General features: G+C 42.7%; 2 protein-coding genes across 5 annotated transcripts in view; both read right to left on the bottom strand.

Annotated features, from left to right (window-relative positions):
• Nucleotides 1–9377: 9377 nt before the first annotated feature.
• Nucleotides 9378–46730, bottom strand: hapln1b (hyaluronan and proteoglycan link protein 1b). Of its 2 annotated transcripts, none has more exons than XM_015973946.3 (6): nt 46602–46730; nt 17068–17202; nt 13947–14110; nt 12687–12885; nt 11965–12267; nt 9378–9876 (listed from the first exon to the last, which is right to left on the bottom strand). In XM_015973946.3, exons 2-6 carry the CDS (start codon nt 17171–17173, stop codon nt 9587–9589), a joined length of 1062 nt encoding a protein of 353 aa, XP_015829432.1. In that variant the 5' UTR covers nt 17174–17202; nt 46602–46730; the 3' UTR covers nt 9378–9586. The 2 variants fall into 2 exon arrangements, with proteins under 2 accessions (XP_015829432.1, XP_070408300.1); XM_070552199.1 differs by lacking the exon at nt 46602–46730 and adding an exon at nt 17577–17695.
• Nucleotides 46731–58331: 11601 nt separating this feature from the next.
• The window catches only part of kctd9b (potassium channel tetramerization domain containing 9b), a 17761-nt gene continuing 6680 nt past the window's right edge, over nt 58332–69412 (bottom strand). For 2 of the 3 annotated variants that reach the window (XM_070552194.1, XM_070552195.1), the window contains 8 exons: nt 69102–69160; nt 68886–69014; nt 68753–68820; nt 68585–68680; nt 67364–67513; nt 66734–66839; nt 66520–66653; nt 58332–58984 (listed from right to left, as the gene is read on the bottom strand). In XM_070552194.1, coding sequence (XP_070408295.1) covers nt 58868–58984; nt 66520–66653; nt 66734–66839; nt 67364–67513; nt 68585–68680; nt 68753–68820; nt 68886–69014; nt 69102–69160 — 859 coding nt within the window. In that variant the 3' untranslated portion in view covers nt 58332–58867. Of the gene's footprint in view, nt 58985–66519; nt 66654–66733; nt 66840–67363; nt 67514–68584; nt 68681–68752; nt 68821–68885; nt 69161–69412 lie in introns of all 3 variants that reach the window. The other variant, XM_070552193.1, reaches the window with a different exon arrangement.

Genomic DNA, 69412 nt, shown 5'->3' with positions numbered 1-69412 from the left:
CACACGGGAGTCGACCCGCGGCAGCGGCCAGCGGCAAAACCGCCGGCGCGTTCTGTTCCATGGCGAAATTGGGACTTCCGTTGTTTTGTTTGGCTGTGTCAGGTTGGAGGGAATTAAGGTTATTTAAGCGGTTCAGAGTAAAAAAGTGGTAGATATGATGTTTCACAAGGTGCTGCTAGAGTTATGTGAAATCTTACTTGTGACTTTACTATATAAAACATAATAATAATCAACTTCTTCATGTTTGCTCGGAGGTGTACGGAGCATCCTGTCCGCTCATTGGTCAGTGAATGAAACCTCTGTTGATTGGTCCTCGTCCGAGCGACAACGATGAAAAGTTGAAAATATTTCAACTTTCTGGGATTGCATCGCTGGGTCGCCTGTGCACGACACGTGCACGAGCGCAAAATTTCACACGCACGTTTTTCGCGTTTCGCCTAGTAGGAGGGAGACCCGCGATTATCGCTTTGTCGCGCATGTCTCATTGAAAATGAATGGAGGAGAGGCGATGTCGCCTCTCGTGTGCAGAGCCCCTAAGTTTTCATGCAGGCTGAACATGAAAACAGTCTCCTACACCTATCTCCTGCGTTAGCTTCTGACGGTGAAACTCTAGGATTTGAAAATCCTGACAGATCTACATTCATGGACCCACCCATCCTGACTCACAACAGGGAAGGCTGTTGTCGGTTTGGCATCCAGGAAACAGCAGAAGAACATCTCGAGTAGAAGCTAACTGCTAGCATCATCTACTCCACCACATAGCAGAACTCCTCCAGGCTTGTGTTATTTGTGGATATGAAACATCAACAATGCAAGTCAGTAGTAAATTTATGTTTCTCTTTTCCAATCTGAGGTGAGATGTCCACATGTCAGGAAATAAGACACCAAATCCTGCTGCCACTCTCTGCTGCAGCAAACTTGTCGAGGCTGATCCAAGCAGCTCTGGGCTTTGTTTCCCTCCAGTACAGCTTTCAAGGCATTTATTCCTACTGGAGAACACTGACATTGATTAAAGGAGTTTCCCACATATTTAAAGTATCTAATGGTCTGACAGAGAACTGTGGCCTAGTGATCTGCCCTTGGAGTGGGAGATCAGGGTTCAGCTCACCACTCTCCCTGGGGATGTGCAGGACAATTTTCACACACACCAGTGTGTGTGACAACTGATAGGACTTTAACTTTAACATATGCCACCTGAACTTGCTCTGCTTCACTTGAATAATAACATACAGATAAGATTTGCTGCAGATTTGAATATTCATACAGATGCTGGCAGACTAATTTTTCTTCTTCTAATGAGAATGCTCAGCATAACTTGCTCCAGGTTATATTGGCCCTCTGCAAACTACCTTTGTAGTTTTTTGTTGATTTGTGGACTATGAAATAAACAATATGAGAAGATGTTTAGTGCATGAAGTAAAGCAAGGTGATAACCATTTAGTGCAGGGGTGTCAGACTCAAATTCACACGGGGCCGAAATGAAAATCTGGGCCAAACTTAATGTTTTTTGAAAAAGTGACGGAAAATTTGCACATTTTCTTCATCAACATATATGCAATTTTGAACCTTTTAATTTGGAAACAAACTTATTTTTGCATTAACACTGAATGTGGAATAACCAAATTACACACAAGCAAGTCAATTTTAAATAAAATGCATCAGTTTATTACTTGTGGTATATTCAGCAATTTTTTTAATCTATTCAGGATTTATGTTTTCTTGTTGTTTATTCGTTTTCTTATTTTTTATTCTCCTTTTTTTCTCCTGTAATAAGTGTCATCGCTGCAGTGACGTCTAGCTTTCCCCACTGAGGAACAATAAAGGGATTTTCTATTCTATTCATCTATCTGCAGCCTTTCCAGTTCCTGTTTTATTGTAGGTTAAATCTTTTCTCACGGGCGGCCCGTGAGACATTTGACATGCTTGTTTTTTTTAGCGGAGGCGGTCAGATTATTGGTGGGGACTATTTAGTCATCCCTGGATATTGGTAGGGACATGTAACTTCCATCCATGCCAAATCTACGCCCTTGGCGGGCCAACAACAAAATAAAAATATAATTTTATCTTAAATGAAAATGCAATATTTAAACTGTTAACTTTCATGTTTTGGAGCAGAAAAAGAGCAAAAACTAAAATATTTAAAGCTCAGTTTGCTCCACTGGTTTACTGTGATGCTCACCTGTTCCAGCAAGATACCTGCATCATGGGTTTGATCTGAGCTGAGGAGGAGACTCCTGTTGTTTTGTTCATGTTCATCATAATAATGCCAACATTAGATGACAACAGGTGCTCACATAGGTTTGTGCTGGTGAACATGGAGAACGCCTGAGCAGCTTGACCACACTGTTGTGTGTCGGGCAGGAAAAATAAAAACTACAGCAGCCACAGAGTCATGCTGATTTGAGCATGTCGTTGCTTGCTGGAGTTATATCAGCTCTGTCAACTAAATAGTTGGAAAAACTTTCTCTTTCAGTCGTGAACACATTACTGAGCGGTTAAAATCTCCGTTTCTGGGCTTCAACGTCGGCAAATAGCTGAGTAAACTCGGCGCTGAGTGAGAGGAGTGTTTAGTTTGTCCGAGACAGCTGAGCTGCAGACACCGGCAGCAGACACTGGTAAAAACACAAAGTAGGGTGCGCTTTGGCTCAGCGCTAATGCCGCAAAGCATCATGGGAGTTGTAGTCTTTGCGGTAAAATCGGCCAGCAGATCAGCTTTAATACATTTTTGATATTTATCTCGTGGGCCACATAAAAATGCTCCGCGGGCCTTGTGTCTGACACATGTGATTTAGAGTTTACTGGTAAACCAGCTAGTATAAAAAACAGCCAATGGTGGGTGGTACAGTTTGGCAGAGGGATAAAATGATGTGCACCAATGAAATCCAACAGTAATCCCAAAAACATACATCCAGTGACTTTTAATTTAGACATCAAAGCTTGTTGATGAAAAGCGATGTAAAGGAGAGTTTAGGTATCTCAGGCCTTGTTCACAAGAAGGGAGATTGGAGCAGCTTATCGACAGGTGGTTCAGGCAGAGCCGGATTAAATAAATGGACTACACTAGGCAGGTTGCATTTTTAGCCCCCCCCCCCCCCCCCCCCCCCCATCGATGTTATGTAATGAATTGAAATCTGAAACTTACAAAATTTACTTATAAAAGTTTATTCACATTTTACATAGCCTAGTTTTTGCTTACAAATTGGTTGTTTGTATGCCAAAATAAGTCATGTGTTGTAGGCTGTTGCCTCTGCTGAATCAGAAATTCTGTCAATTTTCTGAGTGTGAACTTATTGTTTTGCTATTTGAACATTAATAAAATTATTTGACAAATAATTAATAAAACCAGCAACACTTACCAAGGAAACCATTTAGCATTATCTACTCCGGGATAATCTTCAGCCTTCCAGCATCACAGGGCCTCAATCACAGCAGAAACACGTCTAAAGAAATGTTCCTTGGTTAAGCTTCAGTCTATGTCTCCAGATTTCCTCTGTGATGCAGAAGAATGTCCAATATTTTGAGAGGGATAGTTTAGTGCAAAGTACTCATCAGTTTGGTACCACTTCACAGGATCAGATGGGTAGCTAGTTGTTAATACCCTGTCTGGGTCTAGAGGCTCCTGTAAGACTATATTGGGCTCACTTCTGGCTGGCTGCTGTTCTTCCAGTTTGTCCTTCTGTGAAGGCGCTGATGTTGATGGCGTTGGCGCTACAGCGTCTTCCGCCGCATCTTCCACCATGTCTTCGGGTCGTGTCTCCTCCGGGTCTGACTTGGGCCCGGCCTCTGGCTCTGCTGACTCGAGCATGTTCACAGCTGTCGGACGGCTGCCCGAGCAGCTCGACAGAAACTTTTGTAAAGCCCCCCGCTGTCTCTTCTTTAGTTCCTCTTCATTTTATTTTTTTTTTACGTTTTGCCACACCCGAAAGCATCGTGAACGTTAGCCTACTCAAAAACACCTGCTAGCTTTGTTGTGTCCCGCTCTGACTCTGACCGCTTCTCTGACGTCCTTAATTGGGTGGCGCCTTAACCCTCTGGGGTCCAGGGTGTAATTTGCCGTGAGTTTCCCTTTGTATTTCCAAAATAAAAACCATAACCACTGCCTTATGTGGTATCAATCTTTTCAGCACAACCTGGACTTTATGAATCTATACTTATTTTTTATATTTGGACATAAAGGGGTTGCATATTAGACCTTAAATCACTCAAAAACATAAAATCTGAATAGGAAAAAAGTTGTTTATTTTACTGTGAAACCAACAAACATTTATGACGAATGTTTTTTATCATTTAGACTGGTAATCTAGACTGTACATTTATGAAAAATATGACTAAATATAGCAAATAACTAATTAAAAAAATTATTAGCTCTCTGGGATCCAGAGTGTAAATCACCGTTTTTGACTCATTTTGGTTTTTCTTTTGTATTTTATAATAAAAACAATAAATATTGCCTTATGGGGTATCATTAATTTCAGGACAACCTGGACTATCTGAATTTATACTTATTTTATTAATTTGGCAATAATGTACATGGATTTTGGAGAGAGAAGAGTGGCTCCGTCTACGCCGAGATCTGACAGCTGCGCGGCACCGCCCACTCCTCTTGTTGGATCTCTGAGGAGCTGGATCTCTGCCTTCATCCTCTACCTCATCATGACCCAACTCTTCTATGAGGAAGGATGGATCTGCCACATCGTCATCAACATCCTTGCTGTTTGCCTCAGACTCCGGCTGCGAGTCTCCGTCCACTTCCTCTGCTTCCAGTTCAAAAAACAGCCGTACTATCTGAACTGCCTGGTGGACATTTATCCTTCTCATCATCCTTTATATAAGCCTAATAAAAGCCTGCTAAACTGCAGAGACAACATATCTGTCCGGATCGCTCCAAAATACAAAGTTTACCGTCAATATCTGTCTAATTGTTTGTTGTTACTCCGGTCGCGCCACTCCTTTCCCTGCGAAGCGGCTCCTTTTTGCGCACATCTCTTTACTCGTGCGGCCTTCCTTTCTCTCTCTCAGCTACATAATGATGCTTTTTATCAACTGAATATGTGAGACTTCCACCAACAGCAAAAGGATCTCGTGTTTTTGTGGGTTTTTAATGTTCACAAGCACATTCCCGCTCACAGATTACAAACCGCTGTTTTGACAAGTTATCAGATTGTCTAAAAATAGGTCATTTTTTAGTTTAGTATAACTCCGCTTTTACGTTGCCTATTAACAAAATTTAAAGACTGGGGTGTAGTTTATAATCTCATTTTTAAAGCTGAATTGAAACCAAAACCCAGGGAGGCGGAGTCTTGCTGCTACAGCGTCCCAAATCAGACCTGTTCAAAAGACGCCTATGCTTGTCCATGGACCCCAGAGGTTTAATGTGACGTAGCCAATGAAACGGTCTATGGTTAAGATAAACATTGTCACTATTTTTAGTTAATTGATAAGTTATTGAAACAAATTGTAGATAGGAGTCCTAGCTACAAATTCTATCATAGGACATTTGTACATTTAATTTTTAATTTATTTATTTTTAATTTTGTTCCTCTGTCTGGGCCCCATCCAGCCAATCAGGCCCTAGGCACGTGCCAACTTTGCCTTTGCCTTAATCCGCCTCTGGTTCAGGGCTGTGTCTAAATGTGTTTGCTGATGTCAGGAAGGGGCTAATTTACAAGAGATAGACCTCTAGATTACAAGTGATCTACATTCAGTACCTAATCAGTACAACCTTTTGTTGAGGGGTGAATATGCAGACCTTTATGTTATGTAACCATGTTCCTTATTACTGTTCGCATAGTGCTCTGCTTAAGTAGCTACTGAATACCATGCAAACAAGTAAAAACTAAAAAGTATAGTCATGGAAAGGAAAAACATCTTGGACAAGAGTTTCCAACTTCTGTAGCGTGGTTCTGCAGCATTTCTAACGCAGCAAAAGGCTTTTCTGTCCGGGCGGCTCTCCGCTCTTCCTCCCTTCCCCGCACATTCCACCAGGGAGGCTGCTAAAGAAACTTTTAAAAATAACCTTTTTAAGTAGAGTTGTTTTTTTCCCCAAAGGACAGGTAGAGACACACCAACACCAATATCAGCTTTCTGGTGAAACAACAATTCACCACATTTTGTGGTAAAGCAACAAAAAATAAATTTGAAGCACATCGTATTTTTAGCTTTTTAACATTTCTGTGTTTTATTCTTTGTTGTTCATATATAACATATAATGCAGGCCTAAAAACAAGACGAAAAAGACATTTTAAATGAGAGTTACATTGAAATGACATCCATAATTCCATATAGCACTTACTAGCTAATGCCTTCATGTTATCTGTGTTGGTTTGTGTTCTTATGTGTTTCTGCACAAAATAATTATTTTCCTAAAAAAACAATCAACTGTGTACATTTTTAGGATTGCAAACATTATTGACATGTTTAAACCATCATTTCCCTTAAAAGTAAAACATTTAAAAGAGCTAACATTAGCTTCTTTGAATTAAAGTAACAATGGCAAGTAGGAGTTAGCGTTAACGGATTTCTGTAATGACATGTGGACCTTTATTTGTCAAAGTTGTGATCCACTGATTCCCATTTTTATTAGACACACCCTTATCACACCCTAAAGTTGTTTTCCTTGAGTTTAATTCAGATATTTTCCACACAACAAACAAGGGAATTTAAAAAATGCTCTACTCAGTATGTCATCTTGTCACAGGAGCAGAAATCTATGGGGTCCAAATGTATAGCATTGAAAACTTGAGTAACCATGAGAACTGATTTGTTTCTCCCAGACAGTTTGTGAGGTGGTGTGTGACGGAATAAAATGTTAAAAACAAAAAATTTGGCAAAGACTCACTCTGCTTGTTTTCTTTAAAGGGGGCACATCATGGAAAATCCACTCTTTGGAGCTTTGCAACGCGTAATATTGTTGTTTTCACATGAACAATACCCCCAAACGATTTTGTTTGCATTTATGCATTTTCCTGTTTCAACTGCAAATTTTGACTTATTTTGAAATTCCTGAAACAACCTAATGTAAAAGTTGTATCTCACTCCATCTTCCTGCTCCCAACATCAGGCCCTGCTCCTCTCCCTGAAGCTAGTCTCTACTCTGTCTCCCCTGGTCAGCTTAGGATATGTGGCATAGGTGACAAAGGTTATATGACAGACTTGGTAGTCTAGTGGTAAGGCTGGCATGTAGTTTTGTGCAGGTTCACATCCTGTTCTCTGAAGTAACTTTTTTCATCCTTTTTAGCTGCACTTGCAAGTGTCATATTATCAATCTTTTATTGGTAAACTCTTTAAATATAAGGATTATTGTGTTTTTTGTTGTTGTTGTTGTTTTTACTTTCTTTGTTCATTTAGCAAGTGTGACTCCATGTGAGGTGAGCAGAGTAAAGCAACTAAAATGCTGCTTTGAAATGACCAAATTCAAAAACCTTTATCCATTCATCCATCCATTTTCAGCTGCTTATCCAGAGTCGGGTCATGGGGGAAGCAGCCAAAGCTGAGAGGCTCAGACATCCCTCTCCCCAGCCACATAAACTGGCTCCTCCAGGGGAATCCCAAGGCGTTCCCCGGCCAGCCGAGAGACATAGTTCCTCCACTGTGTCCTGGGTCTTCCTTTGGGTCTCCTCCCGGTTGGATCTGCCTGGAAAACCTCACCAGGAATGTGTCCAGGAGGCATCCTAATCAGATGCCCGGACCACCTCAACAGACTCCTCTTGACATGGAGGAGCAGCAGGTCTACTCCTAGCCCCTCCCGGATGACCAAGCTTCTCATCTTATCTCTAAGGAAGAGCCTAGACACCCTGCGGAGTAAACAAATTTTGGCCACTTGTATCTACAGTCCCGTTCTTTCGGTCACTACCCAAAGCTCGTGAACATAGGTGAGGGTAGGAATGCAAATCGACCAGTAAATTGAGAGCTTCCGGCTCAGATCTCTCTTCACCACGACACACCGGTACAACGCCCGCATCACTGCAGATGCAGCACCATTCCACCTGTCGATCTCGTGCTCCAGCTTTTCCTCACTCAAGATCAAACCCCGAGATACTTAAACTCCTCCACTTGAGGCAGGACCTCATTCCTGACCTGGAGAAGGCATCCTGCCCTTTTCGGATTCTCAAATTTAGAGAAGCTAATTCTCATCAAAAATTTAAAAACCTTTACAGAAACAAATTATTTTGCAGAAAATAATCAATAAAACTTCTATTTAGACATGAAATTTGCTTCAGGTGGCTAAATAATTTCTTACCGACACCACAGGGAGTCGAACCAATGCCAGCACTTGACAAAACCTTCACTACTGGACTACCATAGCCAATACAGTAACCAACCTGCCTAAGACACCGTTGTAGGCATGTTATGTCGGAGCGGCCATTTTCAGAGTTTCACTGAAATGAAGTGTTTTATTTCCCGCTTTAAATTCAGGCTGACCAAAAAAAAGTCGTATTCAAGATAAATCACATCTCAATAGTGGCAACGGTAAGGTGTTATATACTGTGCCTACCGTTGTTCGCAAAGGTTTATACATGATACAAAACTTTGGTCAAAAGTTGAAGTTGATGCCAAGGCGCTGTAGCAAGAGTGGATCTGCTCAGAGCTGCTTAATGCCAAAACATGCTCCAAAGTCCGAGCTGATCTCTAATATAGCCGTAAATCTGCACGTCGTCATCTAATTCATGCCAGGCATTTTGTATTGCTGCAATAAGAACACTGGTGTTCACGTTCCCCATGGCGCCATTGTTTTTATGCGTTCAGTGCAAAACCCTTTTTTTTGACAATAGCCATTTTTCTCACCACTGCTTTAATGTGTTTTATGTAAACCAAGAAGATTCTGACAGTTTCACCAGAGAGATGAAAAAATAAAAAAGTTCTACAATATATCAAAAGTATTCATGAACAGAAATACATTTCTAAATGATCACATTCTACATGTATAAAACAGAATGCTAATATTTGGATGTTCCTGTTTCCTATTAATTTTGTCGATGACACTGTTTGGTCCAACGCAATAGTACAAAAAACATAAAATACTGGACAGTAGGGTGCAGTACAAAGTACTGGTCATAGCACCTTGTTGAGAACGGACAGCAAGGCACAATAATACATTTGTGCCAGCTTGTCTTATTTGATCAGTTTTACAGAAGTTGAGCTTTCCCCCCATCTTGCTTTTAGCTGTTTCATGGTTGTGACCAAAAACAAGATAAGTGCCAAAGGTTTTAGTCCAACTGTGATGTTGTTCTGGGTCGTTCTGTTTTCTTGGCATGCCTTGTTTCTTCTGTAACTGTGACATTGACCCATCCTGAACTCTCACAACAACCCAACCACCCTGTTCAAAGGCATTGATTAAATAATATAAACCTTAAATAAGTGTAAACTGTCTTGTAAATAATCAGGTCCTAGATTACAAAGCAATAACATGAATGTCTGACAATACCGTCTTAAGGTTTCCTTTAAATAAAGCATCACAGTTTAAATGTATATGTCCATACCTCAGAATTCCCTCCTCAATTGTTTCCTCCCTCTGGTGTGTTCATTAATGTAAATGTTTGTGCATGCTTGTAGAGAATATGTGTTTGAAGGATATAGGGTCTGAAGCTCAGTTTTGGCCCTTGAAACAGTACACTCCATACAGCTTGTGCTTTTTGTTAGGAAAGCCATTGAACCTCACAGCAGCTTCAGTGGGACTGCAGCGTCGTTTGGGATTGGAGATGGGATAACGCACGCTCCCGTCTGCCAACCAGCCAGGATCACAGCGGTCATAGCCCTTCAGCTTCCATGCAACAAACATCTGGCCGACCTTGGCGATCTCTGCACCATCTTTTTGACAAGCACTGACAGCTTCATCATAGGTCAGTTTTGATGGGTGGATCAGGTAGTAGAACCGACCTAGGAATGGGATGAGAACAAAGACATTAGAACACATCATGCATCCATTGCCTTGAAGGTCAAATTTACTCCTATTTTAATTTATATATATGTGTGTGTGTGTGTGTGTGTGTGTGTGTGTGTGTGTGTGTGTGTGTGTGTGTGTGTGTGTGTGTGTGTGTGTGTGTGTGTGTGTGTGTGTGTGTGTGTGTGTGTGTGTGTGTGTGTGTGTGTGTGTGAGTCGTGCTTTGGGGGAAAAGCTCCAGTGCTTCTACTCGAGGACGTAGAAGTCAGCTGGAGGAGAAAGTAGCTTCAGATGGCAAGATCTGGAGTCTTACTTCAAGATTTTTGGACATCTTGTCTCTGATTGGATAACATCAACACGACTCTACCACTCACTCTGTTTGCTTTGCAACACTGATGTTTTATCTTCATCAATAACACAAGCCTGGAGGAGTTCTGTCGTTTTGTGGAGTTGCTAATGCTAACTGTTAGCTTCTAATGGTTGAGATGTTCTCTGCTGTTTCCTGGCTACTAAACCAAGAACAACCTTCCCCATCGCAATTCATGAGTGAGTCAAGCGTTTTTCCATTTATTTTCTATCAGATATTAGTGCAGGAGGTAGGGTAACAAGACTATTTTCATGTTCTGTCTGCAAGTTAAACTCAGAGTGACGGATTGTTTTCAAAAATAATGAGTAAAAAATGGTTTCTCACAGCAGAAGATGAATTTGAGTCTAACGTACATACAGGTGACAACCAACACGTCAGAAGATCCCTCTACCAGCACCACATTGCATCTGTTACAAAATCAAACAGCTACTAGTGCACCTGAAGGACAAAACAAACCCAAACTAACAATGCAACGTAATCTATAAAATACCATGCCTGTCATGCAACAAGTGTTACACAGGAGAGACCGGAAGACTGCTGCACACCTGAATGACTGCATGGAGAAAAGCAAAGTTCTGATGACATCAAAAGAAAATGGCCAACAGCAAAATTCTGGAGTCAGCAATAACGGACCACTGCATGTGATGGACTGGAACAACAAAGATCATAGGGAAAGAAACCGACTGACACAGGAGATGGATAAGGAAGTCTATAAAAATCAGGGCACGTGAGAAATAAACTACCAACAGGGACAAAGGAGATTACGGACTCTCAAGAACCTGGGACACCCTCCTCACTACCACCAAGAGCATATGGCAGTGCCCGTGGACATGACATCTCCACTTGCCACTCCTACATGATGCACTCTATGAATACCGGATATTAGCCATGTCTTCAATCTATCAGATGACAGCCCATGAAGAGGGCCTCAGTGAGAAGCTGAAACTGTTGACAGGTAAAGAGATTTACACCTATTCTCTTACTAATACTCCTAGTGTGTAGAAGAAACTTTTACTCCACAAGACCACTGACCAGTCTCCAAAGGGGGATGCCCAGAAGTAATCATTCCTTTTGAACAGCAGTCATGGGAAAAGTAAGTACACTCTTTGATCATTTTAAATTTGTTATAGATCGGGACATAAAATGTTTGTTGGTGTAGGTCAGCACATAACATATTAATGTGACACCTCCACGCAAAGCAATCACCCCTACTACAGACCAGATCTGCAACAGAATGAATAAAGAAGAAAAGAACCACCCTTTGGGCCCTCGGCCTTTTGCTGCTACACCTGCTTGTCCCCAGTTAGAGGACACACGGGCTCTAAGGGTTAGGGAAAAAAAAGACAACAACAATGACCTAAAATCCAACAACAACAATGTCACAGAATTTTTATGTCATTTCGTGCTAAAGTAGGTTTTAAAATATCTTAAATCACTGAGTGTATTTAGTTTTGCTCGTGGAGATTTGGCATTTTTTATCATATGTTGTTTATCTATAAAATTTTGGTTTAAACAATCAGTCAAATCAAATTTAAAGGTGTCTTTAGGTTGAAACCATGACGAAAGGAAAAACCTTGGGACTGAGCGCAAATTCCAACTTCCTCAGAATTTTGTAGTCAGGACAGGAAAAGAAAAAAAATCACTGAAAGTTTGAAAAACAATTAAAATCACTAAAATAAACACAAAAATAAAAGAAGGCAAAGAGACTATTCCTCACCATTGTAGTGGGAGCTGAAGCAGAACGCATCGTAGTGGTTCTTGTCCTTGTCTCGTAGCCCGTAGGTTCGGACGCCAGGCGCCATGTTCTTGCCACCACAGGGTTCCCTGGGGGTAGTAATAGGATACCGGACTGAGCCATCACTCAGCCAACCGGCGTTGCACCAGTTCATTCCTTCTTGAAATGCTTCATACAGCTGGTCAGCAGATGCCAGAATTGCATCCTGTTCCCGGCATGCCCGATCGGCATCATAAAAGTTTAGGTTGTATCTTCCCAAACGAGGGAAATAGGGGAAGACAACACCTGCATGGAAAGATCAAAAACAGGAAAACCAGATTTGTCAAATGAGCTGCAGTTAGCAGATACATTTATATCCATCCTGTGAGGTTTGTGTCAACTTGTTTTATTGAAGCTGAAGACTGGCATCCAGTCTCGCTGAGTTGGCACAGCTGTTTCCCAGTCAGCCTTGGACCAGCATTGCTAGCCTCGGGCATTAAAGCATGGCGTCTCTGACTCTCAAACATAATGAAACTGCCCTGACACTAATGCGCACTATGCTTACAGAACACGGTTGTTGCTGGCATTCCCCCAAGCACTATTTGCCCCTAGAGCTAAATTTAGCCTGCAGCTGGCTTTGCTACAGTAACACTTTATTAAAGTTGTATAGTTGGTTCACGGTGTCATTCACTCATGCTTAAAAAGCTCAAATATAAATGTTCTACCTTCAAGGTCGAGAGACACGACTGCTGTTCCATCTTCCAGTCCATCAATTACTTCACATTTGTAGCTCCCATAATCGTCCAGTCTTAATTCTGTGATGACCAGAGAAGCATCCGTCGGAGAGGAGCCTTGTAAGTGGACACGTCTATGGAAACTCCCGTAACTCCTTTTGTGGTGTTCCATGGCAACAAAGACATCCAGCTGGAGAAGAGGAAAAGCAAAGTGACAAAGTGACGGTACCGTAACTGTACCGTACTGTTTTATTTGTATAGCACATTTTAAATCTAGCATGAGATCTGTCCAAAGTGCTGCACAGGCGAATTCAACTAACTAGAAACGACAAAACAAAGAGAAAAAACACTAAAAGCATAGATAAAACAGCAAAATTGAAGGAGATACAAAGAAAAACACTATACAAACTATGCTAGCTTCTACTAGCTGAGACGTTCTCTGCTGGGCCGGCCCTACAATGGCTCTGCTCCTACCTTCAGGGCAAGTGCTTTTGAGTTAGGATGGGTGAAGCTTCAGCAGCCTGGGTGACACTCTGCTGGGGTGTGCCACAGTGCTCAGTCCCTTGCCCAAGGGCACAAGAGCAAGACGTGTTCTTGATCCCCCAGGGATCATGCATTCTCGGATCTGCTCTAACGCTCTGTAATGAGTTGCCTTTAACCATTAGGTACCATCACTTCAGGTCTTTAAGTGTCACTTCAAAACAATTTTATGTGATGGTGTTTCAGTGACAGAGATCTTAACATTGCCTTGTTCTGTTCTTGTTTTTATCTTGTTTAACATATTTTATAATAGTGTTTTGTTTTTCCATCTTTCTTTTAATGTTACACGACACTATCATGTGATTTCTGATTGTGTTCAGCGCCTTGGGGTTCTGCTAAGGTTGTGGAAGGTGCTTTATAAATGAATAAATGAAATGAACCAATGCATGCTGTTTCCTGGATGTTAAATAAACAAAGCCTTCCCCGTCGCGAGTCAAGATGGGTGAGTCCGTGACTGTTAAGGGACAGTGTGACGTAGATCTGCCAGGATTTTCAAATCCTAGAGTTTCACCAGCTATTTTTTATCAGAAGCTAATGCAGGAGATAGGTGTAGGAGACTATTTTCATGTTCAGAGTGACCGATTATAATCAGAATAAAATATTTAAAAAATGTTTTTCAGTGTTCTACGCCTTTAATGCAAAATACCAGTGAGTGATAAAACAATTGTAAAGGGTACAACAGCCCTTATAAATGATTGGATAAAATGTTACCTCTTTGAGGTAATCTGAAGTCAGCTTTGTCCATTTGATCCTCATCTTGTGGTTGGGAGCCAGTGATTGGTCCCTCTGGATCTTGCATGGTAAAGTCACATTTCCCCCTCTTCTCGACACCACCTTAGATTGTTCTGCCACCACTGAGAGTCGGGGCCCGTCTTCTGCAAAACAGCAACATAACCACAACCAGGGAGCAGTTCAGAAGAAATGAAATTGAGTAAAACTCACAGCTTCCTGCAATTTTACTTAGATTTTTGACAGTAAACGGAGAATGTTCTCCAGCTCTGCCCTTGTTCTAATAACAACATGCCTGGGTGAGCAGAGCTCTGTAGCGCTGGATTCATGAAGCTATAAATTTGTCTAAAGGAAAAAGCTCATCCACTCTTCTCAAAGGCAGCACAGCCAAGTTTCTGATGAGATAAAGTTGTGGAATCAGCTGTGGAACTTATTGTATATAAAAGGCAATGCTATACACTTTCTAACATCCAATGTCAAAGTGGTTTATGTGGTCAAAGTATTGCTAATAATCATTTAAGGCTGTCTGCTGTGTCCTGCTCTTTCTGTGGCTCAGCACTGGTGAGAAACAGATTTGATGACTTGGCCACAAACCAATAAAACATTCTGCAATGAAAGGATGACACATGAACCCTAGCTGTGCAACATCTGATCAGTTTCATGAACATCTGATCCCATTCTAATGGAGGAGCTGCTACTCATTGCATTCATGAGTCAGTACAGGTGAAGAGCTGCATGGTGTTAATGGTTAGCAATGTGGCTGAAAGCAAAAAATAGCAACTTTGGTCTGAAATTAAGCCTTTCTGTGAGGAATGGTTCACCCCTAAATGTAGGCTTTGTCCATATGCTCTGCTTCAGTGTGTTTTATGTAAAAATGCAAATATGTAGATGATTGCCAACCCAGTGTTTACAGTTTCCTGAAGCTCCATTTGGTAAAAAAGCTTTTACAGCATTCAGGATTGATGAGCTAATGGTTAGTAGCTTGTAGATGGTAAATTGACTGTATTTGATATAGCGCCTTCTAGAGTCCTGGAACCCCCCAAGGCGCTTTACAACACAATCAGTCATTCACCCATTCACACACACATTCACACACTGGTGGGGATGAGCTACAATGTAGCCACAGCTGCCCTGGGGCGCACTGACAGAGGCGAGGCTGCCGAGCACTGGCGCCACCGGTCCCTCTGACCACCACCAGCAGGCAATGTGGGTTAAGTGTCTTGCCCAAGGACACAACGACAGCGACAGACTGAGTGGGTCTCGAACCTGCGACCTTCCGATTGCGAGGCGAGCACTTAACTCCTGTGCCACCGTCGCCCCACAGATAACCACAGAATTCCAACTCTTTGAGCAGAAGTAGCAGATAGACCAGCAAATGTTTCTGGATAACTAAAACCTGTACGCGTGTGCAAACACACAAACATACATCGCTAGGGATTGTCCTCTGGCCTGGTTTTAGTTACTCAGAACCCCTTCATACTAAAGAATGTGCCATGGTTTAAAGGAACATAAACAATGTGGTTTTGCAGGGTGTTGATGAGGTATTTGAGTATATATTAAGAGAGTAGTGCTGTCTCGATTACAAGTGTCAGAGTGCGATAGCACCATGATGTTTTGAGGTCTTCTGTGCCATATTTGAAGCAGGATTAGTGTTAGGCCTAAGTTGGAACACCATCATGTCCACGCCATGCTGGTGATTCAGTCAAGTTTTCACAAAGTTCTCAACATGCATCTGTAACAAATAACCCACCCTACACGTGCCTCTAAATACTGTGCCACACTCAGGTGTCTACCAATAGACTGTATGACACAGAGTAGGAAGAACCTGTTTTCACCATGGTTAGGACTGCTGGTGAGAGTGAATGAAGGATGGCCATGGATGACATCCAGCTGTAAAAACCCTTACCTGCATCTTGTAATGTTGCTGAGAGACGTTTCCACGTGAGATAAATAAAGAGGTGTTCTTTCATTTCCACCAAGGTTCAAGTCTACCACAAATTGGAACTTGCTGAATTCTATGGATTGAAGGAACCAACTGAAACCCGCCCACGCAGATGATCCAAACGCCTTGAGGAGTTAAACCTTAAGATCAGACCACCTCCTGTCTTTCTTTGTGGACAAAGGCATTAATGTTTGATCTAGCATCATTCTTTCAGCCTTATCGCTGCCTCTTCTGGCTCCAATTCTTAGTAATGCTCCTGAGATGGAAGAAGGAAGAGTGAACAAGAGAACTGACATGAGAATCCAGGGTGAGAGCTGGGTCAAAGGTCACACCAAGATTCCTGACAGAGGGTTTGGTGTGAGAAGCAAGCTGACCAAGAGAGTCTCTGACCATTCTAGTTTTAAAGTACAATGATAGTGGCACCATGCTGTGGCCCTCTTGCTTTGTACAAAGTGGCTGGGTTAACAAATAAGGACGACCACCTCTATATTCTTCATGTACTTGAACTCACCAGCTAGATGAAACTTGGGGCACAGTTGGGTGTTCTGGTAGGATCATGACCCCAAACACGCATCGTAACTGGTTCCTGATTGAATAAATAAGCCTACCATTAAGCTTTTAAAATGGCTCTCCCAAAAAACTTTAAACTAAAACAAATTGATCATGTGTGAATTTTGGTCAGAGGCCAAGTTAGTATCATGAATAAACTAACTGAAATAAATCTCACAAACTCTGAAAAGATGCATATTTGCACATATGTCTGTATAATTTTGATCTTGTGTGGAGAGAAAATCCACATTAAATTCCTCCAATTATTCTTTTAAAAATCATTGAAGATGTCAATCTTCATAAGACTAAAACCATTGACAAGCAACACACATCTGTGTGATTGTAGACTTCTGAATGCAGCTGGGATGACTGGGACCAGAGTTCTGTATCAAAAACTCGATATTGCTAAGTTTTATCAGTAAGTACAGAACCTTCAGAGAGATAGCCCTATCTCACCGAGCTAACGATCCCACACGTGTTATCTCTGGGTACCCCAATACAGCAGAATGCACTGATAAACCGATTAAACAAGCAAAACAGCTGGAAATGGTCTCCAGCAAATATTTAAAATGACTTATACAGTTGTCAGAGAAACACAGAGCACACACTTACCTATGACGTAGATGGTTCTGGAGTGCTCTAGATCAGGGTACAGGATATCTAAGTCATGTTGTGCAACACTCAAGGAGACCAACGCACATATCAGCACAGGAATCATCTTCGCTCACAACACCAGGGGTCTGATTGCTGCAGAAACACACAGATTCAAGGTGGAAGGCACTTTAGTGTGTCTTCAAAAAGATTAGGTTCAAGAAAGTTTCGCTCTGTAACAGCATTTGAAGAAAAAGCTCATGTACAAGCATGGTCTGCATGCAGCTCGGCGATAGTGTTTCCCTCTGCAGTGCTGCTTCTTCACCCGAAAGCTCCGCAACTACTACAGGAGTACAGGACACCCTGTCTGCCCATCACAGAGCACATGTAAGAGCAAACCCACAAAGTAAAAATTTCAGAACGTCTCTGCAGAGTTGACTCAGAAGATGAGAGATAAATCAGCTTCCATGCGCAAGACTCTGCAAGAAGCCTCAGCCTCCAGAAACAAGCTCTGGCATAAACATACATACTGTACAGGAGATAGTCTTCCATTCAGCAGTGTGAAAACGCAGTATAACCTAACCACAGCAGCAGTCCACAACTTCAGAGGCAGCCTGCCTCGGTGCAGCATCAGCTGCTCACCACCGCCACCTCTCAGCCTCTCTCACATGTACTTTAACCTCCATGTGCATAAACATCATCAGCTGAGTCTGATTTTAATGTGAAAGTAAGTCGTAGTGATTCAGCAGCTCTTTGTAGTATGCTGATTGTAAAACTACATTTGTCACCTTTAGCTCCTCATAGCAGAAACATAAGCATGAATCCAGACAAGTCCTAGTTAAGGCTGAATAACCATAGAATCAAATCTATGTTCATGAAATTAAATCTAAATATTTTTAAACAAATCTGAACAGATAGTCAAACTTTTAAACAGATGTTGAAATTTAAACTAAATATGCATCAATACATATTTAAACTAAATATGTATTGATGCATTTTCAGACCACTGTAAAACAGATATAGCTTATCATAACATTAAAGTAGAAAACATTAGATAGATCGTTTTACCCAGCTTTCATTTGAGTTCTGTTTTACAGGAATCTGAATTTGAATGTTGGCTAAAAATGTAACTAAAAACTGTAATTCACATTTATATTTAAACGTTTACATGTAACTTTAAATATAAGGAGTTAATTTGTAAAAACAACTTTAAAGGTTTAATTGAAAGCAACTGGACACAGAATGGGCAAAAGATATTTTGTAAAATATCCCCATATTTTTTAGGGTTTTACATTCAGCGCATGATTCAGTTAGATGACTTAAATGTGCTCTGCAGAGTAACTGACCTGCCCTTCAGAGGTTTATAATTAGCAAAAATATTTGTCTAAAACAACTTATTATTCATGTTATTACAGCATGTATTTGGCTATCAAAGGTTCCATAACATTAGCCGTCTTTGACTTCAGCAAACTGGTTGTCTTACAACTCGTGTTCAAGCGTAGCTCTGTCTGTGTGTGTGTGTGTGTGTGTGTGTGTGTGTGTGTCTGTATGTGTGTGTGTGTGTGTGTGTGTGTGTGTGTGTGTGTGTGTGTGTGTGTGTGTGTGTGTGTGTGTGTGTGTGTGTGTGTGTGTGTGTGTGTGTGTGTGTGTTTGTTAGTTTGTTTGTTTGTGTGTGTGTGTGTGTTTGTGTGTGTGTGTGTGTGTGTGTGTGTGTGTGTGTGTGTGTGTGTGCACTCACACAGTAAAAGTCATTCAGATTGATCCACTCACTTTTCTTATCTTCATTCATTCCATCACAAACTGCTGATGCACTGGACCCCCTTGCCAGGTGGAGGTCCTGTAGTCAGCAGAATTACTGCTGCCCCCCCCCCCCCCCCCTCTCTCTCTCTCACACACACACACACACACACACACACACTACTCAATACCCCTCCCTTCCTGCCAACCTTCATTGTGAGAACGGGACAATTACATGTAGGGAGCGAAGTGGCGTGTCCTTTTAAACATCTTTGGTGTGTTCTTGCTGTGTTGGAATTCTAATTCCATCTTTTAGTTCTTTTTAAAACACAGAAAGCTTTTATTTACCTGCAAGGTGTTTAATGAGAATAAAGGAGACTGAAAGATACAGCAGGAAAAGAGCTAGAGCGGGGGAGGGGGAGGCGGGGGAGGCTGAGAGGACTCTGCAGCAGCAGAAATGATGCAGAGGAATGAAGTTTCAAGCTTCAATGCCACCATGCTAACAAAATCGAACAGAAGAGATTTTCAGTCAGGTTCATCAGGACAGATCAAGCTTTTCAGAGAGCAGCCTCAGAGACTGCCAAAAATAAGTGTAAATATATCACATTACAGATGAAATACAGATGGAATTACTGACAAAATGCCATGACTGTCACATTTAATAAAGTCAGTAAGATTTTAGTTTGTGTGCTTGTCCTGTCAGAAGCTGATTTTAGCAGTTTTAACAACTTTTTGTATCTTTTACGAACAATTCTTCTATTTTTCAAACAATTTATTTAATCACTTTTAATGTTTGTCAAACAAAACTGTTACCTCAATACTTTTATTAAATACAGCTGGGAAATAATACTTCAATTACCTGGTTGTTTCAGAAAAAACACTACTTAAAGGTTACAAAAACATTTTAACATGACTCAGTGAAATAGTTATTCAAACCACTGCTGTCAAAATTCTGCATCTTTGTAAGGAGCCAGTCCACCTGGTCAGATCCTTCCTCGACTGCTAAGACCAGGAGTGAGATGGTCAAGCCTTCATAGTTATATTCTGTTATATTTTCATTAATCATCAAGAGCTTTCATTAGAGACCGAAAGAATAAATCACTGATCACAAGATGATGACTAACAAGCAGTCAAAATGACTTTTCTCCGCAGGGTGGTTGGGAGGGGCTTGGAGTAGATCTGCTGCTCCTCCATATCTAGAGGATGCCCCAGTGAGGGACTACAGGTATGTCTCTTGGCTGGCCAGGGAACGCCTTAGGATTCCCCAGGAGAAGCTGGCCCAAGTGGCTGGGGGCAGGGAAGTTTGGGCTCCTCTGCTTAAGCCCGATTTATAATTCTCTTATACTTGTACTCCTTCACTCACGGGTGAATAAAAGTTCATGTTTTCAGACTTTTTCTGCGATTCATTTTTCAATCTATTCTGGATCTGCCGCAAATCATCTCTTTACTTTTTAATGGGGCAACGGCGGTGCTGGTGATGAATTTACAGTAAGCAGTGTCCTGACCAATCACAAGCTTGTGTGTCCCCATCACTTTCGACAGATGTTTAAAATTTTGGGCATGTCTCTGTCACCTTCTGTGAGCCCATCGGAGAACCCTTCCACCGACGCCTAATGGCGATGCATGTCTCCGCATCGATGCAGACGGAGAAGTATAAATCAGCCTTAAGGCTACTGTGCCTGCCACCTGACCTCGTATAAGAGGAAGAAAATGGATGGATGGATCAGAATCAGAAAAGGTTTATTGCCATTGTCAGTGAACAAACAATTCACAAACTAGGAACTTGTTTCGGTACTAATGTGCTACATATAACATGAATAATAAATTTCAAAAATAGAATAAGTAGAATAAAATATAATAAAACTAGCATAAAACATTCAGCTATAAAAAATGGCAGGTAATGGTAACATGGCCGATAACGTGACGTTATGTCAAGTACAGCAGACGAACGTGGTTGTGTATTTATAAGCTATTCACAAGTCTAACGGCAGATGGAAAGAAGCTGTTCTTAAGGCGGAAGGTTCTGGTCTGGATGGACCGTAACCTCCTGCCTGAGGGAAGCGGCTCGAAAAGTCTGTGTCCCGGGTGCGAAGGGTCAGCTGCTATCCGGCCTGCACGCCCCCGAGTTCTGGAGACGTACAGGTCCTGGAGAGATGGAAGTCTGCAGCCAATCACCTTCTCAGCGGAGCACACAATTCACTGCAGTCTATGTTTGTCCCTCACCGTGGCTCCAGCGTACCACACAGTGATGGAGGAGGTGAGGATGGACTCAATGATGGCCGTGTAAAACTGCACCATCATCTGGGTCGGCAGCTTGGCCTTTTTCAACTGCCGCAGAAAGTACATCCTCTGCTGGGCCTTTTTGAGCAGGGAGCTGATGGATGGCTCCCACCTAAGGGCATGTGTGATGGTGGTTCTGAGGAAGCGGAAGGAGTCCACAGTGGTGACGGGGGTGTCAGTCAGGACGAGGGGGAGAGATGGGGCTGTGATTTTCCTGAAGTCCACAATCATCACCACTGTCTTCTGAGCATTGAGCTCCAGGTTGTTGCTGCTGCACCAGTACGCCAGCCGTTCCACCTCCCTCCTGTAGGCGGACTCATCATCGTCAGAGATGAGCCCGATGAGGGTGGTGTCATCCGCAAACTTGATCAGTTTAACGGAGTCATGGCTCGAGGTGCAGCAGTTTGTGTACAGGGAGAAGAGCAGAGGAGAAAGTACACAGCCCTGTGGGGATCCTGTGCTAATTGTCTGAATGGTGGAAACATTCTTCCCCAGCCGCACGCACTGCCTACGGTCTGTCAGGAAGTCAGTGATCCACCTGCAGGTTGAATTGGGTACGTTGAGCATGGAGAGCTTGTGCTGGAGCAGAGCAGGGAGGATGGTGTTGAACGCAGAGCTGAAGTCCACAAACAGGATCCTAGCGTAGGTTCCCGGGGAGTCCAGGTGCTGCAGGATGATGTGGAGGGCCAGGTTGATGGCATCGTCTACAGACCTATTAGCTCTGTATGCGAACTGCAGAGGGTCCAGGAGGGGGGAGGTGAAGGACTTGAGATGAGGGAGGACCAGGCGCTCAAAAGACTTCATGACTACAGACGTCAGCACCACAGGCCTGTAATCATTCAGTCCAGTGACACTGGGTTTCTTTGGGACAGGGACATTGGTGGACAGCTTAAAGCAGACTGGAACATGGCAGGACTCCAAGGAGATGGTAAGAATGGTCCGTGAAGATTGAAGACAGTTCCTCTGCGCAGTGTCTCAGGGTTGCGGGGAGACACCGTCCGGGCCCAGGGATTTCCGTGTGTTTTGCTTACGGAAAACCCTAAGCACATCCTCTTTTGTCACTGAGAAGGCAGTGGAGGGGGAGGGGTGGTCAGCGGGGACTGTACTATTCACAGTGGTGAAGGTGGTGGGGGAGGCATGTGACACCAGAGTGGCTGAAGAAACCTGTGCAGTAGGGGGTGTGGGCGATGGGTGTTGCATTTCAAACCTTGCATAAAAGGAGTTGAGTTGTTCAGCCAGTTGTAGATCGTCAGCAGCATGTTGGGCCCTGGGCTTGTAGTTTGTGATTTGCCTGAGCCCTCTCCAGACAGAGGCGGTGTGATTGTTAGAGAACTGCTCCTTTAGTCGCTTGTTGTACCGAGATCTCGCCTTCTTCAGCCCTTTTGAGAACTGGTATTTAGCGCCCTTGTAGCTCTCTCTGTCCTTAGCTCTGTGAGCTGCTTCTTTCTCCCTCCTCAGCTCCCTCAGTTTGGGTGTGAACCAGGGCTTATCATTGTTAAAAGTGACCCTGGTTTTTGTTGGAATAATGCTGTCCTCACAGAATTTTATGTATGATGTCACAGTGTCTGTATATTCATCCAAGTTGTCTGTGGCAGATCCAAACACGTTCCAGTCTGTTGTGTCCAGACACACGCGACGCTCCTCCATAGCCTCGCAGGTCCACTTCTTAGTAGTCCTCACTGCAGGCTTGGAGAGCTTCAGCCTCTGCCTATATGAGGGGATGAGGTGAATCATGGCGTGTTCTGAGAAGCCGAGAGCAGCTCGCTGCACGGCTGGATAAACTCCACTAACTGTGGTGTAGCAGTGATCCAGCGTGTACTGCTCTCTTGTCGGGCTTTTAACAAATTGTTTGTACTTAGGCAATTCCTGGCTCAAATTTGCCTTGTTAAAGTCCCCGAGGATAATAACTAGAGTCCGGAAAGGTCTGTTCCACACTTAGGATCTGCTCCGCGAGCGCACGTTGAGCCTCGTGCACGTCCGCGCCAGGCGAGATGTAAACAGCAGCCAGAATGAATGAAGCAAACTCACGTGGGGAGTAGAACGGCTTACAGTTTATGAAGAGGAATTCCAGGGCAGGAGAGCAGTATTGGGAGATCACAGTCACATCCGAACACCAGGCATTGTTGATGTAGAAGCAGACACCTCCACCTTTTGTCTTTCCTCCGGATAAGACCCGCTGTCTGTCGGCGCGGATGAGCTGGAATCCCTCCAAATGGAGCGCGCAGTCCGGGATCTGCTCGTTGAGCCATGTCTCCGTAAAGCACAAGACAGAAGAGGAAGAAAAGTCTCTGTTCCGTCTCATCAGCAACGCCAGTTCATCCGTCTTGTTACTAAGTGAGCAGACATTTGAGAGGAAGATCCCAGGTAAGGGCGTACGTGAGCCGCGTCTTCGTAGACGCACGAGCACTCCTGCACGTTTCCCTCTCCTACTGCGTCTCACTTTCTTAATAAAAAAGTGGACCAAATCCGCCACACTCACAAAAAAAACTGGAAGTAGGTCCGTCCGTGTTGATGATCTGATGTTTAGAAGCTCTTCACGGGTGTAAGAGCACGCTGACACACAATTAACAGACAAAAACAAACCAAACACGACGCACGTTAGCACCAGGGCGACCATCCTCGGCGCCATCTTGGTCATAATGATGGATGGATGGACATCAATTTGAAACTTTCATAAGTTTTCTATTTCCCTGTTCACATGAAACATAAAAATTCAAGATTTTTGATTTCCTAGTAGATGAGCAAACTTGCCAAGTCCAAACACAACCTAATTGTTATTTTTCTTTAGTTTCACAATTCAGAGTATACATTGCTGACTAAAAACACGTCCATTGTTAGCTACATGCATGCATTACATGGTCTTGCTCAAGTATTTTCTGATTTTAGACTTTTTCAGTTAGGTATTATTTTAGAAAGCTGACAGAGTAGGACTAAAGCAATCTAACAATAGAACTTGAACCAATCTAACCATACGTAATGAAGTTGTGGAGTGAACACTGAATGATTTTTGCGCCTGTACAGTTACAATACAATGCTGTTTGCAGGCTACACCCAGCATCTGTTTGATGTAACAGTTGGCTGCATTCTTGAACTTCCATCTGTGTGGATGTACACAGGACCAGGTGTGTGTGAGTCTACCTCACTTGTCCCTCAGACAGCATAATGAGGGTTCTGTTAACAGGGTGTTAGTCAAGTGTAAGAAATATTTGTAATCCGAGTAACATGAAAGGACTTCCCTAATTCTAAACTGTCAGTATCTAAGTGACTTTTTTCCGGTGACTTCACTGTTGTATCCCTGAACAGTTATTTTTTTAATGTTTTATCTTGGTTTATTTATCTATAGTGGCCCTTCTTTAATGTTGATTTAGAATTTCTATCTTATCTCTATTTTAATGTTTAAAGATTGTGTTCACAGAGAAACCGTGAGAAAACTCACTCTGAGATGCATATCCTGAACTTTCTTTAATCCCAGGTGCCTGCATTAGCTGCAAAAAGAATATAGATGGGAAAACGATCAGGTCAGAACTGCCTCACAGGGAAAATGAATATTCATGGGCTTGCCCATCGTGGCTTGCAGACGTGGAAAGCTGCATTGACTTTGCAAGCATGAGAGAGTAGACAGTAGGGATGTGAATGCTGCAGTGATAAGATGCATTAACAATATGGTGAAACCTGCTGCCGATGCTATTCAATACAATTATTACCTGCTGATGATTTATATTACGATGTTCTATACAATTCATGATGCAATTTGAAATGATTCAACAGATTAAAATAATTTACAAGCCCACATCTGGTTTTTAAACATCATCAAAATAATTTTTCCCTTTCTCTTTTTCTGTGAAGGATGTTTCTGATGATCTATTGTTTTTGATTAATCAATAAGTTCAACACGAAAAGAAAATGCTCTTGATCAGTGATATTTACATTTTATAAATGTTTTTATTGCTACAATACTCTGTTGAAATAGTTTGAAAAAATAATAATCAATGTATTTTTTGGCAAAATGCTAAACATTCAGGTTTAGACAGTCACTCTGCTCAGAAAACATAACCAACAGAATCAGAAAGTTATTATATATATATATATATATATATGGCCTAAAATAAATATACATTGTCTGAAACCTTGATAACGATACACAGAAACTAAAACTGTCCACTAGGTGGGGCTGTCACGTGTGCTACTTTCCGTCACCTTGACATGTGACTCCAGGTGGTACAGCATCTTAAAGGGACACGAACGTCGCCGAATTATGCACATTATTATCAAATTTATTTGGATCCCATCTGGCAGATGTTGATAAAAATAAATAAATAAATAAATAAAATAAATAATAAAAATTTTTAGTTTTCATTTGAAATCTGGGCCTTTTGACACCCAGTCTCTGAAAATGACGACACTTATTGTATGTGGTCAAAAGCAATGGAAGAGCTTCAACGTAACAGAACAACTTCGTTTGCATCAAATCTTCTGTTCTATATACTATAAAAGTGGTGCTAATCCTCATTAAGTAAAGTAAAAACAAGAGTATTATGTAACTTTCAAACAGGAAATGAGAATGAACATTTTGAAAGTAAAAAAGACAGCCAGTAGTTATGGTCATGGGTCTTCTCTTTCTTTAAACAGAAACTTGTCATTACTCAGGAAATTACTGTTTTGGATCATCAGGGAGCAAATGAGCAAGTGTAAAGCAACTGAAGAGGTTTTAGTGTTTTCTTTGTAAAAGTTGCAGGAGATAAAACTGCCAAAGTTAAACTAAAACAAAGGAGCTTCTGGCAGCACACTAAAAGTTACCATGGGTATCATTTTTTATTTGGTTAAGACTTTAGAGCAAACAGAAGACGAATGAAAGGATGAATGATTTTTTGGGGTTGCTGCCCTTGACCTCTTTCCTCCTCCTGTTTCTGTGGATCCTCCTGTGGTTCATCTTGATTCAGAAGATAAATTCTAAACCAGATCAAATGTTTTGGTATTGCCTCTGACACCTCTAAGTGAAGTTAAAGTCTCATTAGTCATCACACTCTGGTGAAATTACATCTCCACATTCGACCCATCCCCGTGGGGAGCAGTGAGCTGCAGCTGTGGCTGTGCTCAGGAGCTATTTAGTGGTTGAACCCCCGATGTGATGCAGTGAGGGTCCCATTTATAAAGTATTTGGTACGACCCGACCAGATTTGAAGCCTGATATCCCAGTCCCAGAGCAAACACTCATACCGCTAGGCCACTGAGAAGGTTCAAGCAGTTCCAGGTCCTAGGTGACCAACCCTCACAAAACCTCCTTATGATATTAAACCAAACCAGGTATGAAGCCTTAAAGAGAGGAAGAGGGAGCAGGAGGAGGAGGATAGCTGATGGGACATTCACAGGAAAAATGCAGAAAAAAAAATCATTTCAGGATTTATTTTTTGCTAAATCACGATCACGATTTAATCACAATCACAGTGTCAGTTGCGTCAGCTCAAATTGTTTTTCTAAGTCAAAAGACCGGACCGGCACTCTGAAGTTACGATTGTTGTATTCCGGCCACAGCGGTCAGTGGGGGTTGGAGTGACATTTCATTAACCCTTTAAGCCATTAAGGGTCATTTTGTCATGTTGGGAATATGTTTTACCCAGGAAATGAAAGAATCACAGACAGAAACGATGGTAAGTAAATAACAAATTACATTTATTAAGAACGATGTGTAACTGAAAACGCGGCTCCAAACGGGAACAGGAGGGACCGTGATCTAGAACGGGAAAGCAAACTGATGTCACAATTCCTGGAACCAGAGAACCAGAACTGGAATTGTTTGGAGAGCTATTCTTACTGGAGATGATCGGTCTTGGTGAGGCAGGGCTGGGTCTTTGGGGCCAGGTGGGGACAGACAAGCAGCAGAGAATGAGGATCCAGGACGTGATGAGGAAACAGGTTGCGTGGCAGACAGTGAGGTGGTTATGATGCAGGTCTGGAGGCTGGTGGTTAGGCAGGCTGGGAAGCGGACAGGACGACAGACAGGGGGCGGAGAGTGAGGAGACCAGGGGGACGGTGAGCGACGTGATGTTGGAACAACAACACCAGACGGCGGTGGGTAATTCCTGAGAACAGACGAGCAGGAACCTTCAGGACTCGGTAGATCGGGGCTGACTGGAACGGGCAGACAAGATTAAAACTGAACATCAAACGAGACTGCGACTGGCTATTGTTTATCCAAGATGTGAGTATCAACCGGCACTGGAGTTGTGTCACACCGCTCCTTTAGTACCCCTGGCCCTCTGATCAGGGAGATCAGGAACAGCTGGCTCTCCGACACGCCCACCTGTTAACACAGAACTGGGACAACTGCAGTGTATTAAGTGAAATGAATAGTGAGCAGGGCAGACTGTGACACATTTTTAGCATATACTTCTTCGTCTTCGTCTTCGTCTTCCTCCGCTTATCCGGGTCCGGGTCGCGGGGGCAGCATCCCAACTAGTGAGCTCCAGGCCGTCCTCTCCCCGGCCTTGTCCACCAGCTCCTCCGGCAGGACCCCAAGGCGTTCCCGGACCAGATTGGAGATGTAACCTCTCCAACGTGTCCTGGGTCGACCCGGGGGCCTTCTGCCGGCAGGACATGCCCGAAACACCTCCCCGGGGAGGCGTCCAGGAGGCATCCTGACCAGATGCCCAAACCACCTCAACTGGCTCCTTTCGATCCGGAGGAGCAGCGGTTCTACTCCGAGTCCCTCCCGAATGTCCGAGCTCCTCACCCTATCTCTAAGGCTGAGCCCGGACACCCTACGGAGGAAACTCATTTCGGCCGCTTGTATTTGCGATCTTGTTCTTTCGGTCATTACCCAAAGCTCATGACCATAGGTGAGGATTGGGACGTAGATCGACTGGTAAATCGAGAGCCTGGCTTTCTGGCTCAGCTCCCTCTTCCCCACGACAGATCGGCTCAGCGTCCGCATCACTGCAGACGCCGAACCAATCCGCCTGTCGATCTCCCGATCCCTCCTACCCTCACTCGTGAACAAGACCCCGAGATACTTAAACTCCTCCACTTGAGGTAGGACCTCTCCCCCGACCCGGAGGTGGCAAGCCACCCTTTTCCGGTCGAGAACCATTGTCTCAGATTTGGAGGTGCTGATCCTCATCCCAGCCGCTTCACATTCGGCCGCGAACCTACCCAGCAAGAGCTGAAGGTCAGAGCTGGATGAAGCTAGGAGGACCACATCATCCGCAAAAAGCAGAGACGAGATTCTCCTGCCACCAAACTCGACACACTCCACACCACGGCTGCGTCTAGAAATTCTGTCCATAAAAGTGATGAACAGAACCGGTGACAAAGGGCAGCCCTGGCGGAGTCCAACCCTCACTGGGAACAGGTCCGACTTACTACCGGCTATGCGGACCAAACTCACGCTCCTCTGGTAAAGGGACTGAATGGCCCTTAACAGAAAGCCACCCACCCCATACTCCTGGAGCGTCCCCCACAAGGTGCCCCTGGGGACACGGTCATAAGCTTTCTCCAAATCCACAAAGCACATGTGGATTGGTTGGGCAAACTCCCATGCCCCCTCCATCACCCTTGCAAGGGTATAGAGCTGGTCCACAGTTCCACGGCCAGGACGAAAACCACATTGCTCCTCCTCAATCTGAGATTCAACTATTGATCGGACCCTCCTCTCCAGTACCTTGGAGTAGACCTTTCCAGGGAGGCTGAGGAGTGTGATCCCCCTATAGTTGGAACACACCCTCAGGTCACCCTTCTTAAAGATGGGGACCACCACCCCGGTCTGCCACTCCCTAGGAACTGCCCCCGATGACCACGCAATGTTGTAGAGACGTGTCAACCATGACAGCCCTACAACATCCATAGCCTTGAGATACCCAGGACGAACCTCATCCGCCCCCGGGGCTCCGCCGCTGTGTAGTTGTTTGACTACCTCAGCAACTTCTGCCCCCGAGATCGGACAGTCCATCCCCAGGCCTCCCAGCTCTGGTTCCTCCTCGGAATGCGCATTGGTGGGATTGAGGAGCTCCTCAAAGTATTCCTTCCACCGTCCGACTATAGCCTCAGTTGACGTCAGCAGCTCCCCATCCCCACTGTAAACAGTGTGAGCGAGTTGCTGCCTTCCTCTCCTGAGGCGCCGGACAGTTTGCCAGAACCTCTTTGGAGCCGATCGATAGTCTTTCTCCATGGCCTCACCAAACTCCTCCCACACCCGAGATTTTGCCTCGGGCAACTGCCACTGCTGCACCCCGCTTGGCTATCCGGTACCTGTCTGCTGCCTCCGGAGACCCACAGACCAGCCACGCCCTGTAGGCCTCCTTCTTCAGCCTGACGGCTCCCCGAACCTCTGGTGTCCACCAGCGGGTACGGGGGTTGCCACCACGACTGGCACCGGCCACCTTACGACCACAGCTAGCAACAGCCGCCTCGACAATCGCAGAGTGGAACAAGGCCCACTCGGACTCAATGTCCCCCACTGCTCTCGGGACGTGGTCAAAGCTCTGCCGGAGGTGGGAGTTGAAGACCGTCTTGACAGGTTCTTCTGCCAGGCGTTCCCAGCAGACCCTCACTATGCGTTTGGGTCTGCCAGGTCTACGCGGCATCTTCCCTTGCCATCTGATCCAACTCACCACCAGGTGGTGATCAGTTGACAGCTCCGCCCCTCTCTTCACTCGGGTGTCCAAAACATACGGCCGCAGGTCAGATGATACGACTACAAAATCTATCATCGACCTGTGACCTAGGCTGCCCTGGTACCAAGTGTACCGGTGGGCATCCTTATGTTCGAACATGGTGTTCGTTATGGCCAAACTGCGGCTTGCACAGAAGTCCAATAACAAAACACCGCTCGAGTTCTGATTAGGTGGGCCGTTCCTCCCAATCACACCCCTCCAGGTCAAGCTGTCATTGCCCACGTGAGCATTGAAGTCCCCCAGCAGGACAATGGAGTCCCCTGATGGAGCACTATCTAGCACTCGTCCCAGGGACTCCAAAAAGGGTGGGTACTCTGAACTGATATTTGGCCCATAAGCACAAACAACAGTCAGGACCCGTTCCACGACCCGAAGGCGCAAGGAAGCTACCCTCTTGTCCCCCGGGGTAAACTCCAACACACAGGCAGAGAGTCTCGGGGCTAACAAAAAGCCAACCCCAGCCCTCCGCCTCTCACCCGGAGCAACTCCAGCAAAGTAGAGTGTCCAACCCCTCTCCAGGTCTCGGGTTCCAGAGCCAATGCAATGTGTCGAGGTGAGTCCGACTATATCTAGCCGGTACCGCTCAACCTCTGCCACAAGCTCCGGCTCCTTCCCCGCCAGCGAGGTGACGTTCCATGTCCCAAAAACTAGTTTTCTTGTCCGGGGATTGGACCGCCAAGGCTCCCGCCTTGGTCTGCCACCCGATTCGCATTGCACCGGACCCTTCATGTTCCTCCTGCGGGTGGTGGGTCCACAGTTGGACGAGCCCATGTATCCGGTTCGGGCTGGGCCCGGCCGGGCCCCATGGGCGAAAGCCCGACCCCAAGGTGCTCGCTCACGGGCCCCAACCCCAGGCCTGGCTCCAGGGTGGGACCCCGGTAACCCTCCGGTCCGGGTACTCCGACTCTTCGTTTTAACCGCCATGAAAGATCCTTCGAACCGTTCTTTGTCTCACCCTTCACCTAAGACCAATTTGTCATGGGAGACCCTACCAGGGGCACTAAGTGCCCCAGACAACATAGCTCCTAGGATCATTAGGGCACTCAAACTCCTCCACCACGATAAGGTGACGGTTCAAGGAGGAGTAGCATATACTTGCTCAATAAAATTATTTAAAAATATGAAAATGTTGCAAAAGTATCCTTTTAAGCTTAAAGGTATAGCAAAGGATCTTTTTCTTCTGGGTGGATCATCTGAACAATTGGTCCGCTTAACTGTCAATCATTCTGGTGAACCATTCACGCAAGGCCGTTGTAGTACGTCGTCGCATGTTGCTGGGTAGATTTCACTTCCTGCGCATGCACAAAGCAAAGGCGGGGCTCCCCACAGACGCATCTGTCTCCGGCTTTCTGCTCGGCAGGTAAGTTAAAGTTTGGCACACTATTTAGAGAAATTAACTTCAGATTACTGCTAGAATAAGAATTTGGCTGCAAGGCCGGCAGCTACTTGTAACGAGGATAACTGGGCGTTCTTTCTCATGTGTGTTTTTTTTTTTCAAAACGAGCAGCAGGCGGCTCTTTCCTAAAATTCAGAAACATCCTCCACTCTTCCTTTAATTTATTATGTATTTGCATCCACTTTTTTTGGATTACGCTCCTACTATTTTGACCTTGCTGCTTTGTGTAGCTGTTTCCTGACAATGCGGGGTAGGGGTCTGGCTCATTACTACACAGAGGGGATAAACAAAGCTCCAGTCGGCAGCCATGGTGAAAAGGCTCGCTCAAACATAAACAAATGTCCCCAAATAATGAGGGCCACGAAGCCAAATGCAAAGTTTAAAGCAGAAGATTGACCCAAAGGCTTCCTGATCGAGAAGACGCACGACAGTACACGTAATGAAGCTAGTGGCTAGTGCTAGCCCTATAATTGATTATGGTGTGCTCCTTTAACGATTGATAATTGTTTATAATCATATCTTAATACATCAGTTATTAGAATATTTTCCTCAGTTCTACTGAGCACCCCAAGCTCACCAACATGTTGCCTAAAACTTGCTCTGATTGGTTCACTGGTGTGTCTGTTGTGTTGATAGCTATGGCTGACAGAAGCAGACTAGCAATGGCGTGACTCGGCTGAGAGAAAAAATGTTTAGTGCCCATAGACACGTTCAGAAATAATGACACAGAGGAGTGACAGATCCCCGAGCCTTGGTAGATTGTCATCACGTTATAATCCTTAACGATCTTATATCATCAGATCGCATGGCCCTACATCACACTATGGCATTTTTCATTCCAATTATCTACATCTCAAACCAGACCATGCCTATTCATGTCAGTGACACAACCATGAAGACAAAAGTCCAACCAAGACATATTACTTTTGAGACCCACCTCAACAGTGTTGTGGCTGTTAACCAATTTGATGATGCAGGAATGTTGAACCTAACAGCATCTCCATTCCGAAGCCGCGAGACAAAATGTTCTGGAAAAAACAAGCCAGGCACCAACACTAGGAGCTTCTGTGTGAGAAGGGGCAGTGAACCAATGGGTGGGTATTTATTGTGCACAGTCTGAGGTATTTATAAATCCTTCCATTAGGTTTTTCTTTGTACAGAATCTATATTTTCCTCTGTGGGTGACGTGGTGGGTTCAAACCAGTCCACTGGAGTGTTTATGATACGTCACCGTCACACCACCAGGGCAGCTACAAAGACTTCTCAGTGTGGAGCAGAGCGGGGTTGTAATGACTCGTTTCCACAAAGCTCTAAATCTGAATGATCAAATCAACTTTATTCATATAGCACTTTTCATACAAAAAAAATGCAACTCAAAGTGCTTCACAGATTAAAATGGCCCCATAGACCCCATATTCCCATCCCAGCCCCCCCTCCCCAAGTATAAATCAATTGACAATTGCAGTTCCCCTCCCGCAACCAATTTCCAAGGTGAACGTACACTCACCCACACACTCGTACACGCACACACACACACACACACACACGTGAACAACATGCAACACCTCCTGGTGCTCAGTAGAGAAATCTGTTTCTGTATGATGGTATGAAACTTTTATACACACTGAAACTCATTTTAATTTATTTTCCTTACATTATTGATGGAATCTGCTCACTGAACTAGGGTTGGGCGATTTGAATAGTTTTTCCCATCGCCAATCGTTAGTCCAATCAATTCTGATGGGCAATTTATTTGTACACGTGACTCTTTGAGCAACGTCATGATGCACAGACTGATTTGCGAATACAGTAGTAGAACAAACACTGATTTGTTTTTATTTATATATAGAAGTTTGGCACAAATGTTTGCTGGAAGAGAATGTCAGACTTTTCTTTTGGTTTAGTTTTATATTTATAGTTTGTGAGGAAAAAATGGCTCATATTAAACACAGTCACTGTGTTTAAAGGAAGCCTCGTCCTTGCTTCCCTGTGGTGTCCACCATTGTGGTATTTTATTTAGGCAAAATGTTTTTTTTTTTCTGAACAAAGGTCATTGGGTTTCTCCCTTTGATGACTTTGAGAAATGAAAGGAATCGTTGCTGCGCTGGGATGCACTCTGGCTCCTCCTTCCCACTGCATGTGAAAGAATCACGAAACATACTACGCGGCAATTAGCTGCCGTTGCAGTGGATGAGTTCTTTTCATCCGGCAGCTAAGTGGCATTTTAGACGTGCCCCAGAAGCAAGGGCATGCTATCATTATGTTTCGAGTGTATTTTTGATGCGCTACGTTTCCAAAACACGTCAAACTCTGCAGTTTAGATTGAGCCAGACAGCAAGTCAAACACAAAAGCAGTGTAGAACATCCGGAAACTTTCAAAATAAAGATCAAGTGCAGTATGCCATTTCCTGTGAACTTCTGTAACCAATGTAAACAGAACAGAAACTAACCCACTGACATTTTTCATACATGCAGCTGTCTTTTTTCTTGTTTATTAATTCGTGTGAATGTCTGAAATCACGTGTGGTGTTGCAATTCCCCCATGATTTTGTGATGTCTTGGGATCAGCTGTGTGGAACGGTTTCATTCCCGTTGGCGTCAGAAATGCTCCCGGTTGGGAATGAGCTCACAGGTAGAATGCCACTATTAAGTTACGTGCTCGCAGCCAGAGGTCACATGATCAATTTATCCCCATCACTTTTATTTTTAAAATAATAAATAATCACTAAATTGCCATTCATTTACATTAGGGCCGCACAATATATCGAAAAATTATCGTCATCGGGATAACAGGACGATAGGCCCATCGCAAAGCACGTCAAAAATGGCGATAAATGTTTGGTTCAAACATTTCCATCCGTGTCATACGTCAACTTTTTGTAAACCAGCTCTGTTTTTTACGCGAATGTATTATTTGACCAATCAAATGTAGCCCTTCTGATATGCGGCCAATTAGATGGGTCCGTTCACGTAATACGCCCGCCCCCTACGTAGACCCTTAGGATGGAAAGCAACACCCAAACTGAGTTAGCGGCGCCGTTCCCTTGTTCGTCATGCTGGCTCAGAGCAACGAACGCACTTTGTGCTGAGGTTTCTGGAATCAGCGCTGCTTTCATACGTGAACGTGAGTCCGCTCGGTGTCGTTAAGCAGCTGATAATAACCGGGCTGACTCCGACACGTGCCGGTGAACCAACCCACCTTCATGTCGCTAGTGTTCCACCGGGTGGTGATGTTAGCCCCAGGCTCCGATTAGCTTCCAGCTAAAAGGCTACAGCACTCTCCTCCCAGTCCCACCCTGCTAAAGAGGGCCTGGAAAAGTTCCCCCACACATCAAAGTGATTTTTCCTTTATAACCTTGTTAATCAGGATAGTTGATTTGCTGCTGCACATAAACTGTCAGTCAGAAGCTCTGCTAGCAGGTTGTCTTAAGAGGAGCTAGTTCAATTTGTTAGCTTGTTATCAGAATCATAGTTGCAGTTTCATCATCTGAGCTGCTTTTTAAGATCTAGGTAAACTTGTTCAATTTGTGGTTAAAACCAAACGTGTTCACATATTTTACATGTAGGTTTTTTTTGCCAGTTCAGTAGAGGTGTTCAGGATGGAGCCTCTAGGGGGCGCCTGGGGACTGATAGTGAGGGAAAAAAGGAATGTGTGCCGAGGCGGGAAAGGAATAAAGGAAGTAAGACAGAAGTCTTGTGAAAATGAACAAGTGGCTCCGTGGTCTTCATTTCATCAATTAAAGACTTCTACATGGTGTCAGAAGAAAAGAAGGACCTACTGTGAGTTGGCAGAACATGCTTAGTTTCAGGACGAGGGTGTAGGAAGATGGAAAGAGACACCTGGCCTGACGTGGCAGGAGCAGACAGAGCGGACTGGGACTGAAGCCCAAGGGGAGATGGGAAGATGACGGATCAGATATTCTCCATCGCACCTCCGGGTAATTTCAACTTAGAGGAGCCCAGCTCCTGGCCGCAATGGATAAGACGGTTTGAGAGGTTTCGGCGGGCGTCCGGACTCGATGGAAAAGCGGAGTATTATCAAGTCAACTCCCTGCTGTATGTGATGGGGGACAGGAGCGATGACATCCTCAGCACATTACCGCTCTCTGACCAACAAAAGGCAGTGTATGCAGACGTGACAAGAGCCTTTGAGGAACAAGGTAAGCACAATGTTATCTATGAACGGGCCAAGTTTAACAGTAGACAGCAGCAGCAGGGCGAGTCTGCAGAAAATGTTATCACGGATGTGCATAAATTAGCAGAACATTGTAAGTTTGGAGCTTTAATGGAGGAAATGATAAGAGACCACATCGTGGTTGGAATAAGAGATTCCAGGCTCTCAGAGAGACTGCAGTTAGACCCAGACCTGACGCTGGCTAAAACCATAACCCAGGCCAGGCAGCAAGAGGAAATAAAAAAAAACAACAGCTGATGCTGCGAGGGGGCCACACCGAAAGTAAATGGACTAATGTGGATGCCATAAACACCAATACAGGGAGACCACACTATAGACAGACACCTCCACGCAGGCCAGAGCAGTTCATGTCCATTCCAAAAGCCTCAGATACGAGTCATTATGAGGAAAAATGTAAGAGATGCGGCAAGGGCCCGCAACACCCTTGGAAAAGGTGCCCAGCCAAGGAGGCGGTGTGTCGCAAATGTAAAAAAAATGGACACTTTGCTGCAGTTTGCAGATCATCACAGAGTGGAAACATTAGTGGAGAGCGACCCAGAAGAGGACATAGCTTTTATGGGGTCTGTTAACACTGATGAGACTGAGGAGGAATGGCTGAAAAAACTCAGTTTTAATGGAGAAAATGTGACATTCAAACTGGATACAAGAGATTCAGTCACAGCGGTTCCAGCTTCTATGTATTCCGAAGTGCGGGATGGAAGCTTGCTGGCACCTTCTAAAAAGATTAAAGGTCCTGATAACTGCCCTTTAAAAGTCCTGGGGGTCGCGAGAGCACACATCAAATCTGAAAAAACAGAAACAAGACAGGATGTGTATGTGGTGTCAAACCTAGTGATGCCTTTAATGGGACTCCCTGCCATAATAAAGCTGAACCGGATAAAGCAGGTAGCTTCAGTCCAGCAGGAGAAGCAAGAAAAATGCCATCAGTACAAAGCTATGTTCCCAAAAGTGTTTACAGGCCTTGGGAAGCTGGAAGGGGCATATAAAATAAAACTGAAAGAAGGAGCGGTCCCCTATGCTCTCTCAGCCCCACGCAGAGTCCCTTTACCTATGAAAGAACAAGTAAAACAAGAGCTAGACAGGATGGAAGCAATGGGGGTTATAAGGAGAATCAAGGAGCCTACCGCATGGTGCGCCGGGATGGTGGTGGTTCCCAAGCCAAACAAAAAACCCCGCATTTGTGTGGACCACACTCGACTGAATGAAAATGTGTGCAGGGAACGTCACATCCTACCTGCAGTGGATGATACGCTGGCTCAGCTGGAAGGGGCAAAAGTGTTTTCTAAATTAGATGCAACATCTGGGTTTTGGCAGGTGCCTCTACACAAAGATTCCCAGCCATTAACAACTTTTATTACCCCTTTTGGCCGATATTGCTTCCAGCGACTCCCTTTTGGCATATCGTCTGCACCAGAACATTTTCAGTTGAGGATCTCACAGATCATCGCAGGAGAAAAAGGAGCGTTGTGCCACGCAGATGATATTCTAGTGTTCGGCAAAGACAAAGCGGAACACGACGAACGGCTACAGCAGGTGCTTAAAAGATGTGAGAAGGCTGGCCTAACTCTCAATGAAAAATGTGAGTTTTCGGTGGAGAGAGTGAAGTTTCTAGGACACAACATAAGTGCAACAGGAATCGAGGCAGATCCGGATAAAGTCAGCGCCATTGAAAACATGCCCGAACCACGAAATGTGGAAGAGGTCCGCCGTTTCCTAGAGATGGTGAATTATGTCGGCAAGTTTTCATCCAGCCTACCAGCCCTCACTAAACCTCTGCGAGACCTGCTAAAAAGTGACAGCACATGGACGTGGGACGCTCAGCAGAGGACAGCGTTTGAAAAGATAAAAGAGGAACTGAACTCTCCCCCAGTGCTGGCACAGTATAGTCCCACAAAGGAAACAGTGGTGTCAGCAGGCGCGTCCTCATATGGACTCGGAGCGGTTCTTCTACAGCGGCAGGCGGACGACAGGTGGAGATCTGTTATGTATATGGAGCCTGACACCCACAAAGGTACAATATGCCCAGACTGAAAAAGAGGCTCTTGCTGCAACGTGGGCCTGTGAACGACTCAGCTCATACCTGCTAGGTTTTGAGTTTACAGTGAGAGCCGACCACAAACATCTGGTCTCCCTGTTAGGTTCTCGGGCCTTAGACGACCTACCACCAAGAATCCTAAGATTCAGGCTCAGACTGCTGAGGTTCAACTATAAAATTATTCATGTCCCTGGCAAACAGCTTGTCACAGCAGATGCTCTTTCCAGAGCTCCTCAAGGACTGGAGGACAGAGAAGCCAATAGCAGCTTGCAGCAGGAATGTTGTATGCATGTTGACCACATCCTACGACAACGTCCTGCCACAAAAAGTAAATTGGCTCACATCATGGACGTTCAGAGCTCCGACAGCGTTTGTAAACAGCTGAAAACATTTACTGAAAACGGCTGGCCCTCCAACAGGAGGAACGTCCCAGAGCACCTTCTTCCATTTTGGCCCGAAAGGACTGATATTGATCTGGCGGAGGGCCTGCTTCTCAAAGGCAAGAGGATTTTGATTCCAGCAAGCATGCAGACAGAAATGTTGGATAGGTTGCTTGAAGGGCATCAGGGGGTGACTAAATTTGTGGCGCGTGCACAAGAATCCCTGTGGTGGCCGGGGATAACATGACAGATCAAAGATATGGTGGAAAGGTGTGAAATCTGCTGCCAGTTTTCACAAACAAAGACAGAGCCACTGACGACTACGCCTCTACCACCACGCCTTTGGCAAAAAGTAGCGGCTGATATCTTGGTTGTGGACTACTTCTCCCGATACATCGAAGAAGCCAAACTCCCATTTCTCACAACAGCTACAACGGTGGAGCGGCTGAAGGTGATCTCTGCCAGATTTGGCGTGCCGGAATGCCTGGTGACAGACAATGGCCCGCAGTTTGCTTCCTCGGACTTTAGTCTGTTTGCCCAGGACTATGGTTTCCGGCATGTGACCAGTAGCCCTCGTTACCCTCAGAGCAACGGGGAAGCAGAGAGAGTCGTCAGGACGGTCAAACAGCTGCTCAGTAAAAGTCCAGACCCTCAGAGAGCTCTCTTAGCCTACAGAGCTACACCATTAGCTCATGGACTGAGTCCAGCGCAACTGCTGATGGGGAGGCAGATAAGGTCCACAGTTCCCACCACAGCACAGGCGTTGAAACCAGCCTGGCCGAACCTTGGAGCCTTCAGGAAAAGGGATAAAGGGTTGAAGGAGAGGCAGAAGAATTCGTTCGATATGAGGCATAAGGCTAAAGACTTACCAGTTCTGATTCCGGGCCAAAGAGTGTGGATTAGAAGATCACAGTCCACAGCTGCGGTCCAGGGTCCGGCCTCAACCCCAAGGTCTTATGTAGTGGAAACCGAGCGAGGGAGTTTTAGAAGAAACCGGGCTCACCTGACCGTACTCCCTGAGACAGAGCTGCCCTGCTCTGAGGAGCTGGTGTCAGACCTGACACAGAGACTCCCGGGTACCACTGTGACCAGGTCGGGAAGGGTTTCCCGCCCACCAGAGAGACTGGACTTGTGAATATTCTCGTTTTAGTTTACCCCTACATTAAAAAACAAAAGGGTGATGTTTCTAAAACAAAGGTGTTTATGTTAGATTATATTGTTAAACAAAAGAGTTGAAAATGCTTGGTTGTAAACACTGGACTATAAGTCAGGTTTCTGTTAGAATGATACTGTTATGTTGGGTACAAGGTTATCTTACAAGTAAAGAGTTTTTCAAGCTAAAAGGGGGAGGAGTAGAGGTGTTCAGGATGGAGCCTCTAGGGGGCGCCTGGGGACTGATAGTGAGGGAAAAAAGGAATTTGTGCCGAGGCGGGAAAGGAATAAAGGAAGTAAGACAGAAGTCTTGTGAAAATGAACAAGTGGCTCCGTGGTCTTCATTTAATCAATTAAAGACTTCTACAAGTTCCTCTTCTGAAAGGTAGACAATTGTTTTTTTTTCTTTCCCTCAGAAAATCTTAATATTCTCCTAGTTTGGCCCAGCACAGATCACTTCCCAGTTACAGCAACAGCCTTATATCATAACCACATAAGTGGAGAAAATGTTCAGTAGCAATGAGAGAATTTGCTGTTGCATTTAAGTGATGTTAACTATTATTTAACATTTAAACTTATTTTCAGATTTTTTTTTTATTTAAAAAAACCCTGGTAAGGGATGTTTTTCTGTATTTGCAGCATCAGAAAAAGTTTTATGGTGGAGGTGATGTTTTAAAGTCACTGAGAAACTGCATGCATGCAGTTTGTTGTTTTGCTGCTAATACAGTAGCAGGTGCAGCTGCATATTTTTGCAATAAAAATGTTATGTTGTAATGGAATTCATGCATTAGTTTTTGTTTGCTTTGAACCCAGAGCAGACGTCACACGCCGGACGACATCAACACTGCATACTTTAGTATTTGTTCATTTATCGCGAGTAATATCGATATCGCAATATTAAGCACTGTTATCGAATATCGCAGGTTTTCCTAATATTGTGCAGGCCTAATTTACATTAATATTTAGTCCAAACAAGCCAAGAACAAGAGAGCCCCAGTAACATAAACAATGCAATTAAATGATTTCACTTAAAGTAGAACATTTCACCAGCTGCGGCCTGAACGCACATTCCTTCTGCTCCACATAAACCTCAACTGGTCACCTGCAGCTTATGCGTAATTAAATGTCTCTAGGGAGCTTTCTGAAGAGGTTATGAGGTTCTGGACTTTTGACTCTGTTTAAATATTGCTCTGGATAAATCCACGCTCCGCTGACACACTCGAAGTAGGTGTTTAATAACGAGCGCTACTTAAGCCAAAGTTTTAAAATCAGGAAACTTCTCTCCAAATAAAATAACCATTAGTCTTCCAGACACTCTGAAAGATAGAAGGGTTTCAACTTCCACACGACACCGTGCTCTTGTGCATGAAGTCAAGTAGGCCTGCGTCACAATTTCCCAGCTCCTCCTCAGCACGCCACTGTCAGCATCGAGATGCTGAGAACGTGTGAAATAATGCTCAGATGCACTGTTGGAGATATTTTCTTGTTTGTTTGTTGTTTTTACCTCCAGGATGTTCTCTGTGTGTACCGTGTAAAATGTCTGTAATTAACAAACTTACGCACTACAAATAAATAAATTAACAAACAAATCGCCTCTTGTTAAAACAATCGTAACAGCTCAGCCCATCGTCGATAATCGAATGGTTCATCCCATCGCCCAACCCTACACTGAACATTCCTCATTACTGCTGTCAAAAATGAAAGAAGAAATCTAACTAGGTTTAAAAAAATATGTTACAAATATTTTGTGAATGGTAGTTCGATGGATTTTAATTAACAGGGCATTTTCCTTTTAGAGTACATACATTTTGGTTAATCAGAATTAATTAGAAGAAATTAAAGAATAAAAACTTGTTAAAGTCATCAAGGGTCCTTTACATTTTTATAGTGCATTTTATAGTTTTTATATGGACTTATTTCTGCAAGAAAGTCTTTAAACACTCTTAATACGGTTCAAGTCTTGTTTGCAAATTTATAAAGAGGAAGTAAATGGTTGTTAGCTACATTTGTGAAAATGTTCTGATGGTTTCTTGTCAGTAAAATTGTCTCATGGACCATTGGACAGATTTTAAAGATACTTTCAGACTTTCGTCTTTGAATGCACATCTACAACTTATTAGCATTTGGAGTCAGTCAACCAAAACAAATCAGCATTAGCTGAATCAAAAAAACATCTGTAACTTGGTCAGTTTCCCACTTGAGCTAAACCTTGATGCTTCCGTAGCTGAGAGTCATTCACATCATATAAGCTGAGTGCTAACTGATCACGCATCTTGCAATATTGTGTGAAATCACGCACAGTGTTATTTTTAAAGGTTCACTTGGCTATTTTGGGTTGCTTTTAGCATCCCAAAGTGTCCATTTAGCAGAACCAAAAGCACATTAATCTAACAGCTGAAATGTCCCCTCAGCTTTCATTGGTGTCTACAGGAGTGGCTCATCACTAAATCAAACAAATCAATTGTGTTCATGATCTAAGACATGCAGGAAACAAGCTGGAAGCAGACTCCAGTGCCAGGTCTGTCAGCTTAATTTGTCTTTTTAAAGCTGTCCTGTCCTGTCCTGACAGTTGTAGCAGACAGAATGGTTGATCTGGGTGCCATAACATGCCAGAGCAGTTTTACTGTACAGCAGCAGGAATGTGGGATATTCATCTTGCTGTACAATAGCGTTTACTATGTTTGTGGCATTTTAGACCACATTCACTTACACACCAGAGTGGACAGGCAGGGAAAAAAGAGACATAATACAACACCAATTGGGAAAGAGAGGGAGGGTAATGGAGGGACAACAGCACACAACAAATAGATAGCAAACAGGCAAGACACAACAGTGGAGTTGTCATAATAAAAAAAATTTACACGACTAAACGGAATAGGATTTGTTAAGAGGTTATTATCCTTATTTTTTGTAGAATGTATGTGTATGTATGTATGTATGTGTTTGCTCCAACACTTCTGATTCAGCGGTTGATTCACCTGTTCAGCAGCTCATCAAGCTTTGCAGAAGGCTGTTAATCACCTGTTGATTGAAATCAGGTGTGTTGAAGCAGGGTTAAAACTAAAATATGGTGGATACCGGCCCTCAATGGACCAGAGTTCCCCACCCCGATATAGAGTATCACAGCTTATTGGTCATAAGTAAAGGTAATATATTCAGCTTAAAAGCAACAATATTTACCCCTACAACTTGTTTGGTTCTGTTTGGCAACCAGTACCTTGATCTTGCTGTCACTAATTATTTTTTGACATTTGTGTTGAGGGGCGGGGTGAGATTGCAGGCATTTCCCTCATGAGATGAAGACGGTATGACTGCATATGGTTAAATGAGCATGTTTCTGGGTATGCACACCTGGGATTTATCAACAGTCAATTGCGGAGGAACGTCTGGACGATTTAGGACAAATGTTTTGATGAATTAGGGCCCAGGTCTGGAATCATACATCTGTTCACTCATCCAATGGGAATACCAATTATTGAAACTTCCTCTTTGGAAGCACTAAACTGTAATTTTTCAACAGTCGGGAAGAGGGCCCCTTCAGGGAATGTGAGACGGCCAGCAGTGCTGTCAAGTTATGTTTCAGCTCTGACTTCAACGTTTAACAGCCCTTTGGGGCCCCCTTGTAGCCTGGGGGACCCCAGCAATTGCATATCCTACCTGTTCGCAAGCATCACCTCTGATCATCTACAACCAATCTGTGCCCTGCTCCTTTGACCTTTGACCTCAACAAGATGTTTTTATCCAGATGCCTGCAGCTCACTGAATATTTGTTGTTTTTCAGACCGCTTTCTGTAAGCCAGAGATGGTTGTTGGTGAAAATCCCAGTAGATCTGGAATATTCAGATCAGACTGTCTGGCACCAACAACCATGCTGCCTTTACAGTACTTCAGATCTTTTATCTCCGTTCTGGTTGCTGGCTTGTGATTGGCTGATTTGTGGTAAAGAATGGAGCAGGAGTATATAATCAGATGGCAGGTGAGTGTAAGTCGAAACTATTTCAGAGGATTGTGATCATTAAATATTAGCAATTCTCACACTCTACCTTTTAAATACATCTTAGATCAGTGGGTTCACTTGTTGCTTGAGAGTTTGCAGGTTTTACCTTTAAGCAACCTACAACTTAGATAAAATGATATGACTTTATTGATTTGTGCTAAACAGAAACAAGCTAAGAGAGAAGAGTCCTAGTAAAGCAAAATGACACACCAACCAGCTCAGACATCAGTAATGAGGGAAAGAAAATGTGAACCATAAAAAGCCAGAAACTATTTTAACCTGTACACCTAATCCACTATTTTAAACAAATTGAAGATAATTGTATGGATGAACATCTTCACAAGGACTTTCTCGCCCTTTTCATTTGAGGGGTGGGGCCATTTTAGGCCTGTGTGTGTGTGTGTGTGTGTGTGTGTGTGTGTGTGTGTGTGTGTGTGTGTGTGTGTGTGTGTGTGTGTGTGTGTGTGTGTGTTGGGTGAGTGCAGGGGTGATGGGTGGGGGGTCAGGGTGGAGCCGCCATGTCTAAGCCAGCGCACACACAAGAGAGGGGTTGTTGGGCTGAGAGTCACTCACAGCCCTGATAGTTGCAGCCCTAAATCACTCAGACTCTTTCTGCATATTGTGGTGGACCACAGCTATGACAAGTCTCACAAAAATGATCATCTGCAGCGGCAAACGACGAGGAGACGAAACCTCAGTTTATACAGCAACACACAGGCAACGATTTTCTGTGTCCGAACAAATGGACGCTCTGTTCAATAACCTCATATTTTAACAAGTCTAAGGGTCAATAAAGCAAACATGAGTAAAACAGAAGAAAAAAAAATCTGTAGAGGAAGACTTGGCTTCGGGCACATGTAACGTGTGTTTTATTTAACAACACTTTAGATTTTACTGCTATTCCATGTTTTCTTTTAGACATTCAGACTGAGGCAAGCATGAGGTTGGAGCTGGTTAGCTTAGCAGAGCAAACAGGGGCTAACGGTAACCTGGGGCTGTTTAGTTGAGACCACCTATTCTGTTTTTAGTCCCTCTATTCAAACATGTATATTTACGTCAGCAAAAGATAAGAGGAAAAGAAACACTGCATGTTTAGAGTGTAAACAATCTGTTAGGTAAAAATAGAAATCACAAGATTAGAATATATCACACAGGAGAGTCTCTACAAACGGAATAAGTAAAATATGTTGTTTGTTTGTCTTTGTTTGTTTGTTTTACTAAATGCAGGAAATTTTGAGAAATTGCTGATTTGCCACATTCTATCTGACAGGCTGAAAAGAGAGCAGTTTTAAGGCCTGTTTCTACGGGGACAGTTTTAGACGTGACACAATCAATGTAAGCCTGATTATTTTATAGAGCACCACTGTAATCAGAGCTTAAAGGGAAACTATGCAAGTGTTGGCTTGATTTTAGCACCCCCTAGAGCCCATTATTAATTCACTGTTGTAAATGCAAAACATATCTCCTCACTGTGCATTAGTCTTTTTAACACCTTCACCTAACAGCTGAAATGTCTACCCAGCCTTCATTTGTTTCTACAGGAGCAGTTCATCACCAAATCAAATAAATCAGCTGTGCTCATGATCTAAAACATACAGGTATCATGTGATGGAAGCAGAGTGCAGCGACAGCATGCCAGCCCCACTTTGCTATTTCCAAGAGGAAATTGTGGAATTCTGGCCACAGATGGTGGTGGGGTCTGAGTGGCATTTCATTGAACCCATAAATGGGTACTTTTAGCAAATACTGGCTCAAGAATATAATTTAAAATTTATGGAAAAGTTGCATATGGCTTTAAAACCAGTTAGCTTGGTGGTTATTCCTCTCTCTGATCTGTTACCATGATTCCACTGTGAGTTGGTGACATTTTTGGTGCTCGCCAAATGTGGTGATGTATTAAAATCAGGTGGTTTACCTATTAGCAAAAGGCAGCTCATGCTACATCTATTAGCCTTGTGTTGCTTTGAACATCCCTGTGTTGTTTACACATTATGTTTTTGAAGATCTGATAATAAATGTGAATAATTCTGATGCTGTGAATCATTTCTCTTGAGTTCAACAAGGTTAAAATCTGTTCAAATATGTTATTTAATCAAAATTTCCTAACATATTAAGACTGGGTTTTTACATAGGAAAATAGTGCACTATAAAGAAAGTCCAGAGTGGATATTTTTGCCATATTGCCAATTTCAAAATGCATTTCATTCAGTAAAAATTAACCTGAAACAGATTGACAGTTTTAACGTGTGAAAAGGTCTATCTGAATGTTGGTAAAGTTGTTTGCTGTGTTTTACTTGACCATCACCCCAGCCCAAAAATGTCAGTACAGTTGACTAAATGTGACTTTTTAAAAAGACAATTAAATTTTCAATTGGGTGCCAAAACCATCTGTTTAAGGTCAAACATCAAGAAAAACAAGTTTATTGCTAATTTGCTTAACATTTTTAAAAGTAATGGAGTTTTTTTTTCTGAAGTCTAAATGGAAGTACGTTGAAGTTTATAAAGTATTATCACTGTAAGACGAGAGCAATCAGATTTATTTAGATAATCTATCTATAAAACCAAGCCTGCTGTTTACTGTAACAGTATTCTTGGTACACTTTGGTCTCAGAGCTAGGCTCAGCTTAACTCTTAATGTCCACCTCAACATAAAAACAATCTTAAAATACTTTTTTGTATTTTTCTTTAATTTTGGGTAGTAAGAGTTGTGATACAATACAAGTATTAATAATGTTTAAACAGCCATAATGCTTTTAGAATCATTTTAGTTTATTAGCTTTTGTTGATGTAGTTTAGTTCAAGCCTTGGTATAGGGCTAAAAAAAAGCTCCACAACAATGCTCAGAAAGCTATAGAAATGCTCACCAATAACATCTACATCAGAAGTGATGATCAGGATCATTTTCTATATAAACGTTATGCCATTTTAACGGTTTAGGTTTTATTTAAAAATCAGACTGGTTAATCCAAAATGTGTCTTTGAAAACCTGAAAGTCCACAATACAACAGGATTCTGTGAGCTCCACTATTCAACATACAATCAGCAACAAGCAAAAGATAAACTTCCATTAATGAATCAGAGGTGTTAGCTTCATGCTACATAATCATAGAATGATATCGTATCATATAATATCAGTCAGGGAGCAAGCCCCTTAAAGAGGCTGCACAGACCCCTGTCCCCACTCGCACAGACCCCCAGTCCCCACTCATCTTCGTTCGCCCCTGCAGCAGGAAGACCGATCCAGATAAATGGCTCCTGTGAATCAGGTTAGGCTAAAATATGCTTCCAGCAAAAACACTACATGAGGAGAGAACTTTCAAACTGGTGACTGAATGCTGGAAATTATCTTATAATCTCAAACAACCAGAACCCAAAATGCTGCTCTGAATAAAGTCCGTATTTCTGAGAGTGTGTGTCTCATTCACAAAAGCAAAACGAATTTGTTTTAACTTGTGATAAATTCATGAAAAAAAAAACATTTCTGTCTATTTTTTAAAACAATTCCAACAAATAATTATCTGAAATGCTGTGTCACAAGCACTTAAAGCTTAACACCCAGCAGAAATGCTCCTGTTTTGAATAAAGCGCATCATGCGTCAGGTTCTGGCTTCAGAAACAGACGCAAACACGCTCACGTCACCTCTTAAAGCTGAATTAATGCTCTACAGACTCGTGTATTTTCATAAAACAGAATAATAAAAGAAGACACCTCACCTGACTTCTGAGATCTGGCTGGAAGTCAAACTCTCCTGCGGCCAAGAGGACAAATGAGGCGCACAACGTTGCGCACATGAAGGTAGGCGCAGGTTTCCAGTCCAATAAGTGGCTCCTCTGTGTGGCAGCGAGGCGCGTGCCCTGTCCGTGCGTGAACTCGTGCAGGTGAAATGAAACGGGCGGTCATGAAAGCACCGCGGCGTCCGTGTGCGTGTCGTTCATCACTTTACTGAGAGCAGGCACGCAGTGTGAGGCAGCATCTGGCTCGTTTTGTGACACATCCACTATAGTTTCAGGCAGTCTGAGGATCACCCGCAAATGTTGCTCAATAAGCGGTTTTCTAAACTTTAATCGTTCCACCCTCCCACACCCGCCCTAGTCTATCTTCTCTGGGGAACTAAATAGTAAATAAGTCTGCTATAAAGATGCTCTCTATTCTGAGGAGCGCATTTCCGATCTAAACAGGTGTTTGAAGCTCCAGAGGGCTGAAAAGACATTTTGGTTCAAGTGAGAAAACTTTATAATGATCTGAAGCTTCAGTTTAGTGAAAACTTCTGACATTTTCCACAAATCGCCTATTTGCAAAAAGGAAATACAAAGAAGAATTTACAGACCATGTGGAAATCCAACACAGAATGGATTTAGTTTTGTTATTTGTGTTTATGAGCAGAAAGGTGTCTGGAAATATTGGAACTGCAGTCTGACTCACTCTGTGAGCAGATCCTGGATCAGTCCTCAGCTGAGCGGAGCAGTGGGGCCCGTCCTGCTCTAATGAGGAACAGTTCCTGGGAGTCGCCTTTATAAGGGAACATTTCACAACACAGTCATCAAGGAACATATCCATCCATCATCAATCCATCCATCTATGCATCTATCCATTAACAAATCCATCCATCCATCTATTAATTGACCCGTCCATCCATCCATTCATTATTTAATCTATCCACTCATCCAACCATCCATCCAACCATCCATCCATCCATCCATCCATCCATCTATTAATTGACCCATCCATCCATTCATTATTTCATCTATCCATCAATCCACTCATCCATCCATCCATCCATCCATCCACCCATCCATCCATCCACTCGTCCAACCATCCACTCGTCCAACCATCCATCCATCCATCCATCCACCCATCCATCCATCCATCAATCCACTCATCCAACTATCCATCTATCCATCCATCCATCAATCCACTCATCCATCCATCCATCCATCCATCCATCCACTCGTCCAACCATCCACTCGTCCAACCATCCATCCATCCATCCACCCATCCATCCATCCATCAATCCACTCATCCAACTATCCATCTATCCATCCATCCATCAATCCACTCATCCAACTATCCATCCATCGTGACTTGTCCTATTGGGACGAATTTGTGAAAGTACAAACTGAAGGACCAATAAGTTAAAACCTATACCGTTTGTACTAATGCAACATAAAATCCTCTTTCAGTGTCATCAATACTATACAAATAAATACAAATTTCGAAATAATAGCTTGTGGAAGTTTAGGGGTTTTTCCACTCTGTGTGACAGAATGTGTCACAGAGAGGTGAGTTACACACAAACCAAAACTCAAGTTTTATTCGAGTAAGTTTACAAAACAGAAAATCAAGCATGCTCACACCACATCCTCCTCTCAGATTTATTTAGGATTTTAAAATTCACAGTTTTGTCTTGAGTGAGAAAAAAGGAAGAGCAGAAAAAGGCGTGTGCAGCCAAAACACAAGTAAGAGACTGTGTTACTTTAGCTGTGAGGCAACTTTTCTAACCACTGCAGCACAATCCCACACCAACCAACTTCAGTAATCTAAATTAAAATCACAGTGTTAATATGTTATCTATGGACCACAAGTGTGGAACAAAACAAGGAGAGCCTCATCTGACACAGAGACAGCAGTCCCCTGTGGAGGACAAATTTCTGGGGGCATTGGATTAGTTCATCCATTCATTTCTTTGTGTCTGATTTGATTCATATGTTTTTTGGTACCGAATATTTTAAGGTGCTTCTTCAATCCAGAGTGTTGTGAAACCATTCTGACATAAACAGCCCTAACCCTACTAATAAATCAGGAAAATTAAAGCACACAAAAATGACTATACACTTTCCATGAAAAGATTTAAACTTGAGGTAAAAGCAAAACCGTCAAATCTTAACACTGAAAGGCTTTGCGTCAATATTTGTTCTGTGAAAACAAAACTAAATGATTGGATATAATAATTCAGAATGTGATTCAATACAAAGTTCAGAAACAACTGATGTAGCATTCATTAAAAAAGGTACAAAATATCCACATTTGTCACAGAAGCTTAGCCAAACACAATATAAGAATGGACTCAACTTCAACAGTTTAATGTTATTGTGATATATGCTGTCATACAATGAGGGCTAACTAGTTTAAGCTACAATACAAATGGGCTGAGGAGTCATATTTAAGCCAGCCAAGAGACATAGTCCCTCCAGCGTGTCCTGGGTCTTCCTTTAGGTCTCCTCCCAGTTGGACGTGCCCAGAAAACCTCACCAGGGATGCGTCCAGGAGGCATCCTAACAAGATGCACGAGCCACCTCAACTGGCTCCTCTCGATGTGGAGGAGCAGCAGATCTACTCTGACTGGGCCTTTCCACCGGAAGCGTAAGTGTCATGCGATGCCTGTGAAACATACTACAGCAATTAGCTCCTGTTATGATGGCTGGGTATGTTGCTACTGGCTGCGAAGCGTCACCTTTTGGTAGTGTCCCAAAAGAGACATTTTCTCACATTTTAACTCTATTTTTTGTGCTCTACGCTTCCAGAACACATCAAACTCTTCAGTTCAAATCGGGCCAGACAGGAAGTCAAACACAAAAGCAGTGTAAACTTCTGGAATCTTTCAAAATAAAAGTCACATGCAAATATCCATTTGCTTAACTAGTTAGAAACAGTATGTAGTTTCCTGTGAATTCTCTGTAGCCAAGGTAAACAGAACAGAAAATAAAGCACAGACCTTTTTGGATTCATGCTGTCATCTTTCTCCTTGCTTGTTAAACTCCTGAAATTACACATGGAGATGCATTTCTCCTGTAATTTCATGACCTGATGCTATACCTGCTGCGTGGAACACTTCCGCTCCCGTTTTGCAACTGAAATGCTTCTGTTGAAAGGGAGCTTGTGAGTAAAACACATCTATTATGTTACGAGCTTACGTATCCAATGTAAAGGCTGGGTGAGTCCCTCTCTGATGACCGAGCTTCTCACCCTATTAAGGGAGAGCCCAGACACCCTGTGGAGAAAACTCATTTTGGCCACTTGTAAATGGTACATGGCTTGTATTTGTATAGCACCTTCTTAGGGTTCTACAACCCACCAAGACACTTCAAAACACAATCAGTCATTCATACATTCACACACACATCCACACATTTCACATGTTTTAACAAAAAAGCCCATGACCACCTTCAGTTGGTCTAGAACTCTGCAGCGAGGCTCCTAACTGGAGCAAACAGAAGAGCACACATCACTCCTATTCTAATGTGTCTCCACTGGTTTCCCCTTAGCTTTAGAGTTCATTTTAGAAACCTGACTATAACTTTCAATGCTCTACATGTCTAGTGTTCCACGGCCAGGACGAAAACCACATTTGTGACTAGTTAAAAATTTTCATTAAATTTTAGGGAATTTTCATTAAACCTGTCATTTATAAACATACAGATGTACCAGTGACCAGTACCAAGGGCACGACTTTTCACTTGGTTGACATTTGTAGAGCTGGATGAAAAGTTTGTCTTCTAAAATTATGAACATTGTGAAAAAAGTTAGTCATTTCTTTCACTCATTTCAGAAACTGAAAACTCAAGCCCATTTATTTCTGTAATCATCACATTTATAACAAATGAAAATCTGGCTTTGCATCTAATGATTCTATCTCATTTACAGTATTAGTTTCATCTTTTAAGTTGAATTACTCACATAAATTAACTTTTGCAACAGATTCAAATTTTTTAAGTTCCACTTGCAAGAGAGAAATGCATTTTAATAGTTTATCTCTTGTAATCTTGATTATGGTTTGCAGATAAGAAAACCTAAAATTTTGTGTCTCAGAAAGTTGTAAAATTACTTAAGATCGATATAAAAAAATATTTGTTCAAAACCGTCAGGTTTACGAAAGGTTTTCCTTTGCACTTATTTGGTGGTCCCAAAATAAGATTTTGTGGCCTGATTTGATTTGAATAAGTTGTCAGTTGGGCAGAAGACAGCTCTGAGACTATTTTCCATGACCTCATTGAATGCTGAACCTCACATTTTGTCTTCCTCAGTTTACCCAGGTCTGGGTCACGGGGTCAGCAGCAGCTTTCTAAAAGCTCATGACCATAGGTGAGGGTTGGAATGTAGACCAACTGGTAAATGAAGAGCTTTGATTTCTGCTTACCTCCCTCTTCACAGACCAGTTCAGCTCCCCATGCTCTGATCCACCTGCTGATCTGATGTTCCATTCTTCCTTCAGTTATGGATAAAACTCTGAAGCAACTCTAGTTATAGTTGTGAATATGTTTCTTCAATTCACCAAATGTGCAAAACTAACGCTTGTATGTTCATTGCTTATGAGGTCCTACTAATCCAAAATAGCTAGGAAAAGACTGTCCTTCCATAATATGATGCAGGAGAATTCCTGCATTTTCCTCATTTCTGGGCTTCATTATTGTAAAACTATAGGATGTCTAAGGCGTCTAGCTGATCCACGTTGCTGCTGCTGCTATTCTGATGAGAGTTCAGAGGAGAGGCCACCTTTCTCCAGTTTTAGCATCACTTCAAGCTCATTGGAAGATCCAGATTTAACAGCACCAGGCTCCCAGACTGCAGGTTTACTTGTGGTTCCTAGTTTATAAAAGTAGGCTGCACTCTGGTGGAACCAGCTTTTAATTTCAGGTAGACTTCCTGTCTACTTTTAAAGCTCAGTTTCTGATACATCTTCTGATTAAGAATAGGTTGGTTTATCCTGGCTCATCCCTTTAGTTATGCTCATCCCTTTAGTTATGTTGCTTGAGGGCAGACTGATGGCATTTCCTCACTCTGATGGCGTTACTCCGCATGTTTGTATTTACTGATGGTGCTCCTGTTGTTTTTTACTGTTGAAACCCATCTTTGTCTCTTTCCTGTCCTCTCATATCCGAAGCAGCTGTCCATTCTGGGAAAGACGAGTTGTCCTTCACAGTGAAAATTCAGTCCAGTCAACTGGACCCTTTAGAGAAAACTTGATTAATTGGTGTTTCATAATTTAGTTACAACCAAGTGAAATGACTACTGACAGCTGGTTTAAACCTGGCCATGAAATGAAATGAACTTGATGTTTTTGTTTACTGCATTCAGATGAGTCGTGTTGTGTGAACTGGTGCTGTATAAATAAATTTAACTGAATTCATCTGTACAGTTGTTTTATATCAAGGGTTTTGACTGAACCCCCCACCCCCACCCCCCGGAATTATCTGTAAAAGCCTACCGATCTGTCTGCACATCTGCAGGGAACTGAACACGTGTGCAACGTTGCAGACAGGGTGTCTTTGTGTTGGTTCAGGGTGGGGTTCTGGGGAATTTGGGTAGAAGACATGAATGAACTCTAACAGTGAGACTTATGTTTATGTTTATGTATTTAGCAGACGCTTTTGTCCAAAGCGACTTACAAGTGATAATCGGCATATTGCCCTTGAGGCTAACAACAACAATAACAACAACATTGACATCAGTCATGGAGAATAGGGAACAAGGAGTGGACAGTAGAGGGGGGGGGGGGGTGCAGGCAAGGTGCTAGTTAAGAATATGCTCTCTGAAGAGCAGGGTCTTCAAGGAGTTTCTTGAAAATTGAAAAGGAAGCCGCAGTTCTGGTAGTGCTTGGAAGGTCATTCCACATTTGTGGAACGATGCATGAGAAAAGTCTGGATTGTCCTGAGCGTGGTGTAGGCACTGCCGATGATCCTGTGATGTGTGACCGGAGCGGCCGGGCCGAGACGTAAGCCTTTGCAAGAGGATTCAGGTAGACGGGAGCCGTACCATCTCGGATTTTGTATGCTAGTGTTAGCAATTTGAATTTGATGCGTGCTGCTAGCGGTAGCCAGTGGAGCTCAATGAACAGAGGGGTGACGTGTGCTCTTTTTGGCTGATTGAAGACCAGACGCGCCGCTGCGTTCTGGACTAGGGTTGTCACGGTATGAAAATTTAACCTCACGGTTATTGTGACCAAAATTATCACGGTTTTCGGTATTATCGCGGTATTTTTTAAACGGTGTTGCATATGTTCAGAAAGCATTGATAGTCCTGTTCTACACAAACTGAAATAGTTTTGAAAAGGTTTAACAGTGTTTATTAAACCTAAAATAACACAAAGCCTTAGCAAAAGTGCAACTTTTCACAAGTAAAGGAACAAATAGCTTCTTTTTCTGGAACATGTTACAGTAGTCAGTGCAGGTTTAAATTATACAAATCCAAACATTCGAAACATAAACAATATGTAAACAAATCAAAGAAACACCACTTGTTTTCTCATATACTTGTTTTCTTCATTATCAAAATGAAAATCTAAAACTCTAGTCCACACTTGACTTGAGCACTGTACAAGTCAACCTTAAAAAATATGTATTTAAAATAAATAGCCACTTTAAACAAATTACTAAAATAACTACTACACTATGTAATCAAATCCAAATGTCCAAGTATAAATGGCATTGAATAAGTAAACAAATCCATGACAAGGAACTAATTGTATATTTCTCTTCATCATCAACAAATAAGATGCTTCATCCAGCAACAGGGTGTCCGTGACACGGTTTAAATGCTGGCAGAGGACGCTGCGGCTGCAGTATATAGTGACTCGTTGCATTCTCCCTCAGCCAAAAGTCCTCAAGTCATGCATTTAAGCTAAAATGCTAATGTTAACTTACCTTGCACCGGCTGTAGAGACGTGGGTGATGGTCACGCAGATGTGCCATTAGATTCGAAGTGTTGCTGCCTTTTGCAGACACTTGTTTCCTGCGCGTTCTGCAAACGGGATAGCCGTCTTCCATTAACTGTCCCTCAGCGTTTTTCAGAAATTCAAAATATGCCCATACTTCCGATTTAGTCTTCTTTGAGGGCTGATGGATGTCCTGGGCGCTGCCGTCTCCTCCTTCGGCCATTATTTCAGCTTCAAAGTTTTGGTGCCGTTGCAAACTAAAAAGTGCGTGTGCGTGCCGCGGGAACTTCAGCTGAAGCGACGGTGGCTGGTAAGGGTCACCGCGCCGAAACCGCGGCCACGGTAAACCCACCGAGATAATTTAGTTTTTTAAAAAATGGATGGTTATTTTTATTGTCAACTTTTTTACCAGGGTTTACCGCTATACCGGTTACCGTGACAACCCTATTCTGGACCATTTGAAGAGGTCTCACAGTACTGCCTGGAAGACCAGTTAGAAGGGCGTTGCAGTAATCGAGGCGGGAGATGACAGTAGATTGCACCAGGAGCTGGGTGGCATGTTGTGTTAGGTATGGTCTGATCTTTCGTATGTTATACAGCGCAAAGCGGCATGAACGGGCAACAGAGGCAACATGATCTTTAAAGGCCAGGTGTTCATCAATCACGACACCCAGATTTCGAACTGCCTTTGAAGGAGCCAGAGATAGGAAGTCATTCTGGATTGAGATATTGTGCTGTATGGATGGTTTTGCTGGGATGACAAGTAGTTCAGTTTTAGAGAGGTTGAGTTGGAGATGGTGGGATTTCATCCATTTTGATATGTCAGAGAGACAGTTTGATATTCGTGAAAAGACAGTGTGGTTGTCCGGTGGAAATGACAGATAGAGCTGGGTGTCGTCAGCATAGCAGTGGTAGGAGAAGCCATGTGATCGAATGATCTCACCCAGTGAGGTGGTGAATATGGCAAAGAGAAGAGGTCCTAGTACAGAGTCCTGGGGGACTCCTGCGGCAAGATGGTGCACAGTAGAGGACTGTCCAAGCCAAGATACACTAAATGATCGTCCTGTGAGGTACGATTCAAACCAGGCATGTGCTTTCTCTGTGATGCCCATGGTAGAGAGTGTGGACAAAAGGAAGCCATGGTTGACAGTGTCAAATGCTGCCGACAAGTCAAGCAGGATAAGCACTGAGGATTTGCCTGTCGCTCTAGCTTCTTTTAAGGATTCAGTCACTGCTAACAGAGCAGTTTCAGTGCTGCATGCTCCAGCCCCACCCCTGAGTCCTTAACTAGTAACGATTCACTATTCATGACGTGGAAAGTGTTAAAGCATTTTTTGTTTAATGAACCTTGTTTCTTCTGTTGTGCATCTGTATCTTTATTTCATTGCCTTGTTTGTGAAATTTACAATGAAAACAAGACAAACATTCAGGATTTTCAGTTTTCAAGTTGCTATCTTGTTTTCATAAACTTGTAACTGTATGTAACTACGATTTAGGCTGTAACATTTTTTAAAACATCTTATCTTTAAACTTGTTTATGTTTTGGCTAATACGCCACAGACACGTAATTTGTAGATGTCACATGACTTGTGTTTGTGTGCAGTCTTTCTTTTATTTATATATTTATTGAAAGAAGATTGAACATGCAGGAGTGTTATATGATTTTGATCAATGGGAAAGGGAATCACCCACATGATCCATAAAAATGAATCTGATTTAACCTCTAAAATTGTCATATTGACCTTCATATTTCCTTGAGATCAGCGTAATCAGCCAGCATAGTTAACATGTGCAGGTTTTATTTTATTTATAAGAAATTATTCACTAAAAAACACTGTTTTATCAAAAAATAAAAAGTCACCGTGGGGCTCCAATGATACACTGCCTGGTGTCTGTTCAACCCACTCCGTACTCTGAGTCTGAAGAATGAAGCCCTTCAATAAAAGTGGAGCTGAGCTTCAGAACAGACTCGATCTAGCAGAAACAGACCAGGTCTTTACCTTTCTCCATCCTGCCCCCACTGCCTCTGTGGCCCACCCCCACCAGAACCACACGCTTCCATACATAAAACATATGGCGCTCTGTTTACACCACATGTGCTCGGGACGGCTGGCTCTCATGTGGCACACTCAGAAAGCTGCCTCTGTGCAGCCTGCGGATGCTGGGAAAGGTAAATACATGCTCTGGTCATTATGCCCCTCCTGCCTCGAGTTCCCCATGGCCAGGGGTGGAAGCATGAAACAGCAGCTCTGTCTGAGAGCTGGAGTTCAATCACAGGACGGCACTGAGCCACCTTCATTCAAACTCCTTAGAAATAATCGGCAGCTTGGATCTTTGGTCATAAGGACAATTATTAATTTGCTTCCGATACATTTTTTAAACTTCCAAGTGCATGCTTGCATTTTAGAGATTTGAGCTACCTGCTGCTGTTGTCAGTTTATGTGTAAATATTACTTCTGTTCAAGTCCAGTTTAGCCAAGGAGCTCCTGAGACAGGCGGGCCAAATGCAGACCCTCTGGTTTAAGCTCTTAGAGCACCCAAATCGACACTGTAAACGTGCTCATGCATTTATGCCCACGGTAAGAAATGGGCAGCCTATGTATGACTTAAAATAAACATTAAAGTTTGTTTTATCTTATAAAATTATGGAATTTTTTTTAGCAAACTGAAATCAGACGAATGTTCAGAATTCCCTCTGGGGCAATAGGTCAATCCCCACGAATCTTTATCTTTCCTGGGACGAGGACACTTTTGTCCCATTGCAGCTATCTAGGCAGACACATGGGAAACAGGAGACACTCTGAGATAAGCAGAGACCAGGCGGCACCTGCACTCTGCCACACATAGTGAAAAATCCCTGTGGGAAATATGTGATAGTGGTCAGAAGGATGTAGTGGGTTAGCGGGGAGAGATGGAGCTGAGGAATGGGTCGACAGAGTCTACAAGAGGCTGATAAGTTGATTTATGAAGAAAACACGATTCCCAGTAAATATTTGCTTAGCTAATAACGGGTTGATGTGGACATGTTCTGGACATGATGGACACACTCTGATGGTGACTAACACCGATTACATCACCTCATCTCAGAGTTGGTGGATTTGTTGAGGTGTAGGTGAGCTGGATGAAGGACGGGGAGGTGAAACACCTGAGGCCTGAAACAGCTATTGGGTGTTCATGATGAGCTCCTGGTGAACTCAGGACTGATCTAAGAGGCACGAATCACAAGCCTGATCACACTGCAGTGATGTCCCTTCCTGCTGCTTTATCAAGCTAGCCAGCTGATACAAAACACAAACACACAGAGGAGAGAGAGAGAGAGCGAGAGAGAGAGAGAGAGAGAGAGAGAGAGAGAGAGAGAGAGAGAGAGAGAGAGAGAGAGAGAGAGAGAGAGAGGATAGCTCCTGGCATTAGGCTTCAGCAGTCAAATCATGTTTTCTCACCATAATTCAGCTAGTTGTAATGCTGTAAACGGAATAGATTAATAAACCAAGAAAATTAAGTTTCCTTTTTTGGTGTAAAGAACCAAATTGTTGGTTTATTAACCTTCAGTGCAGTTTCATTGTCCAAGTAGTTTTAGGGGCAGATTTTTTATCATAAACAAATAAGATTCCCATCTGCAAACACCAGAATCATCTCCAACAAGTCAGGCTGCCTTTAGGAATGACGCATTCATAAAACACACCGAAATAGGGCATTTTATTAGTCACTACAAGTTACGGAGATAACTAGAACAGGGAAGAAAGTATTTAATTCAATCTGATAAAGAAAAACAACTGTTTCTGTTTGTCTTTTAAATAAATGATAAATATTGGACAAAATACACTCGTGTTTCCTCGAATAATTTCATAGGATGCAAGTGAAAATATTATTTTAAATAAATCAATAAATTCTCAAATTTGGCTATGACTCACAAAAGCCCAGTTTAGTTATAAACTAACTTATAAACAAGTGCTTTATTTTGGGCGTTGTGCTGCTGTTAACATGCAGATGGAATACTTTTATAACATCCTACATTTTAATTAGAAATATTACATTTTTTAGAATTTAAGACCAAATAACCCATTTCATTCATTGTTCCATTCTTAAGGTAAAACCCTGCATTTTATTTGGACACCTTTAATTTTTGGGAGGTAAAACGCGTCCTTTATTTGGACAATCTGAATTTTGTTTAAGACTATCTGCATTTTTCTGTAATTCCTGCCTTTTATTTGAACATTGTGCATACTTTTGAACATCCTGCAGTTTTTGGACAGTCTGGATTTTAATAGCCTGCATGCCCATTTCACATAAAAAAGATGATAGAGGTATAAACAATGGAGACTGGAGGACTAACATTAATCAGAAAAGGTCTAACATATAAAACTCGTCTGTAAATATGATCCCTTGACAGTTTCAAAGCAATCAAACTTCAGGAACATCATTAAGTCCTCTTGCATGTGAACCAGAACATCAAACGCCCCAATCAGCCCCAGGAGGAAGGACAGCAGCAGTGGTTTGTGGCCCTCCACACCTTTGTTTAAAATAATCAGGAAAGTTTTTCAGATAGGAACCAAATATTGTTAAGAGATCAAGTTTGAATTCTTTTTTTTGAGAAACCACAAGAACTACACCATGGATGAGTAAATACCTTCACCAGCATCTCCCCAGAGGTCATCAAAACACACCTGAAAACTTGTATGTCAGTAAAGAATACACACTCATTCAGTTTATTTATAAAAAGAGGCTTAAGCAATCTGGAACATTCCTTAAAATCTGTTGGCAGTAAGATGATGGAGGTATGGAAGAGACGTCAAAGTTCATGTTTTAGACTCATTTGTCTCGGATTTATTTCAGTAAATCAGAAAAGGCTATTTGAATTTTTACATCCTGTTTTATCTTACTAAGCAAACATACATCACAGGGAACAATCCCCAGAAGAACAATGCAAATACCGAATCACAAACATGACCCGAATGACCAAGTTTACAGACCGTTGAACATTATCTACATTTCAGTGTCCATGATCTTTAAAAACAAGTACAACCAAGTTTTGGCGCACACATCTGTTTTTTCTACTTTGGTTTCCATTAAGAATTCACAAAAACCAGAGTTTTATTTCCAGAAGCTATAGTGAAGATTCAGCTCAAAACCTGTGGTTCCTTATTTCTATCAAACCTTTTTTTGGCTGTTTCAGAACAGGTCGATATGAAGAGAATTAGCCGGAAGCTAAAGAAAAGTCAGTGTTGCAGACATCAGCAGTCATCTGTTTGTTGTCAATGGGAACATAAAGCTCTCTTAACACCTACATAGGTTTGGTATTTACTTGACACCTTTATAGCAGGTGTGGATGTTTCAGCGCACACTCTGAGACATGTGCAGAGGAGTCAGCATCTCCTCAAAGATGGCTCCTTTCACATTGGAGCCTCTCAGGTTGGCTTCCTGAAGATCACATCCAGACAAGTCACAGTTCTGTAACAAAAAGAAGCAAATTAAATACACCACACACATTTTACAGAATTTCTTAATTATTTGGATGTTTCAAGTGAGCATCTGCAACAGTAATTATGCTGTGTGTCTTTTGTATAATGATGACAAACGTGAAAAGCAGCGGCAAACATTGTTTCTCACCTGCTGCAGCTGAAACATCCATTATAGCAGGTGAGAATTGTCACTAATGTAACTGAATTGAGATAATTTTCCCATATTGAGGTTCGATATCAGCTTTCTTTACCGATATGAGATGCAACTCTTAACTTCAACACCAGCATACCAGCATATACAGGGTCCTCCCTCACTTAAAAGAAAATCTAACTAACTGTAGGTAACTAACATCACTTATCTCCTATCATGCATACAGTGGTGTGAAAAATTATTTGCCCCCTTCCTGATTTCTTATTCTTTTGCATGTTTCTCACACAAAATGTTTCTGATCGTCAAACACATTTAACCATTAGTCAAATATAACATAAGTAAACACAAAATGTAGTTGTGAAATGATGGTTTTTATTATTTACGGAGAGAACAAAATCCAAACCTACATTGCCCTGTGTGAAAAAGGAATTTACCCCCTGAACCTAATAACTGGTTGGGTCTCCCTTAGCAGCAATAACTGCAATCAAGCATTTGCGATAACTTGCCACGAGTCTTTTACAGCGCTCTGGAGGAATTTTGGCCCACTCATCTTTGCAGAATTGTTGTAATTCAGCTTTATTTGAGGGTTTTCTAGCATGAAACGCCTTTTAAGGTCATGCCATAGCATCTCAATAGGATTCAGGTCAGGACTTGACTAGGCCACTCCAAAGTCTTCATTTTGTTGTTCTTCAGCCATTCAGAGGTGGATTTGCTGGTGTGTTTTGGGTCATTGTCCTGCTGCAGCACCCAAGATCGCTTCAGCTTTAGTTGACGAACAGATGGCCGGACATTCTCCTTCAGGATGTTTTGGTAGACAGTAGAATTCATGGTTCCATTTATCACAGCAAGCCTTCCAGTTCCTGAAGCAGCAAAACAACCCCAGACCATCACACTACCACCGCCATATTTTACTGTTGGTATGATGTTCTTTGTCTGAAATGCTGTGTTACTTCTACGCCTGATGTAACGGGACGTTTGCCTTCCAAAAAGTTCAACTTTTGTCTCATCAGTCCACACGGTATTTTCCCAAAAGTCTTGGCAATCATTGAGATGTATCTTAGCAAAATCGAGACGAGCCCTAATGTTCTTTTTGCTTAACGGTGGTTTGCGTCTTGGAAATCTGCCATCAGGCCATTTTTGCCCAGTCTCTTTCTTATGGTGGAGTCGTGAACACTGACCTTAATTGAGGCAAGTGAGGCCTGCAGTTCTTTAGAAGTTGTCCTGGGGTCTTTTGTGACCTCTTGGATGAGTTGTCTCTGCGCTCTTGGGATAATTTTGGTCGGCCGCCCACTCCTGGGAAGGTTCACCACTGCTCCATGTTGTTGCCATTTGTGGATAACGGCTCTCACTGTGGTTCGCTGGAGTCCCAAAGCTTTAGAAATGGCTTTATAACCTTTACCAGACTGATAGATCTCAATTACTTTTGTTCTCATTTGTTCTTGAATTTCTTTGGATCTTAGCATGATGTCTAACTTTTGAGGTGCTTTTGGTCTACTTCTCTGTGTCAGGCAGCTCATGTTTAAGTGATTTCTTGATTGAAACAGGTGTGGCAGTAATCAGGCTTGGGGGTGGCTACAGAAATTGAACTCAGGTGTGAAACACCACAGTTTGGTTATTTTTTAACAAGGGGGGCAATTACTTTTTCACACAGGGCAATGTAGGTTTGGATTTTTGTTCTCTCCGTAAATAATAAAAAACATCATTTCAAAACTACATTTTGTGTTTACTTGTGTTATCTTTGACTAATGGTTACATGTGTTTGATGACCAGAAACATTTTGTGTGACAAACATGCAAAAGAATAAGACATCAGGAAGGGGGCAAATAGTTTTTCAAACCACTGTACTTGTACTTTAAACATTGTCTGTGCAAAACATGACAACTACATTTTAAAGCCCTGATGTGTAAATTTTCAGGTCAGAGTATAAGTTGCAGCTACAGTAGCCCACATGCATAAAAAAGGCCATGACCTGCAGCTGCTGTTTTCTTGCTCTAGTGCTGCAGCGTCTGTCGCGCCACTCGTCTCCCTCTCCCCAGCAGCCATGTGCACACTTCCAGAGTTATAAATGACTACCAGCTTTCAATCCAGCTGTAGTTAAAGCACGGAACGCAATCCAAAAGGAAGGAGCAGAATTTCCCAAAAACCAGCAAGGCTGACATGAAGAAAGCCAGCGCCACCTCCTGCATAAAGCCTGGTTTATGCTTCTCCGTCAGCTCCGCAAGGGACAGACACGCACGGATTGACAGAAGCGTTTTGCTCTTTTACTTCTCCGTCTCCTGGGGAGTGTTGCAAAGCAATTGCCCGGCAGGACCACAGAGGGCGTAGAGCTGTTCTGTGGTCTCATGTCATGTATCAGTCCAAGATAGTGTGTTTATATTGTGTTTTTTGTGTATATAAGAGACTTTTAACACGGACATATTTGTCTCTCATTCTCCCACCGCTTCATGCGCTCCCCACCTCTAAACCCACGTTTCCTGTCATTTCCGTCCACAAATAAAACCCTTGCTGCACATCTTTTCACTCGTCCAGTCACGGGAGGATGAAACGTTCATATTTTTAGAGTTTTTTCGCGAGGTATTCTTCAAGCTTCTCCGTGTCTGCTGCTAGTTAAACTCTGCTCTCTTTGCAATGGCGGCGCTGTAAACAACAGTGGCGTCCTGACCAATCACAAGCTTGCGTAATCCGTCTCGTTCGACGGATGTTTAAAAGAGAGAGCTCGACTCCGTACGTTCTTGCGTGCCTGCCGGAGCTCTACGCAAGGACGGATAATGGCGTTGCGTGTCTCCGCACTGACGCAGACGGAGAAGCATAAATCAGGCTTAAGGTTCAGAGGGAGGAGAACTTTCATGTCAAAGCGCAAATGCCGAGCATTAGACCTTGCACGTCCCTAAACAGCCACAGTATTTCAAGATGGCACATGACTCTGGTACATTCACCACAGTTTATGTATATAAAAATGTAAAATGTCAAGGATTATTTAGAATAGACTTCGGTGAGAAACATTAATGAAAAAGGACAATTTTGTGAACTGCAACACAGAATGTAATAGTAAACAAAAATATTACACTGTGCCTTTAATTTAGGGCAGCTGTGCCAAAAAAACAACATCAAAAACAAGACCTTGAATCTGTTATTTTTTGACATTTTGAGTGAGAAGAGATGTAGCTGAAGAGTTTGATGTACAATATGCAGTGATGCCAGTAAAATGACCACTTTTTCCAGTAACGACTAATCTAACGTGTTACTATTTCCATATCAGTAATCAAATAAAAGTTACTTCTCCAATACACTATGCGTTACTGGTGACTATTTTTGTGTTTTGAAAAGATGTCAAAACCAGATACAGGAAATCAGCCATCAGATATGCTCTGCTTACGCAATGTAATGAGAAGAATGCTAACAGCTAGCATCTAACGTGAGCAAAACACACTGACGGCCATGATTATTGTTAGACACATCGATAAACAGTCCAACGGCAGTGGGGTCCCATTCCTTGGAATGGAAACACTACTCACGGTGCAAAATTACCACCAACCAAAATTAGCACCATCAGAACACTGAACAAGAGACTAACAACATCCAACACAACGCTGGCAACAAAACCCCAAGAAAAATAACCTTAGCTGTTAGTATATTTGCACATGTTGGATGCTAGCTGTTAGCATTCTTCCCAATAAATTGCATCAGCGTTGCAAAACTGATTGCTGGTTTTTATGACGCAATGATTACAGTTAGCTGCAGCTGCTAAAAGAAAATTATAAAGTAATGTTTAATCTAACTTAGCTACTTTTGAAATGCAGTAATCAGTAAAGTAACTGCTACTTTCAAATGTAGTAATCAGTAGTCAGTAATCAAATTACTATGTCAAGATAACTGTGGCAACACTGATAATACAGTAGGAGCATTGGGAGGTAAAAGTTGTGTAAGTAAAAACTGATACAGATCATTTTTGGTAATCCATTTTAAAGGGATACGTTGCAAACTGGCTGGGGAGACTATTTAGCAGTTAGATTAAAGGGATACTTTGCAACTTTTTCATATCTTTCAATCATTGTCATGAGCCAGTATGTACTAAAATGGGTGAATGAAAGGCCACCCAGCCCCTATCGCCCCCCCCTGTGGCCAGAATATTCTACTTTTAACTTCAGACTGGCAGGCTGGGCCACTCTGTTGGACTTTGAAAAAAATGGAGCTGACAAACCTGGCACTCCAGTCTGGCTCCAGCACGTTTCTTGCATGCTTTAGATCACATGAGTCAGACACAAGGCCTGGCCCGCGAAGCATTTTTATGTGGCACGCGAGATAAATATCAAAAATATATTAAAACTGACCCGCTGGCCGATTTTACCGCAAAGACTACAACTCCCATGGTGCTTTGCGGCGTTAGCGCGGAGCCAAAGCGCCCGCTCCTTTGTGTTTTTTCCAGCGTCTGCTGCCGGTGTCGGCAGCTCCGCTGTCTCGGACAAACTAAACACTCCTCTCACTCAGCGCCGAGTTTAATCAGCTGTTTTCCAACGTTGAAGCCCAGAAACTGAGATTTTAACCGCTCAGTAATGTGTTCACGACTGAAAGAGAAAGTTTTCCAACTAACTTCCAGACAGAGCTGATGTAACTCCAGCGAGCAGCGACACGCTCATATCAGCATGACTCTGTGGTTGCTGTAGTTTTTATTTTTCCTCCCCGACACACAACAACGTGGTCAAGCTGCTCAGACGCTCTGCATGTTCACCAGCACAAACCTATGTGAGCACCTGTTGTCATTTAATGTTGGCATTATGATGATGAAGATGAACAAAACAACAGGAGTCTCCTCCTCAGCTCAGATCAACCCCATGATGCAGGTATCTGGCTGGAACAGGTGAGCATCACAGTAAACCAGTGGAGCAAACTGAGCTTTAAATATGTTGGTTTTATGCTCTTTTTCTGCTCCAAAACGTGAAAGTTAACAGGTGAGATGTTGCATTTTCATTTAAGATAAAAAGATATTTTTATTTTGTTGTTGGCCCGTGAGAAAAGATTTAACCTACAGTAAACAGGAACTGGAAAGGCTGCAGATAGATGAATAGAATAGAAAATCCCTTTATTGTTCCTCACTGGGGAAAGCTAGATGTCACAGCAGCGATGACACTTATTACAGGAGAAAAAAAGTAGAATAAAAAATAAGAAAAATGAATAAACAACAAGAAAATATAAATCCTGAATAGATTTTAAAAATGCTGAATATACCACAGGTAATGAATAGCCCTGATGCGTTTTATTTAATATTGACTTGCTCGTGTGTAATTTGTTTATTCCACATTCAGTGTTAATGCAAAAATAAGTTTGTTTCCAAATTAAAAGGTTCAAAATTGCATATATATTGATAAAGAAAATGTGCAAATTTGACATCACTTTTTCAAAAAATATTAAGTTAGGCCCTCTACTCCGTTCAAGAGTTTCATTTCGGCCCCGTGTGAATTTGCTTTAGATCATGAACACAGCTGATTTGTTTAATTTAATGACGAATACATCCTGTAGACAGCAATGAAGGCTGGGAGACATTTCAGTTGTAAGATTAAGGTGTTAAAAAAATGAACGTACAGCGAGGGGATAGGTTTTGCTTTTGGTTCTACAAACGGACACTAGGGGGTGCTAAATGTAAGCCAAAACTGCTTAGTTCCCCTTTAATGCCAATGTCGGCTGATATCGGACATCCCTAATTATTTGTAATATATTTTACATGTAGTCAAAACTAGGAGTGTTGTGATCACACTTCTTTGCTCTCTATCCAAGTCATTCAATTTTTAGTATCTGCCGCTACAGAGCCCCAAACCCTGAGCAATGCATTAAAGGACCTGTATCATGCCACTTTACACCTTCCAGAGCGACCATCTGTACACTGTATGGTAAAATAATACCATTCGCTCAACTGATATATCATTTTTTATTAAACATATTGTTTTGCATGAACATGTGACTTTCCTGCACAAGACATTTATTTTTTAAGTATCTAGATGTTTTACACAGCTTTTGCATTTTTTGCTTCCTGTCTGGCCCAATCTGAATTGCTGAGCTAGGCGTGTTCTGGAAGTGTAGCACATAAAAAATAGATTCAAATTTTAAGCAACATGTTCTTACCCTTCTAGGAAGCTGCCAAAAAGTGATGCTTTAAGACTGGTGGAAAGGCACTCAACCACTATTACATGGCTAAATTGTTGCGTACTACGTTTTGCGGATGCTATGCGATGCTTACGCATCTGGTGGAAAGACCTAGTGAGCGTGATCAGTTTACTTCATGTTTATCATTGTTATGATAAAAAGAAATTCTGTTCAATGCATCCTATAGGAGACACAGTGATATTTGAGAAGTGAAACAAAGTTTATAGGATTTACAGAAAGTGCGCAGTAATTAAACAGAATTAGGCAGGTGAATAAATTTGGGCTCCACAAAAAAGAAATTAAGTCAATATTTAGCAGATCCTCCTTTTGCAGAAATAACAGCCTCTAAACACTTCCTATAGCTTCCAGTGAGTCTGGATGAAGGCATTCTGGACCATTCTTCTTTACAAAACGTCTCTAGGTCATTCAGGTCTGATGGCTTCTGAACACGGACAGCTCTCTAACTCACACCACAGACTTTTAATAATATTCAGGTCTGGGGACAGAGATGGCCATTTCAAAACGTTCTACTTGTTCCTCTGCATGAACGCCTTAGTAGATGTTGAGCAGTGTTTAGGGTCTTGTCTTGTTGAAAGACCCAGCCCCGGAGCAACGTCAGCTTTGTCACTGATTCCTGGAGATTGGTCTCCAGGATCTGCTGATATTGAGGGGAATCCAGGCTTCCTTCAACTTTAACAAGATTCCCAATCCCTGCACTGGCCACACAGCTCACAGCATGATGCAACCCCCACCATGTTTTACTGTGGGTGAAGCGTATAACTCCTCAGTTTAACTGGTACTGGCATTATCCTGTTACATTATTTTCTTCTTTTTCTCTAGTGTATGTGCAGCTGTAGCAAGTGAATTTCCCCACTATGGGATCAACAAAGTCTGTTCTTCTTATTATTCATTTGACTAACTTTGGTTAAATGGTTGATCTTATTATAAAGCAGCGTACAATTTAAGACCTAACAGATGGTTAAATTCAGTGTTCAAAAACAGATCAGGTTCAGAAAAGTTTTGCATCCACAGTTATTAGTGACATTTTAGCATGCAAAACCTACATCACTCTATCACTAGTCTTGATCTGCATCAACAGCCTGCTGGAGAGCTAAAATTTCCCTTTACTAGAAATGCAGTAGGGAGCAACATTGGGCATGCCTTATTTAGATTATGGAACAAAATCAAAGATACTACTCGTGTGTGTGTGTGTGTGTGTATTTCGTTGTTTTCACCTCCAGGTCTGTGCCGGCCAGCGTAGCTCCTCTCAAATTGCAGTTTTTAAGTTTGGCATTTTTCAGGGTGGCGACCCTCAAGTTGATCCCAGTCATCTGGCTTCCCTCCATGTCCACACCCTTCAAGTTGGCTCCTGGTGCACGCGCGCACACACACACACACACCGTTTGGTTTCTGTGGTTTTGGATGAGGAACACTTGTGAGCCACGTTACCTTCAAGATTGGCTTTAATTCCTGCAGGATCCTCAAAATTACAGCCTCTCAGAGATGCCCCCTCAGCATTGGTGCACAGCATCTTCACACCTTGCAGATTTGCAGCCTGTGGGACATGCACATGTATGCTCATACACACACACACACACACACACACACACACACACACACACACACACACACACACACACACACACACACACACACACACACACACACACACACACACACACACACACACACACACACACACACACACACACACACACTTATATTGGGACACAGGAATTACCTCAGGGTAAAACTTACATCTGTTAGAGGAAGTGATTCAAACAAACTAAACTAAGAAAAATAATTGTCTTCTAGGTGTAAAAACTTTATTACATGTGGGCTGATGAATGACTCATATTTCTCAAACTTTCACAGTACTTCATTGGGTTGTAAACTTGTGTTTTATAAATAAACTGAATTATGTGTATGACATATTGCCCACACTGCCCTGATTAAGGCCGCCCTGATAAAAGGAGGTAAGTAGAACGGTCCTAATGAACAAAGACCCTCAGGATGAAATCCTAATATCCTTCCTATTCCTTTCCTCTGCTCCGTGTAAGATGGTGAAACCTAACTCACATCCAGACATGCCAAGGACAGGTCAGCTCTTTCCAGGTTGGCTCCACTGAGGTTAGCATGGCTCAAGTTGGTTCCTCTTAGGTTCGCCATCTTAAAGTTGATGTAGCGGAGATCCAGACGAGACAAATCAGCTCCGGTGAAGTTCAGACCCTGAAAGACCACGGCCATCCAAACTTAGCATTAGAGCTTCTATTAATGACAACTGATAGTCAGAAAACAACAACTGGTTGTTGTCTACAAGTGTTGCCATTATCTCTGTTAACTCTTCTACATTTACCTAGAGTGTTCACTTGTGCACCGACCTCATTAAGTCACTTTATTTTTAAATATCCTCATTTCCCACAGTCAGCTAAACAAGCATAATATCAGCATACGTGGATTTTGTTTGGTAAATTCACTAAACAGTGGCCTGAACTAAATCATTCAAACATGGTTTTGATATAAGAGGAGTCTGGTTTATTGAAATCTGTCAGAACAAACATCTATATGATGCACAGCACATGTACTGATTTAGTCCTCACACCGACTCTCCAGAGTCAGTTGGTCTACGTTAAAGTGAGGAGCAAAGCCCTTACAGCTCTCCTAAACAGTCTGAGGCAAGGCCTATTTAAAGGCCACTTCCAGAACTATTTACAGGTTATTTGAGTTTGTAACAATTTGTTGATTCCCATGTAATACATTTTAATAATAATAAAAATGAAAAGATGTGTGTGGGTCGGCAACACTCATGTGTCTTTAAAAAGACTGGAGCAGAAATTATTCATGAGAAAATGATTTTGCTCTGCATGTTGGTCTAAACACGCTCCATTGGAGCCTCAGCAACCTTGACAAGTCTAGTGGCCAATCCCAGCGCTCTCAGTTTGGTGGGCGGGACGCTGAAACGAAGCGGTCTGTTGTCCAATTGAATGCAGAGACAATTTGAAAGATAACCGTAGATTCCGGCCCACAACCGAACTTTACCTACGGGTTGTAGCCAGACTATATATTCACATATAAAGGACAGCTGCTATATTTTCATGGCAAAGAAGGACTTTACAATTAATTGTAATTCATCTTCATCATTTTTCAGAACATTCCAGAGATACTGCAAACTCCCATCAGGAAGTTTCAGGCAGCAAATTTCATGAATTATTTACTTTGTGTCATTCTCTTCTGGTAACTCCTATAATAGTTTCAAATGCATTCCTTGCAGCATGTAGATTCCTTGTTTTTGCTGCTTACTTGACATCGGAGCTCTGACTTTGTGGTTGTTGCCAACAGGAATCTAATGAACTCCTTGCGGGTCAAAGGGGAATGATCATCAGCAGGAAGAGATGACTGGACAGCATGAACATAAAGATTAAAAAACAATTTGATTTTGCAAAATTCACTTCACACACATCCAGATACCTTTATGAGGGCCTCCAACTGTTCAGCAAGCTGTTCAATACCAAAGAACCGAGCTTCTTCCAGCACACCTGCAATAAATCTGGTGAGAGATCTAATGGAGAACAAATTGTCTGCTTGTCTGTCACTCTTTTACCCAGAGGGTTAATGCCTTCATTGATGATGAGCTGTCCATGCCTCAGGTAATTCAGGATGGGCTCAAAGTAGTCTGGACTGCGATCAATCAGATATGCCCCCTGTGAGTCTTGCTTGTTCCCCCACACATCTGGATTAAACACAACGTTTAAAGCATCCTTTACCAAAGGCACCACACAGCGACAGGCTCTTTTACTCCAGGACGAGCAGAGGTCACCTTTCTCTCTGAACATGTGGGCCAGCATGCTCTCAGGCTCCTTACTGACCAGCGTGCTCCTGAACAAATACAAAACACATGCTCACCATCATCACACACCTCATTAAAAATGTTCAAATCATATTATAGGTCACCTTTAAAAAGTGCCGTTTTTCCTAACTGGAAAAAGATTCATTTTTAATGTTTAAACTTAAACGTCAATGCTGTAATGATCTGCGAAGAAGCTAGGTTTTGAACACAAACATGGTCACGGAACATGTACTCCTCAACTCGGGCATCTTCCATGGACCCACATTGTCAGAGGATACAAG

The sequence above is a fragment of the Nothobranchius furzeri genome, chromosome 6 (genome assembly GCF_043380555.1).
Source record: "Nothobranchius furzeri strain GRZ-AD chromosome 6, NfurGRZ-RIMD1, whole genome shotgun sequence".
Classification (NCBI taxonomy): domain Eukaryota; kingdom Metazoa; phylum Chordata; class Actinopteri; order Cyprinodontiformes; family Nothobranchiidae; genus Nothobranchius; species Nothobranchius furzeri.
This window is presented reverse-complemented; position numbering and strand designations above follow the sequence as displayed.

Bases quoted from the DNA above. Each gene is read 5' to 3' on its own strand.
- hapln1b (XM_015973946.3), bottom strand. From the start codon at position 17,173: ATGATTCCTGTGCTGATATGTGCGTTGGTCTCCTTGAGTGTTGCACAA. The intron at 14,111-17,067 runs GTAAGTGTGTGC...GCTGTTTTGCAG, and splicing joins CAGAACCATCTACGTCATAG to AAGACGGGCCCCGACTCTCA. The intron at 9,877-11,964 runs GTGAGGAATAGT...TCCCATTCCTAG, and splicing joins CTTCAGCTCCCACTACAATG to GTCGGTTCTACTACCTGATC.